General features: G+C 36.6%; 3 protein-coding genes and 1 long non-coding RNA gene across 4 annotated transcripts; 3 read left to right on the forward strand and 1 right to left on the reverse strand.

The window, feature by feature from the left end:
- Positions 1-235: 235 nt before the first annotated feature.
- Positions 236-1,815, forward strand: LOC307153421. The gene is made up of 3 exons (XR_013820149.1): positions 236-266; positions 995-1,079; positions 1,744-1,815. It is a non-coding gene; the product is annotated as an uncharacterized lncRNA (long non-coding RNA).
- vim (vimentin) lies at positions 1,424-11,132 on the reverse strand. Its single transcript, XM_079862856.1, has 9 exons — positions 10,473-11,132; positions 9,119-9,179; positions 8,010-8,105; positions 6,037-6,198; positions 5,251-5,376; positions 4,057-4,277; positions 2,542-2,585; positions 1,956-2,038; positions 1,424-1,877 (listed from the first exon to the last, which is right to left on the reverse strand). Exons 1-9 carry the CDS (start codon positions 11,000-11,002, stop codon positions 1,839-1,841), a joined length of 1,362 nt encoding a protein of 453 aa, XP_079718982.1. The 5' UTR covers positions 11,003-11,132; the 3' UTR covers positions 1,424-1,838.
- A 953-nt stretch (positions 11,133-12,085) lies between these two features.
- On the forward strand, positions 12,086-19,048 carry trdmt1 (tRNA aspartic acid methyltransferase 1). Its single transcript, XM_079863727.1, has 10 exons — positions 12,086-12,246; positions 12,510-12,619; positions 13,344-13,420; positions 15,105-15,176; positions 16,211-16,276; positions 16,871-16,940; positions 17,051-17,134; positions 17,219-17,526; positions 18,247-18,434; positions 18,859-19,048. The coding sequence occupies exons 1-10, from the start codon at positions 12,174-12,176 to the stop codon at positions 18,957-18,959; spliced, it is 1,149 nt and encodes a 382-aa protein (XP_079719853.1). The 5' UTR covers positions 12,086-12,173; the 3' UTR covers positions 18,960-19,048.
- Positions 19,049-19,447: 399 nt separating this feature from the next.
- On the forward strand, positions 19,448-56,646 carry cubn (cubilin (intrinsic factor-cobalamin receptor); the record flags this gene model as incomplete). The annotated part of the gene is made up of 66 exons (XM_079863333.1): positions 19,448-19,566; positions 19,729-19,858; positions 21,007-21,135; positions 21,247-21,348; positions 21,430-21,533; positions 21,621-21,747; positions 22,821-22,989; positions 23,197-23,328; positions 24,386-24,481; positions 25,548-25,672; positions 25,760-25,946; positions 26,023-26,141; positions 26,226-26,460; positions 27,206-27,387; positions 27,486-27,648; positions 28,386-28,576; positions 28,664-28,820; positions 30,136-30,314; positions 30,405-30,570; positions 31,600-31,825; positions 31,916-32,046; positions 32,650-32,836; positions 32,914-33,074; positions 33,783-33,964; positions 34,062-34,218; positions 35,125-35,312; positions 36,934-37,093; positions 38,866-39,047; positions 40,211-40,385; positions 40,499-40,680; positions 40,790-40,946; positions 41,037-41,153; positions 41,247-41,360; positions 41,571-41,699; positions 41,786-41,918; positions 42,002-42,207; positions 42,450-42,631; positions 42,747-42,939; positions 43,043-43,240; positions 43,333-43,479; positions 43,577-43,767; positions 43,891-44,059; positions 44,154-44,328; positions 44,414-44,592; positions 44,681-44,890; positions 44,982-45,122; positions 45,408-45,589; positions 45,758-45,929; positions 46,009-46,206; positions 46,336-46,485; positions 46,575-46,696; positions 46,810-47,035; positions 47,118-47,305; positions 47,419-47,575; positions 47,670-47,819; positions 47,935-48,123; positions 48,759-48,888; positions 49,501-49,718; positions 52,025-52,230; positions 52,307-52,469; positions 52,549-52,757; positions 53,084-53,228; positions 53,320-53,501; positions 54,889-55,054; positions 55,156-55,391; positions 56,223-56,646. The coding sequence occupies 66 exons, from the start codon at positions 19,448-19,450 to the stop codon at positions 56,328-56,330; spliced, it is 10,881 nt and encodes a 3,626-aa protein (XP_079719459.1). The 3' UTR covers positions 56,331-56,646.
- Between the last annotated feature and the right edge of the window lie 1,281 nt (positions 56,647-57,927).

Below are 57,927 nucleotides of genomic sequence, written 5' to 3' on the forward strand. Positions count from 1 at the left end.
AGAATAGGCCTACTGCAAGTTGTTATTTCATTCATGAACGCAGCTGTCACGGTCATGTTCTGTTTCTTTGTCTTGTTTAGTTTCTAGTCATAGTTTTTCTTGTCACTGTTTTGCCTGAGTTCTTCATTAGTTGTCATGGTTTCTTATTAGTTACACCTGTTCCCTGTTCCGTTGATTATCATGCTCAGTGTATTTAAGCCCTTCATGATCTTGTGTTAAAGTTATGTTTCTGTGTGTAGTGCTTTCTGGTTCCTCTTTATTGAAAGGTATTATAATTGTTCATTCTGTCATGCATCATTCTTGGTTTTCAACATGCACCACCAGACAGCTACGTTTCCCCCGGTATCACATGCAGACAATGCTTAAGACATAGTCCCAGACTAAAATGCATGTCTGAGCTGTCTTAACTGAAAGTAACTTGCACTGACATATCTTAAAATATGTTAGTGCCATTGTTTTGTCTCAAGATGCACACCAGTAATGTTTTTCTTTTCTTTTGGCTTGCTTATAAAAACTACTTAAATGTCCTTAATTGAACTAAGGCCTAATCCTGGCTTAATAAGCCCTGTCTGTGAAACCCAGCCTTTTATTATAGTATATCCTTATACGTTCTCCACCCACGTGCAATTGAAACCAATGTCCACTAGAGGGCAGACGAGTAAAAGACTTGGACTGTAGAAATGGAACGGTTCCATTTACATACTAATGACTTTATTAGGCGATGTAAACAGCATCTTTTAATTACCATAACCCCGTAAAGCTTATATAGGAGTAAGCATAATTGAATTAAAACATGAAGTATTCCAATTGTAATTCGATTATTCCATGCAGGATGTCCACCTGACAGAATATCTGGATTTCGTCAGTCTAAAATAATTATTCAAATGTGATTTTATTTAGAAGAAGAGTTGTTTCTCTTGTTTATTTCAACAGAGTTGTTTTAATATATTTATCCTGCATAGAATCAATGCCAATATGCAAAATCCTTCTTCAGATTGGCATCATTTTCCTGGTCTTTGCCCTTTCCGTTCACCCTCAAGAAGAAATATATCTGGGTTCTCAAGGTCTTAGTTATGAAGGTAAATCATTTAGTGAAATTCATATGATAGCGTGATGACAATTTTTTTAAATCCACTCTTAAAAAAATAATGTGGATGTCTTGCAACTGGGTATTGATATTCAGCTAGTTAAGCACGCAGAGAACTCATTAGGTCTCATTATAATGATTGTGTCCAACAAACTAGCTTTAATTAAATCATAGACATGTTGTGTTGCTCATTTCCCCGATAGATCCTGCTAAACCGTTTATTTTTATGAAGGGGAAGGTTTTTACTGCGCAACAGAGAAGCATTTGAAAAAGCCCCATTTCATTTTGCACATTGAAAATGGAAGACAAATACTGTTAATAAAAAAAGCAATCTGATTGTACCTTAAAAGGTTTATTGAATTTGTGTAAATTTGTTGAAAGTTTGGTCTTATGGTGAAAGAGACACAAGTTCATCAAGTTTTTGGTCATTTGCAATAATTATACACAACAGAAAAAGTTGAAGCAGTGTATAGCTGTGGTCTTCAACAGTGTAAACTACAGACTTTGTGGTAAACATAAACCTGGTTAAAGCTGGTTTACTCAGTGACCTATGTTGTCTTTTCAGCTCTAATACAGCTCTATTAACAGACCACTCTAATCTGGCAATGCAAAAAAAAAGGCACTTTAAAGCTGCTTTTCTTTTTTACTCTTAACAGAAACAACAAAAGAAACTTCATTCTCTTCCTCTTCTACTCCAGCGTGGATCTTCAAGCTCTCTAGTGCCCCTACTGGTCACAGGTACACATGCGGTTCATTCATCATCCTCGTTTTGGGTGGACTCGTTAATTATCTGTGATGATCGAAAGGTCAAATCATTTTCATATAAAAACTTAATATCTTTTATAAAAACTCTTTTCATGCCACTCACATGTCCATCTCTTGTCTCGATGGTCTTTATCACCACTTTCTTTGACTGGTGGTCTATCTTAGGTCTGATTTCGCTCATGGACTCTGCAGGCAGAATATCAATCCAAATATAGTCATTTCATCATAAAAGTGTGATTGTGCTTCAAAGGGTTCACACAGACGGAAGCCTCCAATTGTAATGAATTTTTTCAGGCCAGTGGTTCTCAGCTGGTTTTATGTTAATGTTACTGAACTTCATAAACCCAAAAATATGCAAAGCTATTCACTTGGGCTGAATAGGAAAATTTACCATTTTGATTTCTAAATTAATGTTGAATTTCAATGGTTTTATTCTCAAACCATGTTTATTCCGACTGCATGTGAACATGTATTTGATTTGATATGATTGGATGCAATTTTAACACAATATATGGGACATGAGAAGCATCTTCTTGGCTGTTTTAAAAGTTGATAAGCCTATTTATTTTACTATAATATAATAATTCTGCATGTTTTTTAGTTAGTTGTCATACATTATTTACATTCAGTATTGTTTTCCCTAAGTATTGTTCACAACATTCATAAGGATGATCTGAAGCATACTGTACCTCGAAGGGTTAATGATGTGATGTTGGGAAATGGTGTGGTGATCCTTGAGAGAAATAAAGAGAGAAATGATGTGTAAAAACCAATGTCAAGTCAAAAATATATTCTGATAGTCAAGTCTTACATTTCCACTCAGTATTTTTTCCCCCATTAAAAAGTTTTAGCCCTAAAGAACTAAATAGTACTTTTGAAAGATATAGCCTAATTATATATTTATTTACATTATAGGCCACTTTAAGAGCTGACATGTTGAGATCAAGTGACCAGCTGAATACTATTCACTTTATCTTTTGCTCACAGAATATTAATTTTAATTATAATAAAATTGTCTAGTTAACAGGGTTAAAAATGCTTTCATTAGTTCTAGTTTTAGTTAATGATAATGTCAACTGAAACTAAAACTGATAAAAACCTTTTTTGTCAATTGAAATAAAACTGAAATAAAAAAAATATATAAGTATTAATGAAAAAATGTTTAGAAACTAAAACTGAACTGAAATTATAACTGGAAAAAATTAAACCTAAATAGTAATATTTTAAAAACTAAAAAAAATGTCAAAAACATTTATCAAAATTACTAATAATTTAATTAAAATTAAATAGAAAACTGAAAATATAAAAATAAAAGCTCATTCACAATATTAATAAAACGTATATAAATAGTAAATGTTAATTGCTGCAGTCTATTAATATTTTTTTTAGGGCTGTCAAACGATTAATCGCGATTAATCGCATCCAAAATAAAAGTTTGTGTTTACATAATACATGTGTGTGTAGGTGTATAATTATTTTCTATATATAAATACACACACATGCATGTATATATTTAAGAAATATTTGCATGTATATACTGTGTATATATATTTATATTATATATATAATTTATATTATATATAAATATTTTAGATATAAATAACACATTTTTCTTAAATATATATGCATGTGTGTGTATTTATATATAGAAAATAATTATACACCTACACACACATGTATTATGTAAACACAAACTTTTATTTTGGATGCGATTAATCGCGATTAATCGTTTGACAGCCCTAATTTTTTTTTATTCATTTGAATGAATTATTTAAAAAACAATGGTTTGAATGAATGATTCAATGACTCACTCATAAAGACTACTGGATGAATCAGCGTTTTTGAATCAGCTATTGTTTTCATGATGCTGCATTTATTCCACATACCCCTGGTTTCACAGACAGGGCTTAAGACTAGTCCTAGACTAAAATGTAAGTCTGAGCTGTTTCCACTGAAATAAACTTGCACTGACTGATCTTAAAAATATATCAGTGCCTTTTTAGTTTTAAGATGCACATCGGTAATGTTTTTTTCTAAGCATGTTTATAAAAATTACTTAAATGTCCTAATTGATCTATGGTCTAATCCTGGCTTAGTCTAAGCCCTGTCTGTGAAACCGGGCCTAAGTGTCATTATACTGTAAGTCCATGTTAAGTGCACCTTTAAAGAAAACATACTATAAACATGCACAAGCAAGAATTCACCTGCTTTCTTCCCCTTCCAGCAGCTTCCTGTAGGTGGCGATCTCAATATCCAGGGCCATTTTAACATTCAGCAGATCCTGGTATTCCCGTAGATGACGCGCCATCTCATCCTTCATGTTACGGATATCCTCCTCTAGATGGCCGATGGTGTCCTGGTAACCGGATGCCTCCATGGAAAAGTTATCTTCCATCTCTCTCATCTGACGCTCCATGGACTCATTCTGAAATGATGGATCCGATAATTTGACATTTGAGCAGCCATAATATAAAGCACTTTAATAAATGCTAATCAGGGTTATTATAGTTAACTAAAACCATAAAAAAAATTGTCATTTAATAATAAATAAAATAGTGCTGTCAAATCGATTAATCGCGATTAATCGCATCTAACATAAAAGTTTGTGCTTATATATGTGTACACACACAGACATATGTATATATATATATATATATATATATATACACAGACACACAAATATATATAATATATATAAGTATAATAATATATATACACAAACCTTTATGTTAGATGCGATTAATCGCGATTAATCAATTTGACAGCAAATTTATTTTATTTCAGCTAGTTGCCATTGCAGCATTTCTCATTTTCATTTAGTTTAACTTGATGTATTTTATATATATATATATAAACTAAAACTGAAATAAAATAAATAAAAACTATACACATGAAACAAAACCAAAACTTTAAATACGATTAAAATGAAAACAGAAAATGTAAAATCGAATTTAAAATATGAATTGAAACTATAATCCCAGCTAACAAAGATATGTTCTAAGATCATTTTGCTAATATTCTCATATAATATTATAAAAAAAATTCTTGGTTATGCGAACGTTAAAGGAACATTCCGTTTGATCTTTCTTCAAACATTTTGGAAGTGTTACTTTTGAATGTTCGCGGAACATTCCGAAACAAGTAGTCACATGTAAAAAATGTTAGACAAATGTCTAACTAAAATATTTCAGTACAAAACACTCCATGAACTATTTATAAATAACGTTTTTGTGATGTTTTGAGAACATTATTAAAGACCAGATAACTTTTAACTAACATTCTATTAATGTTACTGGAACGTTACTATGGTGTTCTGAGAACGTTCCCTGTTAGCTTGTATGTTATCTCAATGATCCTAAAATAACACTGATGTTAATATAATCTTCTCCAGTACTCACAGTTCCTTTAAGAGCTTCTAAGTCGCAGGTGAGAGACTGAAGCTGGCGACGGTAGTCATTGGCCTCCTGCTTGGCCAGACGCATCGCGTCGTTGTTGCGGGCAGCAGCTTCTGACAGGTCAGCAAACTACAAAGAAAGAGAAAGTCCAAGATTAGGATAAAGATAAAGCTCCATCTGCCTCTCTCTTTTGTTTTCTGTTTACCACTGAATGACACTGATTGTGCTACTTTCAAGTTTGAAGATCTAGGCTAATAGATCAATAGGTCCATTAGGAAGATCAATACTGTGACACAAGAGCAGATGGTCTCGAAATCCACACAAGCCTCTGCGTCGACCATCTGCCACGTCTGAGATGATACTTACTCATTCCTGAAACATCTCACACTGTCTTACAAGATCAGCAGCACTTCCACTCACAATAATGCTAAATGATCCTTTGTTTTATTGTTTCATTGTTCATTTGTTGCTCTTTAGTATCTCAGGAGATTTAATAGATGGTTAATTTGGAGAAATATAAATACACATTTTTACAGTAGTTAAACACCTCAAACATGCATTTAAGCCTTGTCTGTGAAACGTATGGTAAATGTAGTAATGTTACTGAAATACACAGGCCTAACAACATGTGGTTGGCACAAAACATGTTTATTTTTGCTGATCTGATTTGAAATTGGTTGCACAACTTTAGATATAGAGAAAGATATGGAATATGGGAAAGTTTTTTCCTTATTATAAAAATGACTTTTATATTGTTATGGTGGAAAAACGATTAGCTGAGATACTGACCTTGGATTTGTACCATTCCTCAGATTCCTGGATGTTCCTGGAAGCCAGAGTCTCGTACTGCTGCCGAACATCTTTCAGGGCAGCGGTGAGGTCAGGTTTGGACACTTCCATATCAATCTGCACATGCTGCTCCTGCATCTGGATCTGGAGTTCGGCAAGTTCCTGAGGAGTTGTCGGAAAAAATCACTTGAACAATCCAAATGCACAAGTTTGTACCGTTCAAAAGTTTGGGGTCTGAAAAGAAGTCCCTTTACGCTCACTAAGGCTGCATTTGGTTGATCAAAAATACAGTAAAAACAATAATATTGTGAAATATTTTTCATATTTAATGTTTTAATGTAATTTATTGCTGTAATGGAAAAGCTGAAATTTCAGCATAATTACTCCAGTCTTCAGTGTCACATGATCATTCTAACATGCTGATTTGATGCTCAAGAATTATTTCTTATTATTATAAATATTGAAAACACTTTATGTGGAAACTGTGATGCACTTTTTTCAGGATTCTTTGATGAATGGAGTTCAAAAGAACTGCAGATAACATTAAAAATGTCTTTACTGTCACTTTTTTTATCAATTTAGTGCATCATTGCAGAATAAAGTATTAAAAAAAAATACTTTACTGACCCCAAACTTTTTAGTGTAGATGTCATTTTTAGTTTTTTGATTTGAATGCAAACAGAACAAATATGACTGAAATAAAGTAGCGATAGTTTATTAGCCCTGAACTAATGTACGTCCTGATCCTGAAACAATGTCTCAGCTTTATTCTCTTGGAATTACTCCCGTTTCCACAACCCATTTAATCACTATGGCAGCCGGTCACACATGCCTGACAATCCCCTGATATTAACAAGCCCAACAAAAGAGTCAGTCGGCCAGAAAACCAGGACTGTGAGCAGAAGAGTTGAATTCCCAGAGGAAATTCAATTCATTTTATTTTATCTTTTAATAGCTCAGGGGATTCTGAGTTGTTTCTTTTAAGTGTCAGCTTTGTCTCAGATGCTTCGCCTTCTAGATCTATAAACATAATGTGGATAGTATTGCTCAGATAATTTGGTCCCGGAAGAATCGGAAGATAAATGTTTGAATTCATCTCTCATTTTTGATTGCATGTCTTGGCAAATCTGAGACATGACTGATATCTATTCTGAGACGCATGGGGTCTTTTTCTCAGGAGAAAAACTGTGAAAATTGTCATTTGCATTTAATGTTATTGTCATCAAGGAGAAACAAGTGAGATATTAAAGGGGTGGTTGATCATGATTTCACTTTTCTAACTTTAGTTAGTGTGTAATGTTGCTGTTTGAGCATTAACAACATCTGCAAAGTCAATGCTCAAAAGTCAAAGCAAAGGAAGATATTTGCTTTTAAAGAAATCGCTTTTTAAGGACTACAACAAATGGCTGGTAGGAACTACATGACATTCCTCACGGGTTAGTGACATCACCAACCCTAGAATTTACATAAACCCCGCCCCCTGAACACGATTTATAGATTATCACGACAGAATATGCTAATCAATGACTAGAAGATAACTACACATAAGCTTCATAAATTCATCAACTAACCATTCAGAAATGTCCTGTTGCTTCTACATGTTGTCACTTCTTCTAGAGTCTCTCCATCATTGTCTAACTCCGGTTTGAACATAAAAGGCTAAAAGTGTTTGAAATTTTCAGTGCATGTCTGTGTTGAGTGCAAGCTGTTGAAGCTCCGCCCTCTGTGCCGGGAGCAGCAGCTCATTTACATTTAAAGGGACACACACAAAAACGGTGCGTTTTTGCTCACCCTCAAAAAGTGACAATTTTAACATGCTATATAAAAATATCTGTGGTGTATTTTGAGCTAAAACTTCACAGACACACTCTCGGGACATCAAAGACTTATTTTACATCTTGTGAAAAGGGCGTTATACCACCCCTTTAAAGAGATCTCATTTTTGATGTTTCTGTCTCCAGGTGGTTCAGTACCTCATCGTGAAGCTTCCTCAAGAAAGCGATCTCTTCTATCAAGGACTCCACCTTTCTCTCCAGGTCCAGTCGTGCCAGGGAGGCGTTATCAACATCCTGTGGGCGTAACACATGTAAAATATATCAATTATGTGACAACCTAGGAGACATCTCTCCTAAAAATATTGGGTTACACTTTGTTTTAAGGTGTCCGTGCTACAGTGTAATTATACATTTAATTACTGAGTAATACTACATGTACTTACTATAGGGTTAGGGTTAAGAATAGGGGTTGGTTTAGGGTTAGTTGCATGTAATTGTGCATAATTTATAGTTATTACTACAGTAACTACATGTAACAAGGACACTGTAAATCAAATGTTGTTTTAAACTTGTGCTTCCTTGACATCATCTGAATTCCACACAGTTCCTTTTTTCATTCTTCTATTTCTCTGCACTAAAATAATCACATTATACACTACACTTCTTTTTTACTCTGGTCTTCATTGTCACATGATCCTTCAGAAATCATTCAAATATGCTGATTTGCTGCTCAAGAAACATTTCTTACTTTTATCAATGCTGAAAACAGTTGTGATTTAATCATTTATAATACTATAAATGTCTGTCACTTTTGATCAATTTAATGCATCCTTTCAGAATAAAAGTATTTGATTTCTTTCAAAATGAAAAAACCCACTGACCCAAAACTTCTAAACCATTCCTGAATAAATTAAATAACAATAGCTCGCCTGCTGCTAATTGTTTGTAGAGCTGCAGCTGGTGGTGGCAGACACCCTTTAAAGCGCACACACACACACACACATCCTCTTCTCTGCGACCATAAGTCACCAATGTCCCCTGGTAAATACTGGTTCCTCCCACTCGTACAACAGTTTGCATTGTCATGAACGCCCAGTCTGCTCTCAGACAAAGCTCTCTTTTCAGTTGTGTGTCTGAATCTGATGCCGGACAAGAGGGCAGCTTGACCAGGCCTGCACTGACCCTTTTATTGTGAGGAGGCTGGCAAACACTGACTGGAACGCTAACTGATCACATGTAACTGGTGCTGGCGCTCAATTAAACATCAGGCCCAATAATATGTCTAAAAAGTGGTCGTTAGTGGATACCTGTCTGAAGCTCCGAAGACTGTTCTCTGCATCCTCTTTCAGAACCATCTCTTCTTGAAGTCTGAAAATGATATGAATATTTGAGCAGAGCCACACCCTCATAACACAGCCAAACCCACTCATGCACTGGAGCATCTCACAAACGAAATATGTTCACCAGATAAAGCCTTTGATATCAAACTTAAATCAGTTTCTTTTCATTTGCTGTATCAAAAAATTAAACCGATGATGGGTAGTTCTTAATAAAGGAAAAAACATGTAAAGTATCGAAGAGCTTTGTTCTTATGCAGAATCACCTTGCACTGTAAAAATGTTGTAACATGCTTTTATTGAGGTCATAAATATGATTTAATTTGACTGAATTAACTTTTAGTCATTTCAAAGTCAGGTCAGGGAGAAATAGATCCTCAGCAAATCATATTTTAAAAGAAATATTTCACAGGATTATAAAATCTTTCTATATTTTCTTACTAATGCAGTTTTTTTTTTTTATCACATTTCATATTCTGGTGATATTAAATATGAAACTTTAGACAACATTTAGGTTTTATTTGACCTGGTAAAGAAAAAAACTGCCTATAAGGAAGAGCTTCATCCTGAGCGAATTAAACATCATATTACACAAAAACGAAAATGGTAATAAAAGGGGAACATATATTTATGTAGGTGAAAATATGTTATTAAACATGACTGAATCAACCTGACTGTCTTATGCACAAATCATTTGAAAGAAAACTCCGCCTATAAGAGCTTTGTCCTGAGTGAAATAAACAGCATAATACACTGACAATAAAAATAAATGGGGTAACATATAATTCTGTTGTTAAAAAAAAAAAAGTTATTAAACATGAATGAATCAATCTGACTATCTTATGTTACACAGCAATAAATAAATAAATAATAATTTTAAAGATCACCAGGTAGAAATAGCTCCTTAAAATGTACAGCTATTTTCACTTTTTACAGTGACAGTGAAAGAAAATTTAAAGAGATGCTAAATAATGTTTTAAATTATACAGGCTATATATATTCTTTTAGTATTTTAAACAACATTGGATCGTCAATTCCAAAATGCATAGCCTTCTATGTTTTGTTGTATAAATGCAACATTAAAAAAAATTATATAGCTTATATTCTATATATTTTATGAATGCATTTTTGTTAGCCTATTTAATATTAATTTATGTTAAATGCGAAATGACAATAATCTGATTTAGACTAAACCCAAAATCTAGTTTGCAAAAACTGCCTTTATAAAAGTATGAACGTGCACCTGCCACATGTATTTATTATTATTATTATTATATATTTTATTATTTTATTACTTTGATGAGTTTTTGTCAGTTGGACATACTTCTCTTTGAGGCGCTGGATGTCCTCTCCCATATTGTCCCGGTCCACCTCCACTCTGGCCTTGTCGTTGGTGAGCTGATCCACTTGTCTCCGCAGTTCCCTCATCTCATCCTCGTACAGATCCCCGATCCGGGTCGCGCCTTTGCCCCTCATCTGCTCCAGCTCCGCCGTCAAGATCTTATTCTGCTGCTCCAGAAACCTCACTTTCTCTATGTAACTGGCAAACCTGTCGTTGAGATGTTGCATCTGCGCTTTCTCATTGGTTCGGTTGGCTTTGAACTCGATGTTGATGGCATCGGCGAGCCCGAAATCCAGTTTATCGGTGGCGAGCCTGGGCAGGGGCGCGCTGGAGCGCGTCCTCACGCCCCTGCTCATGTGGATGGACGAGGAGGACGCGCCGCCGTAGGACACGCGTGGAGGTGTGCGCCCCGGGCTGCTGTACTGCCGACTCGAAAAATCGGACCGGGACATCACTTCTCGATCCCCACCGAACATCCTTTTATAAGAAGAGGTGCTTGTTCGGTTGGCCATTGTAATCCTTTAGTTCTGGGTTGTTGTTATTGAAGTCAGCGTCTACTTTCACCCTGTCCGGACCAACCGAGACCACTGCAGAGGTTCTGCTTGCATTTATAGTCCACTCCCTATGCTAATGACATAACGGCGCAGGGAGGTTTAGTGACGTAGAGGTGTCGGGGCGGAGGAGCAGATGTGCCCCTTTATAATGAAAGAGCTTATACTACAGGGATAGCTGTAAAAAGATATATAGGCATAGATATAGCCTGTTTACTGTATAATACAGTTTATGTGTGTAACAAATGCAGGTTACCACGTTTTATATTGTATATATTAATATTTAAAAAGAATGTAAACATAAATAAATATAATGTTAGTTCAAATTTTACTGCGAAAATAAATACATAAATACAAAATCAAATTATATACTATATTATTAATGTATTTGGCAATGGGCTATAATATGTTATTATTAAAACATTATTACTGTATTTGATATATATATATATATATATATATATATATATATATATATATATATATATATTAATGTATTTAGTAGAATATATTAGCCTATATAATATTGTATTTAGTAGAAAATGATTAAAAAGAATGTAAACATAAAAAAATATATATAATTTCAAATAATTACTACGAAAACAAATAGGCTACATCAATACAACATATTTATATATTCAAATTAAATAGATCTACTTATTATTAATCTATTATATCATATCATATAATATATTATTATTAAAACACGATTACTATTATACATTATATTAATATTAAAAAGGAATGTAAACATAAAAAAAAATATTTTAAATAATTACTTCTACGAAAATAAATAGGCTACATAAATGCACCATATTTATATATTCAAATTATATAGTTTATTATTTATTTATTATATCATGTATTATTATCAAAAAAGTTTATCATTTTTGAAGATAACGTAATCTACTTGTACTGTAACAGTTTAAAACGCAAATTACATTTTAATGTAAAATTATTATTATTATTATTACTACTACTATTAAGAAGAAGAAAAATAGAAAAGGAAGAAAAAAAAAAGCGGAACGAGTCGCGTATGGATTTGTTTCTAGACGGTCATGTATTCGGGATTGCACATGTGGCATGTCTGAGACGCTGTCAAAATATTATAAACATCATCCAGCAGTGAAGAATGGACAACATGGACCGACTCCGTGTTTTGGAATTATACAGCGGAATAGGCGGGATGCATTATGCTTTACAGGGTACGTGATTTTGTTTAAATCCGGAGCGATTATTGAAACACATGACTGACACAGGATCAGTTGCAAAGTCTCTGTCTCTGTCAAGTTATTGGCACGCTGGTTTGAGTCTCTGTTGTCTGATCCCCACAGGTGTCACTGTTCCCTTACTGTACTGTACATTGTTCTTTATAACTTAAACAAAAAATAAAACAGATTCACTGGAGTTGTGTAGACTAGCTAAAACTCTCAATAACTTTAGTTGAATTAATTTGCGTTTCTTTCAGAGAGCTCAGTTCCAGCTGAAGTTGTGGCAGCTGTGGATGTCAACACAACAGCCAATGAAATCTACAAACACAACTTCCCCAGTACCCCACTCTTGCCCAAAACTATCGAGGTCAGTCCTTGCCCACTTGAATCTTACTTGATTATGTAAATATTAGACACAATTTGTTTGGACGCATACACATAACACGAAATGGCTCCCATAAGCAGTTTTGTATGAATCAGTCTCTTCTTTATACCAATTAACACAGGCAAACAATACATAATTAGTACTTGATTACAAGTAAGATTATTACCACTGACTTTCATAGATTTATGTCACTGTAATCACTGTATTATGTATGCTTGTGCGTATTTAACTGATTTATTGCACTCATAACTACACATCTCTTTTGTAACATCCTTAAAATGACGTTTTTGTACGTCCTACCAGCACACAGTCCCATGACAGGGCTTTTAAAAGCAATATGAGGTAAAAGTGTAACTGAGTGGTTTTTGTGGTGGTTAAAGGTTCTGTGCTTTGTCAGCATGGTAATAATGTACCTGCCACTGGCCTCAATTCAGAAGAATTTACAACAATGGATGGAGATTTGAAAAAGTGATAATGAATATGGATTAGCTATTTAAATGGTAGTACTGTGAAGTAAATTAGTATGTTTATGTTCAGGACTTAAAGCATAAATAACTTAATAATCATAAATATTTTTTTTCTTTATATCATCTTTATATGTGGATTGTTATAGGATAAGCTTGTGTTTTTTAGTAAACAAGGGAGTTTTTGTGATTTTATTATATTGATATTGTTTAATGCTATCTCTTTTGGTTTTGTGTATAAGGGAATGACGTTACAGGATTTTGACAAGCTGAACTTTGACATGATTTTGATGAGTCCACCATGTCAACCATTCACCAGGTGATCTGCGTTTTTCTCTTGTTCATTGAAGAAATAATTCACACAGAATTAAAATTCTGATTTTATTTTCTCGTGCGCATATTATTTCAAATTATATGCCTTTCTTTCTTTTGTGGAACACAGGAGAAAGTTTGAGTATACAGTGATGGTCGTTTTGTTCTGTGCAATGCAGTAAATGGAGACTGGAGCTTTCAATCTTGGATAGGGAGCATAAAAGCATCATAGATGTGTCTCATACAGTTTTCTGAAGCCAAATGATAGTTTATTGTGAGAAACAGACTGAAGTTTAAGCCGAGATGATCCTTTATGGTGCTTTTGCATGCTTTTTAAAGATTGTTTGCCTCAGTTCCCATATATTGTGATTGCATGGAAAAAAGTGACTGATACAAATCTTTAAAATTGTTCCACAATAGAAAGAAAGCCATACAGGTTTGGAACAACATGAGGGTGAGTAAATAAAATTATTTAATTTCTGGGTGAACTATTCTTTCATCATATTAACATCTCCACCTTTTTCCTTTTCATCATATTAACATCTCCACCTTTTTCCTAACAAGCCAACTGTGTTTTAGATTATGGGAGGCACTTCCGGTTTGTTTGGAGAAGTTCCACTCAAAAAGACCGAAACAATCATTTAGAATCATAAGGTTTCGCTACAAATAATCCTTATCTGTCGTTTTGACTGAATGAGCTGTAAAATGTCCTTCATATTATATTTTCAGACGTCATGAGAATAACATAACGCTTGGTATTTTAATGTGACAAGAACGTCTGCTCTTTTCAGTCGCTGCATTCTTTAACTCCTGATCATTCTCTTGTTTTCCCTTTGTATTCCGCTGTAACGGTATGAAAAAAGACAACATATAGTCCGTGTTTGTAGTCTGACCTCTAGATTTAATATATATCACATGAATAATTCAGTGGAATGCACTAAGAATCTCGTTTTTCTCCCCAAATCCTCACACCTCTTTCAAGGGTTGTTTTCACATGGATGCTTTAAAATGTAATTGTCTCCCCTTTTCGCTTCTAATCCCTATATCAGTGTTTACTGGAATGTTTCTAAAGCAGGTAAATACAATATTTATAGTCTGTCAAAATGACGGAAATCACTTTGAATATTAACGTTCCAGTTAATTAACATTTTTATTAAGGCAATGCATGTTGCATAATACATGCATGTATTACTAGATTGATATTTAACATGTAATATTGTTGTGGAAATAATCGAGCTTATTCATGGTCTGTTTTAGTAATTTAACGGAAGTCACTCCCATGATTTGTGCAAAGCGTCATGGCGCGTAGGAAAAAGGTGGATACTGTTCAAAAGTTTAGGGTCAGTAAGGCTATTTATTGTTTGTTTTTGTTTTTTGAAAGAAAGAAATGAATACTTTAATACTCCAGACTGGAGTAATGATGCTGATTGATGAGGCTGAATTCAGCTTTGCATCACAGGAGTAAATTACATTTTAAAACAGAAATGGTTATTTTAAATTACAATAATATTTCACAATATTACTGTTTTTACTCCATTTTTGATCAAGCAAATGCAGCCTTGGTGACTATAAGAGATTTTAGCAATCCTAAACTTTTGAACGGTTGTGTATTACTGCTGTATACTGTATGTCTGTAATGTGAAAAAATCTGCTAAATTGGTTGACTAAAGCTAACGTGTGTTTCTCAATAGGATTGGTTTGCAGGGAGATGTTGCTGACCCCAGAACAAAGAGCTTCCTTTATATCCTGGACCTTCTGCCAAGGTCAGACTGATCAATCTGAGCTCTTATGAACGCCTGCTACAGACTGTGCCATTTCAGCAATCCTATAAGATCATTACAAATCACACTGTACGACATGGATCTAATAAACTTGGGGACGACATGTATGTAGACTTTACGATGATGACGCCTATTGAATCATAGGCTACGACCCAAGCTAGTATAGAAGAATAAAAACGTTATCAGCATGCGCTAGTTGTAATTGTGCACTTAGACAATTGTGGTTTTTATGTGTGTTAAACAAAAGAGGAGGAAGCGAAAGAGGAGAATATGAACGCGGTCAATGCTAGGGAAAAGAGGCCAACTTGGCATGACAATTTTGTAAGTAGGTTTAAGTTTTAGCGCCATGTCGCATTGATCAATACGCCATTTCATGTTGCATTTTTATTGGTATTTCGTAGCAGGAAACACACTGTGAGATGATCATGCTAAATTTCAGTAAATTATCACATGCTATCTTTGGTCACAAGACTGTGACAACTACCGTCTTTGAACCTCTCTCGCTGTACGACATAGGACCATTGTTTAGTCGCAACGACCACAGAAGTCGGCACAATTGGTCATCTTTCGTATGGGACAGCCCAAAATCGCACAATGGGTACCGGCATAAGTCATTGAAATGGTTCTCTGATATTGATTTCCAAATTTGAGTTAGATCTCTCTCTCTCTCTCTCTCTCTCTCTCTCTCTCTCTCTCTCTCTCTCTCTCTCTCTCTCTCTCTCTCTCTCTCTCTCTCTCTCTCTCTCTCTCTCTCTCTCTCTCTCTCTCTCTCTCTCTCTCTTTCAATAATTCTTCCTATGAACAAAGCCAAATTTCCTGGCAACATTCTTTCTACAGTATTTTTGCACATCTCACATTATTAATTCATGCCTAATAAAGGAATAAAGAATTGCTTCCTCTCTCTCCCTCTCCATTTGCCCTTTCTCAAGTCTATTGTGTTATTCCCGAACTCAGCCAAGGTGTTTTTTTTCCCAGAGCGTGTTTGTGAAAGAATGTGCCTCTCTTTGTCCCTGCAGGCTCAGCGAGCGGCCGCGATTCATTCTGCTGGAGAATGTGAAGGGCTTTGAGACTTCTGCTGCAAGGTAACCAGGGCGGCACAGTGGCTTTGAGATCACCATGGTTATGTGGCTATGAGCCAATGGGGTCATGGGTTTCCCCTCTGTGTTACTGTCATGTATTGTGTTAATAAGAATCTTATACAGTAGTTGTCTGCGTATTAAACTGAGATGGATGAAAGTATTTTAATATTGAAAAAGTACACACTTTGGCTTAAAGGAGAAGTTCACTTTTAAAATGAAAATTCTGTCATCATATACTCACCCTCATGTTGTTTCAAAGCTGTATGAATTTCTTTCTTATGCTGAACAGAAAGGAAGATATTTAGAAGAATGTCAGTAACCAGACAGTTTTTGGGTCCCATTGACTTCCATAGTAGGAAAAAAATATACTATGGAAGTCAATGGGACCCAAAAACTGTCTGGTTACTGATATTCTTCTAAATATCTTCCTTTCTGTTCAGCAGAAGAAAGAAATTCATACAGCTTTGAAACAACATGAGGGCGAGTATATGATGACAGAATTTTCATTTTAAAAGTGAACTTCTCCTTTAAAGTGGTCGTATCAATGTTTTATAGTGTCTAAATATATATTAGATTTTCTGTTTTTTTAATTGACAGGGATGCTTTGCTTAAGACACTGAGAGAGTGTGACTACATCTTTCAGGAGTTTCTGATCTCACCAACATCTGTGAGTATGTCTCATCCTTTGACATCCTTGAAAAAGAGCTGTTAATGTCTCTTAAAAACCTCAGAAAGTTTATGCCAGTCTTGTTTTTGTGATGGTTTTTATGGTCACAGCTTGGGATACCAAACTCTAGGCTCAGATACTTCCTCATTGCAAAGAGACCACCAGGATCCTTCTCATTCCCAACATCAGCAGAGGTACTTTTCTGGTTAGACCTATTCTAACTGAGATACCACAATACAGTAACTATTGAATACTAAAGCTTTTTTATCTACTGGCAGATTATAGAGGGTTTCCGCATGTCTGAATCTCCAGACAGTCTCGCTGTTCCACACGATCATCCTACACCTTCTGAATCTGAGAGAGAAAAGACTGGGACGATCATTTTTAAGCTGGAGACTGAACGAGAGTTAGAAAAGAAGAGGAATCAGGACAAACAGGAGCGTGTCCAGAGGCTGCAGGACTTTCTGCAGAAGGAAGAGGAGGACATGGACCGGTATCTGCTGCCTCCCAAAACCCTGCTCAGATACGCTCTACTGATGGATATAGTTCAGCCCAGTAGCAGGAGATCAGTTTGCTTTACTAAAGGGTGTGTGTATTATTAATATTATTATATTTTATTATAATTTATACAAATTATATTATATTATTATATCAAAATTATAATGAATGATAAACTAATTAAAAAATATGTTTATATACGAAAAAAACACACACAAATATATTTTCCTCATTATAATTGCATTTTTTATATATTAAAAGTAGGCCTATCATAATAAATAGTTATGTACTGTATGTGCAAGTGTATATTATATATATATATATATATATATATATATATACATATATATATATATACATAGTTAACATGAAATTTCATTATTTCTCATTAATATTTTTATATTTTAATTATATTTATATATTTATTACATAAATATTTATTATATTTTTTTTCTTTTTCTTTTTTTTCCCAAAAAATTAATGAGGATTTTTTTATATATTATAAAAGGTTATGAGGAAGAAAAACTAATTAAATTGTCATATTTTGGTGTGTGATATATATAAATATAAAACACACACCAAAATATGGCAATTTAACAAAATATTATATATATATATATATATATATATATATATATATATATATATATAAAACACACACCAAAATATGATAATTTAATTAGTTTTTCTTCCTCATAACCTTTTATAATGTAAAAAAAATTTTTTTAATATGTTTTCCTCATTATAATTGCATTTTTAATATTAAAAGTATCATTATTAATATATATAAACTGTTGATTCTGTGTAGTTATGGTCACTATGTGGAGGGCACGGGCTCCGTCCTGCAGTCCTGTGTGGATGTGGAGCTAGAGAGTGTGTTTAAGAGCCTGGAGCTGCTTTCTGAAGAGGACAAACTGAAGCAGCTTCTCCAGTTAAAGCTGAGATACTTCACACCCAGAGAGATCGCCAACATCATGGGCTTTCCTGCAGATTTCTGTAAGATGTTCACCAGACACTAAACAGCGGCATCACACACATTCACCAACACAGCACTGAAGAAAAACACACAAGTTAACAGAAATCTGCTTAACTTAATATTATGTGCATAGACATTGTTTTATGGTATTATATTTCAGACCATAAGCTTTAAAGTCCAGTATGTCATTCCACTGGACTGGAGTGTGAAAAGGTTAATGAATAGCTTTCCATTATTTACTTTTGGCTTCCATTTAGATAATTAAATGTTTCAGGATTCATAATTTGTTTTTTGCAAGAATGCTTTACAGACTATTTTAAAACACTTTCACTCACATTTTCTGAGAACTCAGACCCATTCATACCGTTAATGAATAGTCATAAGAAACAGCAATGTGAAAATGTAATAATATTGTCGTTCAATTACATGTATTTTGTGTTTCAGCATTTCCAAAGCAAATTTCCATTAAGCAGCAGTACCGTGTGCTGGGGAACAGCCTGAACGTCCATGTGGTTTCACATCTTATACGTCTCATGATCTCATAATAAAATTGGGAAATTAGATGTTATATATATAATCATTCATTTTTCTGTAAAGTTGTATATTGTTGAATAAAATATTTTTTTTATACAGTACATTTGCTTCGTTATTATGCCTTTTCTCATTTGATCACACAATACAAATCAGTTACGCTATATCATTTTTAATGGTTATATCAGCTGCTGGTGATTTACTGTGAAGCTATTCACACTCAGAGGGAAAATTAGCAGGTTCACTGCTTTAACTTTGGTTACTGATCTCCAAAACACATGTGACAGCCCCTGACACTCACAATAAAGTCAAATTACCTGCATGCAGCCGAGTTAAATGCCCTCTAGACACTTACATATTCTTTATAAATGATTTTGGGAAATGCAGCGGTGTTAGGACTTCTCAGGGCCAAAGTGCATCTCTGGCTGGTTGCTTTAGGCAGATCTTGGTGTGAAGGTTCAGTACAGTGTCTGATGAGCATCCTGGGACGAGCTCTCTCAGCATGGCATGGACACTGAGCTTCTCCTGGCCCTTCATCTTTCTCATCTTCCTCTCTGGACTGCAGTGTGACAGTGGCGGTCAACCCCACAACAGACAAAAACGGGACATCAGCAGTGAACAGTAAGTATTTTTTTTTAAAGTAGTTTTTGCTTGAAGATGCTGGAAAAGACTAAAATATGCCTTTGGTTTGAGACCACCTAAAGTTTGAATTGTTAATTTGAATGCGAGTTAGAAATTAAATGAGGACGTGCTTTCCAAAGTTACCTGGTAATTGATTTGCAGGCCTCGTATGATATCGGAGAACGGTCACCTCACATTCTCTGCTGGCTACAACAAAGACATTCGCTTCACAACCTCAGGGACGGGAGGTTTGAAGGTGGGAGCAGAAGACCTCGTCCTGCAGATTAATCAGGTGAGTTTGACTGAAACATCAGATATTGTCTGTTAGAGGAAAATTATGGCTAATAATAGAGGAGCTAATAATTGCAAGATACAAGTGAATATTTCTGTTGGTCAAGCATGTTGTGATGCTATAGTGGTGTCAGTATCACTAACATAATCTGAAATTAGATTTTGATAAAAATAAAAAAACATCCCAAAATGCCTTTGAAAATTAATTGATTTTGGGTAACACAGTGTCCTTGTTACATATGTTACATGTACTTACCATAGTAATAACAGTAAATTATGCATAATTACATGCAACTAACCCTCAACCAAATCCTAATCCTACCCTAACCCTATAGTAAGTACGTGTAGTTGCTTAAAATAACTCAGTACTTAAATATATAATTACACTGTAACAATGACACCTTAAAATAAAGTGTAACCTGATTTTGTATTGCTTATTTTGTTTTGTTTCAGTTTTTGTTTTTTGTTTGTGTGCTGCATTTTTTGTTTCATTTGCTTTTAATGCTTTTTTGTTTTATTTTTACTTGTATTTTGTTTTGTTTCATTGTCTTTTTGTGTGTATTTCTGTTTGCTTTGGTTTGGTTGTTTTGATTTTTTGTTTTATATGTTTTTTTTTGTATTTTAGTTTGTTTGATTTTGTTTTGTTTTTATTTTTTGTTTATATTTAATTGTGTTTGTTGTCTTGCTTGTTTCATTAAAAAAAAAATATGTATATATATTATTTATTTATTTATTTTACTTGTATTGTTTTGTTTCATTGTCTTTTTGTGTTTCATTTTTGGTTCATTTTGTTTTAATGTTTTTTGTTTTATTTTTACTAGTGTTTTGTTTCGTTGTCTTGTGTGCATTTTGGTTTTGTTTGTTTTTTTTGTTTAAGTTTTTGTTTATATTTAATTGTTTTTGTTATGTTGCTTTGTTCTGTTTCATTTTGTTTTAATGTTTTTAGGTTTTTTTTACTTGTATTTAGTTTCATTGTTTGTTTTTTTGTATGTGTGGGCATTTTGTTTTGTTTAATTTCGTTTCATTCCATTTACATTCAATTTTCTTCATTCTAGTCTGCACAGATCAATCATTTTGTGTATGTTACTGAAGCACTTTGCACCCGGGAAAAGTTGTAATGAAGCTAAATCAAGTGCAACTCTGTTCCAGATCAAAATTAACAAAGATGACATCAATACCATAAAGAACAGCGGCCCGTCTCAGGAAGTGACAAACCAGCTCAATCAGCTCAACACCAGAGTGACTACACTTGAGTCAAAAGTTCAGACAATAGAACAGGTATTGCTGTAATCATCAAATTCACTCGAGGCTTATTGCTTATGTGATTACAGGGCTCCATTTCAGCCTTTACAATTTAATTTCCGTTTTATGATATTCTGTATTTCATAGACAGTACAACGGAAGACATGCAGCAGCAATCCATGTCAGAACACAGGAACCTGCTTGAACTTGTTGGACGCCTTTCACTGTCTCTGTCCTGATAACTGGCAGGTCAGTCACTCAGATAGACGTCTGTGCTTCTGTCCTGTTCATACGTGATTCTGACTGACACTTGGATCATGATCTCTTCAGGGTCCCACGTGTGCTGTAGATGTGAATGAGTGTCAGGTGTTAGCAGGAACTCCGCTGGGCTGTCAGAACGGGGCCACATGTGTGAATACACCCGGAACTTACACGTAATCCTCCGTTGTATGTCTTGTTTGTGGTTTTTAGTGTTTTATGAGTCTTATATGTTCATATTTTTCTTTTCTGTTGTTTACCAGTTGTACTTGTACTCCAGAATGGTACGGTCCACACTGTACGTCTCGCTATGATGACTGTGCTGGCGGAAGTCAGGATCTGTGTGTTCACGGCTTGTGCATTGATTCAGACAGAGTCAATCCCAATGAGGTGATTCGAAATTATGTGTATTTATTCATTCTTAGCACTCTTCAGTTCATTTTTGGACAGAGAAAGACAATGGCTCACCCCAAAATGAAGGAATTCAGTCATCATGTACTCCCCCTCATGTCGTACCTGTTATAGTTTATCATAAAAAGACTGTCATGACAGTGGTCCATACAACTTGTGTGCTGTATTCCAAGTCTCCTGAAGTCATACAATAGTTTTGTGTGATGTATATGCCCAAATTTAAGGCACTGACACTGACAGTTTAACAGGATGATCATGTTACCCTTTTCCAATTCCAGTCTCCAAAAATGTCAAAGAGCACCATAAAATTTGTTTATTTGACTATTATAATAGCTTTAATTGGAGGAATAGACTAAAATTTCAGTCTGGTTTTCACAAAAAAGTTATCATACGAGCTACTATTCAAAAGACAGAATTACATTCGGTATTAATGTTTTTGAAAGAAGTCTGTTATGCTCACCAAGGCTGCATTTATTTGATCAAAAATACTGTAAAAACAGTAATATTGTGAAATACTATTACAATTTAAAATATCTGTTTTCTTTTTTAATATAGTTTTAAATGTAATTTATTTCTGTGATGGGAAAGCTGAATTTTCATCATCATTACTTACATGATCCTTCAGAAATCATTCTAATTTCTTGATATTATCAATATTATAATATTATTATAAAAAAAAATTGTCCTGCTTAATGTTTTCGTGGAAACTGATACATTTTTGCAGGATTCTTTGACGAATAGAAAGTCTAAAAGAACTACATTTATTGGAAATAGAAATCTTTTAAATAAATGTCTTTACTATTATGATAATAATAACATTTTACTGACTCCAAACATAGTGTCATGTATGTGACTTAGGAATCCTGCACACGAGTCATATATACACAGAGTTTTGTTGTTGTTTTTTAGTTTTCTTTAGCATTTTGGTCTCCATTCACTTTCATTAGACGTATGCTAAAGAGCAGTGTGAACATCCTGCTTAATATCTCCTTCTACATAACAGAGTCATATGGCTTTGGAACAACGTGCGTCCCTTTTTTGCGTCTTTTCAGCCCAAGTATAAGTGCATCTGTGATGCTGGTTGGATGTCTCCACCCGGGGTGTCAGCGTGCACAGCTGATATTGATGAGTGCAGTCTCCAGAACAAGCCCTGCTCCACAAACCCCCCTGTGCAGTGCTTCAACACTCTGGGCTCGTTCTACTGCGGCGCCTGCCCTGCAGGTTAGACCACTCAGCCCAGCTGAGCCATATCACATATGATTATTACAATAATGTCAATATCCATGATGCCAATTACTTATGCCTTTTTTTTTTTTTTATAGTTTATGTAAAAGATTATGAATGCATTTACATTTGAAGGCATGTGGCTGACTAGCAGATTTTTATCAAGAACATCTTTTCATGAAGTCAAAAAAATGTGTCCCCCAGGATGGCAGGGTAATGGTTACAGCTGCCAGGATGTCGATGAATGTGCCACAAACAATGGAGGCTGCTCCACTTCCCCTTCGGTGCCTTGTCTCAACACCATGGGCTCCTTCCACTGCGGACAGTGTCCTCCAGGTTTAGCTCACATCCTCATTCTCATGCAATTTAAAATAAGACCTGTTGTCTAAATGAGAATAGTTCACCCAAAAATGAAAATTCGTGCACTACTGTTAAAAAGTTTGGGGTCGGTATGATCTCTCAGTGTTGAAAATCAAGATAAATCAACATTTTATTTTAATATATTCTAAAATGTAATTTACTATTGTGATTCAAAGCTGAATTTTCAGCATCATTACTCCAGTCTTCAGTGTCACATGATCCTTCAGAAATCATTCTAATATGATGATTTGCTGCCCTAAGAAACATTTCTTATTTTTATCAATGTTGAAAACAGGACTGCATTTTATTTCTTGTAATAGCCACTCAATTTAATGCACACACACAAAAAAGCTCAATTTCTGACCCCAGACTTTTGAATGGTGTTATGTTGTTTGAAACCCATTTCGGTGGAACACAAAAGGTGCTTTTTTGTTTTGTTTTTTTGAGAACTGGGCATTACTCACCATATTCACCATAAAAGTAGTCTTGTGCACTTTATTTGCAAGTCTTCTGAAGCCATATAATGGCTTTATGTGAGAAACGTTTTTGGTGAACTATGCATTTAATAACTAAATCTTTAGAATCAAACTTGTCTTCTTTTTTTAAATTCGCTTTTGCTTCATAATTTCCCGCTAGAGATGGCTGGGAAAATGAAACCTGCCTATTTTTAGTACATTTCACATGTTTGTTGTTCCTCTGTCCTGCTTACAGCACAGGCTGGCTTGTAAAATCCTGCTGAATCATGTTTTTTCCTCACTGTAGTACATTTCAAATAAGAGACAGATGCTTGCATGAGCTGAAATTTCATTATATTCCCTCTGGGAGAGATGGAGATGGACAGCTAGAGGTGGAGAGATGCATTTACTGGGTTCATTGAGGACAGTACTGTCTGCTAGTCCTGCTAATACATTCAGCTTTACAAGTCTCAATTGACTGCTAGATTGCAGAGAAAGACCAGACACACCGAAATGATCGAGCTAAAATAGCCATTAAATGTAAGATGAGACTGCTGACCCCATGTGTGTGTCCTCAGGCTATGAGGGAGACGGGAAGACTTGCACTCAAGCCAACATCTGCTCCTCCAACAATGGAGGATGTTACCCTCTGGCCACCTGTGCTTCCACTCCAGGTACACATGCATACTAACACAAATCCACTACTTTACTGCAGTTATCCTTTATAGCAGCGCATGACCAGTAGCATTTATGTTATAACAGGAGTAATAAAAAGGGTGTTAAACTTTGTGTTGCAATGTCACCTCCTGATATAAAAGACATTATTGCTATCTCTGTCCGTTTCTACTGGGGTTTTTGTTTTTGTTTTATATCTTGTCAAATTCATTCATTTTAGGAAATTTTACTCTGAGTAAAATGCCTTTTAATTTTAATAGATAACATTATTTTTTGACAAAAAAGTGCAAAATTATGTTACACTTTATTTTGAGTCCACTTTAGACATTAAACTAACTACTTTGCAACTACATGAACTAACTCTTATTACTTGCAAAGTTACTTATAAACAGTAAAATGTCTAAAGGGGACTATCGAAATAAAGTGTTACCCAAAATAAAACCATTGTCATTTAACTTTATTATTTTAAAATGTTAACCAATCACAGAATCAAATCATAAAATACAAAACTAACACATAAAAATAAACTAATTACTAACTACTTTTTTTAACATCAATATTTATCAAAAACAACATTATCATGACCCCAAAACCTTTATCATGTTCACTATTTTAATAGAATTCTTATGAATTCTTTGTTTTAGAGTTTATTCATTGTTCACGTTTTAGTGCATTATGTATTCATCACAACATCACATATACTGTACATTCTGTCTAGTACATTACGTTCAAGTTCACTGTGCGCCATTTTGTGCAATTTGACACATTTTAATACTACATTTGTTGTACATCTCATATTATATTGTTTGAAATGATCATATTCTTTCTATTTTTTCTTCTTCAAAAACATATGTTGTTAATATGTGTGTGTAATATATTGTAAAGTTTTCTCTTAATATTCTCGTCAGCCATATATTTATATGGTCAGGATGCACATTTCTTTTGTCTCATCTTCTATATCATTGGCAAAATCAATCTTTCCACATATTGATGCAAAATAAAATTGAGTAGAATAATAATTTCTGATTTGGATCATAAATGGGTTAATTTTTGATCTCCTTCCAGGAAGTATTATCCCATCATGCACCTGTCCTCCTGGTTACGTGGGTAATGGTTATGGACCTACGGGTTGTACTCAGATCAGCGACATTTGTGGCACTAGTAATCCTTGTGTAAATGGCCAGTGCGAGGTTAGTGTTCATCTCTAGCAATCTCTTATAACTTCCCAAAATGCAGCAGCCGGCATGTTTTTTTTTTTGTTGTCTTGATCTCCCAAGAATACAGCCAGTGGCTACATCTGTCGCTGTGACCCGGGTTGGGCGGGCCAGAATTGCGATCAGAACGTGAACGAGTGCTCTAGCAATCCCTGCCAAAACGGAGGAACCTGCACCGATGGCATCAACGGCTACACCTGTACCTGCACCTCCCAATGGACGGGCCCGCTGTGCCAAACTCCACAGCAAGGTGTGTTTGTTACACAAGTGAGTTAGTAAGTGATGTTTTTTCATATGGTGATATCATGACCTTTTATGTGCATTAGAGTGTGGAGGAGTTTTGGAAAGTCCAGCTGGCACTTTCAGTTACCCTACAAATCCTGGAACGGGTGATTATGATCACCAGGTCAGCTGTGCATGGGTCATCAGAACCGACCCTAGCAAGGTTAGTAAAGTTATCAGAGAACCTTTTCAAAACCCGGGCTACTTGGTTTTGTGCTTGTGGTCAGTATTCTGTTGTTCTTCCCAGATTCTGCGGATTACCTTCCCGTTCTTCGACATCGAGAACAGCGCCTCCTGCAACTTCGATTTCCTGCAGGTCCACGATGGCGAGACTGCCTCCGCTTACATGATTGGGAAATACTGCGGCACTGGCGCCCCAGCCGAACTCTTCAGCTCTCATAATTCTCTGTACTTCTGGTTCCGATCCGATCATTCAGTCAGTGGACACGGCTTCACCGTCGCCTGGCAATCCCAGGCACCAGGTAAACAAAGAATGCCCTTAAAGAGGCCATATCTTTTACAAAGTCTTGATTTTAGAATAGGTTTTCATGCTTGAAAGTTCCAAAAAAAAACATTATTTTTCACATATTTGACATTGTTGCAGCACTTCTCTTCCCAGTCTGCCAGTAACACTCAGGGGTGCGTTTACCCAATGCATCGTTAGCTGGTTGACCAATCACAACACACTGGTCCAGCCGACCAATCAGAGCACACTGCTCTGTTCGGAAGGAGGGGTGACAGAAACTAAATAAGGATGTGTTTCCCAAAGCCAACTATGGTCACAAGTTCTTTTGAGTTGTGTTGGTAATGATGGAACTTGCGACCATACTTGGGTTAGGGTTAGGGAAACGCATCCCTATTTCGTTTCTGTCACCCCTCCTTCCAAAAAGCGCAGTGTGCTGTGATTGGATGGCTGGACCAGTGTGTTGTAATTGGTCAACCGGTTTGAGTATGATAACCGAGAGTTTCAACACACTACCAATGCAATTCAACCAGGCCTCGCCTTTTTTGCGTTTGGATTTATTTAAATGAGGAATATTGCGACGAGTTCCTTTCCGGAAAATAACTGAAGATTACAATCAAGGTGTTTCAGGGAGTTCAGAAACAGTGCACACTGAAGTGAAGAGTAGTTCCTTTTGGAGTGGACTTGAGCTTTGTAACTTTGCAGACTTGAGAATGTAAAAAACATAATAGGTCCTTGAAAACTACTCCCTTTTTTTTCTCCAGTGTGTGGTGGGGAGTTGACCAATACATATGGTGACATCAAGTCACCCGGTTACCCAGGTAACTATCCACCTAACCGGGACTGTTATTGGACAGTGAATGTGAACCCTGGTCTGCTCATCACATTCGCTTTTGGCACCCTCAGTCTGGAGCACCATGATAACTGTAACTTTGACTACCTGGAGGTACGCAAAGCTTGTTGCATCCTGGATCTACATGAAAATTTGAACGGTTTTCTGTGCGTATGTGTTAAAATTCTTCAGTTTCCTGCTCTATTTTACAGATCAGAGATGGACTGCTTCCAGAGGACACAGTTCTGGGAAAATACTGCAGTACGGCGTCGCCACCACCTCTACAGACGACGGGACCATCTGCCTGGATCCACTTTCACTCTGATTTCAGCATCAGTGATCGGGGATTTCATATTACATACACTACCTCACCATGTAAGTAAAGTCCATTCCATCAAAACACAAGACAGGGGGATTGTCAGACATTGTACGCAGGATAATACACCTGTATGGATTTGGCAAAGCTGGCAAAATATATGAATTTTCAGCTTCATTACTCCAGTCTTCAGTGTCACATGATCCTTCAGAAATCATTTTAATATGATGATTTGATGCTCAAGAAACATTTCTGATTATTATCAATGCTGAAAACAGTTGTGCTGCTTAATATTTTTGTAAAAACGTGATGCCTTTTTCAGGATTCTTCGATGATTAGAAAGTTCAAAAGAACAGCATTAATTTGAAATGGAAATTTTGGTAACATTATCAATGTCTTTACTCTCTTTGCATTTAATGAGTCCTTGTTGAATAAAATTATTGATCCCAAACTTTTGAACGGGAACCACAGTTGAATTTTACGCCACTATTTTCTTGTTTGCATTTACCTCTTACAGTATGTAAATGATGTGTTGTGTTTGTAATGCATTAGCAGTAATTCCAGTAACTGAGTTATGGTTCATTTTAACAGATCCATCAGTAGAATACTGTCCTTTTAAATGCTCATAAAGCAGTTTATTGGAGTTATATAGATATTAAAAGTCAGGAGTCACATTCTAAATGTTGTAAACTCAGAGTGGAACATGATCCTAGGTCCAATGCTAGGTTCAAATGAGCAAAGACAATATTGGGACAAATTGCTTGACTGTAATGCAATTTACTCTGTGTGCCATCAGCTGACCCAGGCTGTGGAGGCGTCTTTACAGACACAGAAGGCATCATCATCTCTCCCAACTGGCCTAATAACTATGCTCACAATAGGCAGTGCATTTATATCATCAGACTGCCACGCAGTGAATTAGTGGCGCTCAACTTCACCCACATGGACCTGGAAAATCATAGTGGCTGTCTTTTTGATTTTGTGGAGGTATGATTTGTGTAATTAATGTGGATGAGAGGAACAGTAAGTAGCATTTTGATCTTATCATGTCGCCTTATCTATCAAATCTCTCAGGTTCGAGACGGGACGGGTGAAACCCACCCACTCATTGGGAAGTACTGTGGAAGTACCCTGCCAGCACCAATATTGTCCACCACTAATGGACTCTGGATCCGTTTCAAGTCTGACAGCTCCGTGTCCCGTGCTGGCTTCAGGGCCATGTATGAAATTGGTGAGACAATGGAACATCTTTTTTATGTAAAGCTTATGACACCCACTGAATGCCAAATGTCACTTTTAAGAAATGTTAATCAAAAGAGTAAAAACAGTATGGCCAGAAACATACTCTATAATGCAAGCAAACATATGAATGCTTTGCTAACACATTGCAAGCATGCAGTCCCATATTAAATTTATAATGTGTGTGCCATTTAAGTTGCAATGAAATGGAAGTAGTGACAGATCCTTTCTTATGTATTGTGACATACATTTGAGTGTAATGGATTATCCAAAAATATATATTTTTTTTTACGTTGTACTATTATTCAGTTGTTGATTGGTGTTTGAAATGTGCGCATTGCACTCAAAACTGGAGGTAGATTAATGTTTAAGTGCACTTTTGGAGAAATCCTGCATACGTCACCAGAGCGAAGTCTGTCGTTTTCACTGGAAGGTCCAGTTATGACATTTTGGTTAAACATTACAAGGTCAAAACAGTTAAAAAAAAATTATTTTTAGACGCTCAATATATCACTGAGAATGTAATGCATACTTGCGTTACGCTAAGAATTCTGTCACAATTTGTTACACTTGTTACATGTGTTACATGTAGTTACTATAATAATAACTATAAATGATGCATAATTACATGCAACTAACCCAAAACCGAACCCTAATCCAACCACAACCTTATAGTAAGTACATGTAGTTAATTAATATTACTCAGTACTTAAATGTATAATTACACTGTAACAAGGACACCTTAAAATAAAGAGTAACCCACAATTTTATGGTGTTCATGTTACAGTGTGATTATACATTTAAGTACTGAGTAATAATTAATTACATACATGTACTATAGGGTTAGGATTAAGGTGCGGTTTAAGTTAGTTGCATGTAATTATGCACAATTTATAGTAATTACATAGTAACTACATGTAACAAGTGTAACAAGGACACTGTGTAAAATAAAGTGTTACCGAATTAGCATGATTGTGCAGAGCATGTTTTGGACCTAAATGCATCCTCTCATATACATAAGACTGTTGATGATAAGAATTATCTTTCATTTTTCTCAATATGTGCAATTCGGTTGACGGAGCTATGCATGGTTCAAAGAAAACACACTTCCTGGCATTTTACCTTACTTACTGTGTCCTGTCTAGTCTAGAATTGGATTTGAAATGTTAAAATTGATTGAAATGTTAAAGTCAATGAATATGCCTCTGCTTTTGCTTTAACTGTCATAAATATTTAAATATTTGTACGATAAATAATGTACCCCGTCCAGTATAGACATGATCTCAGAGTTGAACTGTTTTTGCTAGCTTGCGGAGGAACGCTCTCTGGAACCGGTCAGATCCGCACTCCCATGCACCCTGACCCATACCCCCACAACAAAGTGTGTGAGTGGGTCATTAACCAACCCGAGGGCTTTGTGGTCACTCTCAACTTCCTCACCTTTGACGTCGAGGGAAGCAGCACATGCGCCTTCGATTATGTGGAGGTACAATGCTAGCGTTGTGCTAATCCTATTCAGTCAAAATACAAATTTCACTGTGCATTTCTTCTGAAACTTCACTCTCTGCTCGCTCAGGTGAGAGATGGTCCCAGCGCTAGCGCCCCTCTGATTGGTCGATATTGTGGAATTAACATGCCTCCCATGCTGGAGTCCACCCAGAAGTCCATGTTCATCCAGTTCAAAACCGATTCAAGTGTCTCCAACCATGGTTTCACTGCTGAGTTTGCGTCCGCAGAGCAAGGTAAACTATAGTTTTGTTCTTTTGAATACATTTTATATATTTAAATATGTGACCCTGGATCACAAAACCAGTCACATGGGTCAATTTTTTGAAATTGAGAGTTATACATCACATGAAAGCTGAATAAAAAAGCTTTCCATTGATGTATGGTTTGTTAGAATAGGACAAAGTTTGGCCGATATACAACTATTTGAAAATCTAGAATCTGAAGGTGCAAAAAAATCTAAACATTGAGAAAATCGCCTTTAAAGTTGTCCATTTATGTTCGTGATTGTCCTGCATTCACTCACAATAATAAATGTTTTATATATTTACGGTAGGAAATTTACTAAATATCTTCATGGAACATGATCAGTATAGATGGTGCACAGGGTCATACACAAAAAGACTATCAGGGTAACACAGATTACACTAAAAAACACAAAACACCTCAATGTACATTACTAATAACAAAAATAAGAGGAAGCAACACTATTTAAAAAAAAAAAAAAAAAGTATGTGATGGGTAATGCAGAAAGTCCTTTTACTGTTTTTCACCGTAAAGTATATGGTAATTAATAATTTTGATAGTATTTTATAGTAAAATACAATTTTTCACTGAATATGGTAATGTAACTTGCAGTTAGCAGGTTTTTATTGTACCATTGTTACAGTATTGTGTATTTTTTACAGTATTATGCTGCCTTCTGAAATGCTTTTTTGGCATGTATCCTTTGCATTTGATTGGAGGCAATCCCAGAAGTCAAAAAGTTAGTCAAAATCCAAGATGGCAGATGTCTCTATTATAAATATGCTTATATTTCGCTCAATAGTGAAAAGTGGTTCAATCTAACTAAAAAAGTTGACTCTCATTGTGCTTGCTTGTACTTAGCTGTTAGATTAGCAACATGCTAATCAACTGTGAGTTGAGTTTCCTGTCTTTATGCTTATGTTTGGCAGTAGAACAGGAAACCGAAAGGTTGTGGGTTTGATTCCCATAAAAAAAAAATGTATGGGAGCCATTTCGAAATTAATTGATCATTTTTACAGGTTGTGGAGAGACTCTCACTCAACCGACGGGTTCATTCACCAGCCCGGGCCATCCCACGACCTACCCTCATGGAGCCAATTGTACCTGGTACATCTCCGTTCCGCCCGGCAACATCATCCGTCTATCATTCACAACCTTCAACCTGGAGTATCACACTAACTGCGCATATGACTATGTGGATGTCTATGATAATGGCACAGCGCTGACTGGCACTCTTCTAGGCAGGTCAGAATCCAAAAAGCTTGATGTTTCAGGACACTTAATTAAAGATGTGTAAATGAATATGCTGGAAAATGTTGGTTATTTTGTGTTCAGGTTCTGTGGGCGGTCAGTTCCTCCATCTCTAACCAGCACCGATAGTCTGATGACCGTCCTGCTGGTCTCTGACTCCAGTCTGTCTGCGGAAGGCTTTTCTGCCGACTATGTCTCCATCGATGCGAGCACAGGTATAATTTTATTGCAGTAACTGGATATGAAAATCCAATTTGAAAATCCATGAAAGTACTGGTCTCATTGGGAAGCTTGGGTTTAGATGGCCTTTTTAAGTCAAGTCAAGTGAGCTTTATTGTGATTCTGCTGCATGTAGAGACTAAAGCCTCGTTCAGACTATGTCCAAATCAGATTTTTGTGCATATGCGATTGGTATCCGATCATATTTAGCAAGTGTGAATGGCAAAAAATCACATGAGATGCCATTTTTACGAATCTGTTTTGAGCTTCATTCAGCAATGTGGTTTGAAATCCTATTCAAATCGCGTTTCTGGAAATCCGTTTCAGTCCGACCAATCTGATCAGATTTTGCATGGTTTTATGTCACTTTCTCGCTCCATGTATTAGGTATAGGAATATATGCTGAAAGTCACTGCAGAAACAAGTCTCTGTTGTTGCAAAATAATCCGATTTGGACTGACAGTGTGAACATAGGCTAAATGTCGTGCCTCACAGGACCACGGTGTTACATATATTTAAGATTTTATTGTTATATTATATGCTACATATGTAAAATATTTAATTTTATTGTCATTAAATCTATGTTTTTGCCCATGCAGATTGCAGTGAGGTGTTTAGGTCACCCACCGGAGAGTTCAGCTCACCCAACTACCCTGACAATTACCCCACCAGTCGGGAGTGTGTCTATAGAATCATAGTGGAAGTCAACATGCAGATCATGCTTAACATCACAGACTTCGAGCTGGAGGGATTCAGTTCCTGCGGTTTTGACTATTTAGAGATCAGGTGAGGGACTCTTCCAATGTCTTGGGTCAATGATTTGGTCACTTTATGGTTTTAAAACACTTTTCTTTCTTTTACAGAGATGGAGGCTATGAAACATCCCCCCTGATTGGTCATTATTGTGGAACTAATGGTCCACCCATAATAGTATCCCATAGCAACAGGCTGTGGCTAAAATTCCGATCCGACCATACACTCACCTATAGGGGGTTTAAAGCCCACTGGGATGGCACACAGACAGGTAATTATTTATTTTTAATAATTTATAATATTGAATATTTTACAATATTTATAATGCAATAGTCATTTTAATACTTTAACTTAGTTTCAGTTAGTGCCAAGACATTTATAATTTTTGTTTAAAGTTTTTAATCTACTATTTTAATTTTTTTTCAATAAAGAAAACGATTTTTAATAGTTTTAGTATTTTTGTTATGTGCTTTTGTTATTTTTATGTTTTTGTTTTATATGTCTATTTGGCTTTTTTTGTCATTTAGATTATTTAATATTTAATAATATTTATAATATAATATTTCTAACTTTTTTGTGGATCCGTGTGAACGGGGATCATTTTAAAAATGTTGTCGTCTGTACACGAAAAATGCAAATGAAAAAAAATTAAGTTTTTAGTACATCGCTGTCGTGTAAACATTAAGTTAACAATAACAACACTGTTCCAAAAGTATAAATAATGATAGTCTTGAAGTAAAAAAAACATATTGGAATATCTTTAAAATATTTCATGGAATAAACCTTGCAAACCCAGCATATATTTCTTCCTCATATCAAGCACTAATATCAACCTGCTTACCTGGTACACCCAATTTTGACTGATTAAAAGCCCAGAAATCGCATAGCAATTTGATTGGAACATAAGGTTTGCGTTCCAGTTTTATGTGTAATTTGCACCAGATGGTCAGTGGACTATATTATGCCATCTCTGTTATAGGTTGTGGTGGGACATTGACCACAAGCGTCGGAGGTTTCACCTCCCCCAACTACCCCCTGCCCTATCACGCCAATGCTGAATGCTACTGGCACATCAAAACCAGTGCTGGAAGCAGGGTCGTGCTCAGCTTTGGAGACTTTCACCTGGAGAACTCTATCGACTGCTACTACGACTACTTGGCGGTTAGAGAACAATGAATTAGACAATTTACTACACAGTTGTAGTTCTCTATACAAGATATTAAGTTTAAATCCGTCCCTGATGTGTATGTTTTACCAGGTGTATGATGGCAACAACACCAATGCTGTTCAACTTGCCAAGCTGTGTGGAAATCAGATTCCACCTCCCATCAATTCCTCCAGAGAGAACATGTATGTGAAACTACGTACAGACAGCATCGTCCACGCAGGAGGATTTCTGGCTAACTACCAAACCAGTGAGTGACACCCGAGCACCTGGGCCCATAAGCCCAGAAAACCCGAGCAACGGCCTGACTTTGTTGCAAAAGTCTCTTACAAAACTCTTACAAAAGAAGTATTATGGCAGTACCATGGTAGAGAGATGTTATCAGTGGATTTTTTGAATGTATTTATTCTTTGGAACAAACACTAATGAGCCAAAACTTTATTATAACTAGTCACAGGTGAAGCGAATCTTGTTGATCATGTACTAACAGGGCAACATATTAAGGTCTTGATGGTAAACAAGACAAACATATTGAATGAGAATATACATTTTACAATGGATTAAATTATACTATATATATACTATATACAATAAAATATAAATTATATTGGTTTTTAAATTATACTTCGAATACCTTGGTGCATTCCCAAAAACTTAGGAATAACATGGTACTTTTTTGTGAATTAATAATTAAAGATTACTGCAGTGCTGCGGTTTTGGTTTTAAATCCATGAATAATGCACTTCAATGCTCCTGTGTTTGTACTTGGCGGTTAAGTTCACCCAGAGGACACTGACTTTTTTCGGATCTCTCTTTTTTTGTCTTTTTTTAATTATGTTTGTGGAGGTGAAATGTCACAGTTTAGAGCTCAGCACAGTGCTATTTATCTTGTTTTGTGCATTCTCTTAGTCGTTTGCCTTTTCTTAGACTGTCAGTGGTCACATGCCACTGTGTTTCCCAGACACTAAAACTTTACTGCAGGGTCAAATCAAGCTCTAGCCCTTATGGCAAGATGCCACCAGTTTTAATATATTCCTGCCTTAAAACCGCACTTATTGTTTAAAATATTCTCCAAGTTCTTGATAGTACATAATTCTTCCCATCTCATATTATTAATATGATATTATTAACATGAGGACTGGCTTTTCTCCTGTAGTTTGCCATGGTGTGCTGATTGCCAATCGGAGCCGGGGAAGGATTGAGAGTGTGAACTTCCCCAATAACTACCCATCTCGTGCCAACTGCAGCTGGACCATCCAGGCCTCCATGGGCAACACCATCAACTACACTTTTATAACCTTTGAGGTGGAACAAACCTTCGGATGTTCCTATGACTATGTGAAGGTCAGTTCATGGTCACATCTTAAAATATACAGGCACTCAACATTGATACTTAAAGTCAACTTGGAAATACTTTACTGACTTTCTTAGTAAACTTTGTTACTCTACATGGTATGTTAGCATCTTATCCTAAATTTAAAAAAAAAAAAAGTTTATCTTTGTAATCTATCATCAAAATAAATTAATAACTTGCTCTGCCTCTGAAGGACCAATGCCAATAACCAAATAGTATCGTTTTCAGGCTGATTCTTGTCTAGAATTATAGATTTGAAAAAGAAAAGGATGTGTTGAGATGCTTTCGATCATGAATTTGACCTTCGGCCTTTGGTCCAGCTCTATTTTGATATGAAACGCTCACTACTCATGATCCATAAATTCCTGATGGATAGAATCAATATTGCAAAAGGCAAAAAAAAAAAGTCAATCTTGTTTTGCTTTGAAATATGTGACTTGGTGTAAATGAAATTGGTTGAGAATGCTGGTTCTTGTTGTTCTTAAAGTTGGCATGAAACCTTTCTTCACTATTGTGACGTACATCCGAACAAGAAAGAATGTAAGACGGGACTTGATTTTGTACATCGAGAATTGGTTGAATCATCATTGCCCATCATTAGCGAATATTATAATATTCCCAAAAAAAAAAAAGAATTGTCTTAAATTGGGGACTTTAAGAGATTTCTTTCGAGAGACTGAGTTTGTTTTTCTGACTCAAGGATAGTATACATGTCTTTTCAAGCTTGTATTATCTTATTATTTCTCTGTGAATGGGGTCGAGTAGTATAATTCATGCTAGACAGTTTGCCATTCAATTACACTACACTGATTTACTGGCAGAGCCTTTGCAAATGTACAATGGGCCTTTGAGTTCCTCTTAGTTCACTCATCACCATGGCAATCCAAACAGTGATGACATCATGGGGGCCTTTTGTTGAGATGGAGTTATTTTCTGAGCTCAGAGCCTACACTCTGTTTTCATAAACCTCATTCCATAGATGGGCTTTTATCCTGTGGGTAAATACATAGACAGTTGTGTTGGGTATTTTGAAATGGGATGATGGCTACTTTATGGAATGTGAAATTTTGTGTGCAAGCCAACAATAGCTCAGCACACTTTTGTTGCGAAGGCAGTAGAACAGATGGTCTGAATTACTGATGGTTAGTTATTGGTTGCATTTCCTGTGAAAGGTCACTACTAAATATATATGTGTGTTATTTCCAAATCTAAATTCCAAAAAAAGCCAGATACAAAAATAATGTTTCACATACACACACAATATATACAGTATATATATATGTGTGTGTATATATATATATATATATATATATATATATATATATATATATATATATATATATATGAAGAGTTCAGATGCAAAAGCCTCTAAGTGCCATCTGAAATTTTCTTCTAGAATGATCATTTTTATCAAACTTGTATATTTAAATTCAGTAATTTCACTTAAATGACAATGAAAATTACCTATTAATTGTCATTTAAGTGAAATTACTGAACTATATATATATATGGATGGATGGATGCATTATGTATAATATGAAAATTAACAGGCTTTTACTGTAAAGACTAGATCTTATTGTATAAATAATCTCTGTTCCTGTTCCTGTCTAGCTATATGATGGTCCAAACGAACAGTCTCCTCTGATTGGTACATTCTGTGGGAACACACCTCCTCCAGCCAATACCACCACCAGTACCAGCCTTCACATTGTGTTCCGGTCCGACGCGTCAGTTTCATACAGAGGCTTCCAAATGGACTGGTACCAGAATGGTGAGATCCAATACAAAGCTGATTGGGCACTTTTTTTGAATAGAGTACAAAATAGTGCTTAACCTTCATGGGATTTGTGCCATTTCTGCATTCATAAAAAGTACCACATTCATTACCTGTGCCAGCCTCAAAGCATTGCGTGAAACATCTAGACGTGTATGACAGTGGAAAGACAGATGAGGTTCTCACAATAGAAGGAAATAACATATGCGGAGTCACTGTTGGGCAGCCAGGGGTCAGCGACCTGTAGTCTCTTGAGTAATGATGACACTGAATCTGTAAGGAAAAATGCCAGTCCTAATGGGCAAACCAGTGACATCACTCAGGAAGGCTTCACTCTGATTGGCCAGCAGGGAAAGAGCTGATTGCCAGTGATGAATGAATCCAGCAAAGAAAGAAAGGAAAGATTAAGTGTGGCCACTGCTGATGCTGTAGAATTTCAGGATTTGGAGTGGATTTTATGCACATGTATTAGTTTATATCCTGTAGAAATCTTTTCCAGAATGACAGTGTGGAAAACAAGGCTTCAAGCTTCTCTAGTGAGGGCGGATGTCTTGGGAGACGACCCTGTTTAGCTCTGGCTATGTCACACAAATTAATCATTCACAATAAGACTGAGAATACATTTAATTTAATCTCAAACCTTTCATTTAATCCATATCCTAATCGTATATCACAAGAGAATGACCAAGACATACATTTCTGAGTTGTATAGTTGTGTGCAGCCATGTATGTTTCTCAGTCTTTGTGCTTGTGAGACCTCGAGTCACATTGCTGAAGGGTGTGGACTGTTATTTTTGCTGCCAGAGCAGGATCAGAGTGAGAAAACGAGGTACACTCTGAAATCATATGGAACTTTTTAATCATTTATGCACAGATCCCTGTCTGTGATGATGTCATTATTTGGAAGGAAATGATCTTGGTTTCCATGGACACAATGTGTAGAGAATGAACACTGTAATGTGCACAGCACTGTTCTGCAGCTGTAAAAACCTTCCTGAGGGAGAGAAAAATGACAAACGAAGAGTAAAAACAGATACGAAAGACATCCCTATCATATAAGAGAAAGTAATTTGATGGATAAATCATGCCAGTGCTGTGGAAATTCCTTAATTCATCAAAGTATTTAACGGCCCACAAACCAATTGATCCATTTTGAAAATGTAAAAAGTAGCTCCACCCTTCCTTTGTCCTCCCACAGACATGTGGACGCTGTTGAGATTTATCTTATTGATTAAGACAGTGGGGGGTGGAGAGAATGAAACCGTTCTGACCGATCTTCGGTGAATATCACATTACACTGACCGCATTTTGGTCTTGTTGCTACTGCTTTGCTTGCGGTGAGGGTCAATATGGTTTCATATTTCCTCTGATAAGCTTGATGTGAGACATTTTTCCTTTCTGGACACTGTAATGCAACTGTCTGTCCTTTGTCTTCAGCATCTCAGACCACATTTACAGAGTGTCTTGAAACTAAAAAAGTTGCAAAGTAGTGCAGACACTGCCAGACTTCACTTAGAAAATATACTGTTGTGATGTCAGATGGAAAAACAGGGTAGTGTGATTATAACCATGATGCAAGTTAAAAAAAAAAAAATAATAATAATAATTTTAGTGCCATATTTGCTCTTTGGTTGCCTTCTATTGAGATTGCAATTTATACAAAAGATTGTGTTACATGTTCTGTTTTGCAAACATTGAACTTTAATGTGGATCCCTGATCAAAAACAGGGAAAGAAAAAGTCAAAGTACCTCACTGTCACCCCCTGCAGGTTGTGGTGGAGAACTCTTCGGGCCTGCTGGTGCCTTCAACAGCCCAGGCTATCCTGACAAATACCCAGCTAACCGTGAATGCATCTGGCACATCCATACCAGCCCTGGTAGTAGCATCTCCATCACCATCCTTGAGTTTGACGTGGAGTATCATCCTGACTGTAATTTTGACAAGCTGGAGGTATGCAAAAAAAAAATTCCTAGTATGCAATCACATTTACACTGAGGGCACTTTATATTACATCCCACAATGCAGTACACTCGGCTACCTTTAGTTTCCAGTTTGATGAAAAACTGAAATCAATATCAAGTATCTAAAATTCAGTGTAGTGTAAGATACTGCTGTGCTTCTAGATAGATGCTGCATAAAAAAAGCAATTGACATTGCACAGTATATACTGCCCTGTAAGTAGTATGCTAAAGTATTAAGTATTTAAAAATTATTTGTAATTTACTTTCTGAAATATTGTTATATTTAAATATTAGGTGATGTGTATTAGGTTATTATGTCCCCTGTGTGTTTATGTGGGTGTGTGCCTGCTCATGCCCCGTTGGCATCTGCTGGGCGGTGTGGGTGTACTGTATGTTTTGTAGCGTAGACCTGTGGAATGCTGACCTCCACTGTAGCACTGAATAGAGCCAACAGGGCAGAAATTAACTGGAAATCAGAGCTTAGAAAGAGGGCTTAGGGACAGTCTCACACACACACACACACACACACACACACACACACACACACACACACACACACACACACACACACACACACACAACACACACACACATCACACACTTTCTGTGCCACACAGATGCCTGTTAAAAACCAGACATTGTTTTAGGCAGTGATTCTTAGTGGCCTATAGTTCATTACATCACTGCTCATCACAAACTTTTGACGGTGTCTGCAAATGCAGTTTTCATCAATATTTTAACATTTAAGCAGCAGTTAGAAATCTAAGAATGACTGTTTTAAAAGGAAAGGGTAGAAAGCAACTGTCATGCAAACATTTCACAATATAAAGCAATTGATCTATGACACTGTTCAAAACTTTGATCCAATTTGATATTTTGACACTTTCTGGTAGTTAGAAAGTAAGTGGAAAATGTCCATAGCCAAATAATAATTGAATTACATACAACTTTGGGACTAGTTGGTGAAAACAATCAAAGAACAGTCAAGTTTGATAAAAGGGTTTGAGGAATGCTCTAGTATCATTTGATTTTTGAACCCACTTGGTTTGGTATTTTGCTATCTAATGCAGTGGCATTTAGATTTTTTTAAATTACCTTTGTCTTGTAAATGACCAGTCTGTAAGTAACCCCTCACCTTTGACCTTTGTTCAGGTGTATGGAGGGCCTGACATCTCCGCCCCACGATTGGCCCAGCTTTGCACCACACGCCCTCCCAATAACCCCCTCCAGGTGGCCAGTACAGGCAATGCGATCACCGTCCGATTCACATCTGATGCAGTCGTGAATGGCAGAGGCTTCAACGCAACCTGGGTAGAGGTCCCAGGAGGTTAGTTATCTGTCTGTTACAGAATTCTTGTATCTGTAGTTAAATATTATGCAAATATATTATTTGAGTTTCCTGCTAATGAACTTCTTAAAATCTTCCCTTTGAAAATGCAGGATGTGGAGGGATTGTCACAGCCCCCAGTGGAGAGATCCACTCTCCGCAGTATCCCAACCACTATCCTGACAATGTGGACTGCTCCTGGGTCATCACAGTGGATGTAGGGCATCGGGTCTTCTTCAACTTCACTGATCTGGATATAGAAAATCAGAGCGCATGTGCTTTTGACTATGTGATTGTGAGTAACTGACCTTTCTGTCGGCGTGTGATCCATTTCATGCCCAACATTTGAGATTTCTTGATGTTACAGAGCAGTGTATCACAGAAAATCATGTTCATCTCTCTAGATCCATGATGGTCCGCATGAGTCATCTCCACTCCTGGGTAAAGTCTGTGGAGTATCCAGGCCTCCTCCCATTACATCCTCAACAAACGTCATCTATGTTCGCTTCAGGTCAGATCACAGTCAGAACCGTAAAGGCTTCAGTGCCCAGTTCTCAGAAGGTGAGTCCCATCTTCATTCATGAGCCCAAGTGATTTTGTCATGGTTTTGTTTCATTGTTAAGCTTAATTGATTACTCTTATGATTTCTAGCATGTGGATCCAATATAATAGCTGATGATGTGGGAGGGGAGATTGCATCTCCTCGCTATCCATACTCTTACCCACCTAATCAGAACTGTAGTTGGGTCATATGGGCACAGGAGCCATGTAAGTTATCCATGCTCTCAAAGTCAAAGCCCAGACCTTGTGTACCTAACTTTAATTTGTGAAACTCCATCTACCATCCTATATTTCCTTCAGTCAACCACGTGACTCTCTCCTTCACTGACTTCGAGGTAGAAATGGTGTACAGTAACTGCTCTCATGATAGTGTGGAGATCCTGGATGGAAACAATTATCAAGCCCCATCTGTCGGTAAAGACTACATCTGCTCATCAAGGAACCATCAGTGACATACTTTATCACACAAATGAGATATTATAAATGAGACCTTTTATGAAAGAAATGGCTTTTATTGCTTGACACTTTATTGCATTATGCTTGGTTAGGGACACGCAAATGTTTAAATGCTTCAAATAGTACTGATGCAATAATAGTTAGTGGTAACTAGTAACTTTTTTCCAGGTCGTTACTGTGGGAATGAGTTGCCACACCCAGTCACTTCATTCAGCAATGCCCTTGTGGTAAACTTCGTCTCAGATGCTTCAGTAGGAAAGAAAGGTTTTAGGGCAACCTACATGGCCTCAACCTCAGGTTAGATTTCAGTATTTAGTTCAAAATACATATGAATTTTTCTCCAAACTTAAAGGCTCCAATTTAACACTAGTCTGTTTTTCCAGGCTGTGGTGGACATCTGTATATGGAGTCAGGTGCTTTTAACAGTCCAAACTATCCTGATGTATACCCACCTAATGTGGAGTGTGTGTGGACCATCACCAGTTCCCCTGGGAATCGTCTACAACTGTCCTTCATGTAAGCAGATCAGGATGTTACATGGATCTCACAAATGTAATGGATTCATCAAAACAAACAACTCTGTACTTTTTGTGATGCAGAATGTTTCAGCTGCAACAAAGTTCAGATTGCAGTAATGACTACCTGGAGATTCGTGAAGGACACTCCAATGGCACTCTGGTTGATCGTTTCTGTGGTGACTCCCTTCCTTCCAACTACACCTCTATAACGGGCCACATTCTTTGGATTAAGTTTATCTCTGACTCCTCGGTCAGCGGATCTGGATTCAGAGCAGTATTCTCTCACTGTAAGTCAGGGCGATTGATGTGGACCCTACTGAAAAGACCAGCTAACACTATCCTGAATTTTCATGCTGATACAGGGGGTTAAGTTGATTAATGCTGGTTTGTTGGAGCTAAATAGTCATTCTGTTGAGCAAAAACCTTTGCTCTGGTTGTACAAGGAAGTCTTGCTGGTTAAAATCTTCTGAAGTTAGAAAATCTGGCATGGTTCTCAGTGAATATCTGTACTGTTTTTCTGCTTTCTCAGTGTATGGGAATGAGATCACAGGCAGTTCAGGACAGATAGCCTCCCCTCTTTACCCACGCACCTACCCAAACAATGCAGATTACCGCTGGACCATCACAGTGAATTCCGATTCTCACGTAGAGATACACTTCCTGGACATCGACATTGAGGACTTGTTCAATTGCTATTATGACAAGCTCAAGGTCTGCACTCTTATCTAAAATATAGTCATTAAATACTATAATGGTTTAATAGAAAATAAGTGTATGCAGGTATATGATGTAGATTAAGTGGAAGTGGATGCTTTCCTTTCCCTAGATATATGATGGTCCGAGCACCAGTGCTTTACTTCTGGGTGAGTTCTGCGGTCTGACTCTGCCCTACCCAGTAAGAAGTTCAGGCAGCACTATAACACTTGAGTTTAAATCTGATACTATGATTGGAGGGAAAGGCTTCCTCATCGAGTGGATGGCCGTTCAGGGCTCTGGTCCCTTGCCGACTATAGAACCAGGTTAGTTCCCCAAGGATTCTTCCTCTCAGATCTTTCTCAAATTTAGTAAAAACCATACTGTATGATCTCAATTCACAATTGATCACTATTTTTGTCTTTTCAGGAGCATGTGGAGGAGCATTGATGACTGGAGACACTCCCAAGTTCTTATTCTCTCCTGGTTGGCCTGAGCTGTATCAGCATAACCTTGAGTGTTCATGGGTAATCCGGTCTCCCAGCTCTATCGTTGAGTTTAATCTGCTCTTTCTGGACATGGAAGATGAGCTTTCATGTCTCCATGACAGTCTGGTCATCAGAGATGGTAATGCTTTTGTCAAATGAAGTCACTTCAACATAAATCTCAACTTGAAGCTGACTTTAAATACTCAATCAAAGGTATGTTTTTCTTCTAAGGTGACACCAACTTGTCTCCACTGATTGCAAGGGTTTGTGGGCGACAACTGCCTGGCTCTTTGCATTCTACTGGTGATGCCATGTTCCTGCGATTCAGCTCTGATGGCAGCATTAATGGCAGGGGGTTCAATGCATCCTTCTCCAGAGGTGAGCAGCAAGTCCATTAACAAAATCAAAATATGTTGGATGTGCATAATACATTTTGTTGTACATTGAGCTATTTCTCTCTCGCCTTCTCCGTCAGGTTGTGGTGGTTTCCTCCATACAGACAGAGGAGTTCTAAGTTCTCCTCAGTATCCACAGAACTACAAGCCAAACCTGAATTGCAACTGGCAAATAATGGTCACCCCAGGGTTTAGAGTGTCCGTAACTTTCCAAAGTCCCTTCCAAATACAGGGTTTTGGTAATCAGTGCAGCACAGGTGACTACTTGGAGGTGAGTGACTATAGGAGAAGGTGTAATCTGGGCACTTTTCCAAACAGAATCAGTACATTATACAAAGAGTCCTTTTTGTGTTTAAAGGGCCAAGTTTTAAATAGTTTGATTATTTTGTATTAGTTACGGAATGGACCTGATGGCAACTCACCGACTCTATCAGGGCGTCTCTGTGGGTCCAGTGCTCCATCCACATTTCAGACCACAGACAATGGCCTATATGCCCACTTTGTTTCTGATGCTTCCAATGAGGGGAATGGCTTTAAATTGATATTCGAGGCCCACAGTTCAGGTAAATACTTTAGCTAATACTATAATATACCAATTATTTTAGATTAATTTGATAATGAATGGAAATTAAAGTAAATCCTGATGTTTTTTTCCAGCTTGTGGTGGTCACCTTGTGCTTACTGATGGAGATCCACCAGGATACATCACGTCTCCTAACTATCCATCAAACTACCCCACAAATATCGACTGTGTGTGGATAATCACAGTTCCCAATGGGGAGGCTGTACAACTCGACTTTGAGGATAATTTCTACATTGAGCCTCATACAGGGTATGTTCCATATGTTTTGAACAATTAAATGTTTGGTACATTTAACCATCTAACCATTTGAATTAAATACAATCTTCTCTCCTAGATGTTTGTATGACTACATTGAGGTCCGCGATGGTCCCACATCAGACGCTGCTTTGATGGGCAGACTTTGTGGCAACACCCGCCCATCTACACAGCATTCATCTGGCACTACCATGTATATACGATTCCGAACTGATGGCAGCGTCACACATATCGGTTTCAAAGCCAAGTACTCCATTGGTAATCCATTCTGAATCCCCATAACATTCCAACCATTTTTCTGATCTCAGTGTTTCAAAGACTCAAAGAGTATTCTTTCTCTTCTTAGCTACATGTGGAGGTACCTACTTCGGTCAGAGCGGCGTCATCAGAAGCCCCGGTTATCCGGACTCAAATTATCCAGACAATTCTAACTGTGAATGGTACCTGGAAGGTCCCACTGGACACTACCTGAGCCTTACCTACACTGTCCTTGACCTGCAGAGCTCCTCCGATTGTAACAATGACTATGTGGAAATACGTGAATACAATGCTTCAGGTTTGGGTTCTCCTTACACAAATGAGAGTTGAGGTTTTTGTTATGTTATTTTTTTTATGAGGGTAGTAATCTAACTTTTTCTTTTCACCAGGTCGCCTGTTGGGGAAACACTGTGGAAACACCCTTCCATCTCCCCTGGATACTGGAGACAGTTTTGCCTATGTAAAGTTTGTCAGTGATGGCAGTGGGAATGCTGCTGGGTTTAGTTTATCGTTTGAAGCCAGTGTTGAAGGCAAGTGTGTTTAAATCCTTACAGTTTCTGCTTAGGGTCATATAGTTTAGTGGTTGAAGATCAGGACTGGTTACCGGAATGTTGCTGGTTCAATCCCTAGAAGGTGAAATCTATGAAAAAAACCTGACCTTGAGCAAGACGCTTAACCCTCACGTTCCACCAGAGGAATTGTGCTTGCAAAAATGTTAAATAAGTTGTTTTGGATAAAAGATGATTACTTACAAAGTTATGCTGTTGGTCATGGAGTAGTTCCATGGGTAACTGGTGATATTGTTCCTCTTATAGAGTGTGGAGGGGATCTGAACGCACCATTTGGGACCATATCATCTCCCAACTACCCCAATCTGTACCCCCACAGCCGAATTTGCCGCTGGAGAATCACTGTTCCTCAAGGTCGTAGGGTCACTCTTACAATCAATGACCTGAGGCTGGAGGACCATGGGACCTGTTTGTTTGACTTTGTGGAGGTGAGGCAATGTGTATGTTTTAGAGGTGTCAAAGTTGGATCATGCAAAATGGCACAGTGGAGTTTATGCACATTGTTTTTTAATTAGTCATTCATACCATATATTGCTTTCTCTGAATATTGTTAATTTCAGTGCTGTAACTCGCTGTTTTGACTCTTGGGTTGATAGGTCCTAAATGGTCTGACACCCAGTGCCCCACATTTGGGTCGTTTATGTGGTACAGTCCCAGCTGGTACCCAGCTGAAATCTTCTGGGAATACTATGACTGTAATTTTCAGCACTGATTCATCTGTATCTAATGGTGGATTCACAGCAGATTACTCCTCAGAGGAGGCAGCAGGTGAGAGAGGAGCTATTTTTTTATTGTTTGTTTGTTTTGGGAACCTGATTTGATTGGTGTATATTTGCCCTTTTGGTAGTGTGTGGTGGGATACTGAGTGAGCCTGGAAACTTCACCTCACCTGACTTTGGCAATGGAAACTACAGCAACAACCTGAACTGTGAATGGCTGATCCAGAATCCGCATCATATGAATTCCTCCATTGTGGTTATTATAGATCAGCTCTATCTAGAGCATCACCAAACCTGTGAGTGGGACTACTTGGAGTTCAGATTGGGTAAGATTTTCCAAATACACAAAGAGAGACACAACAATGTCCAATGTACCATTTACAGTAGTTTGACTCTGTAAGCTGCTGCTGATAAGCAAACATGTATGCCATGTTTTGTCTATTCCTCTAATGCAGGAGGTGAAAATGGAGAGCTTTTGGCTCGTTTATGTGGTCAGTCACCTCCTACAATACCCATAGTAGTGTCCACCCCTGAACTCTGGGTTAACTTCCTGTCGGATGAAGCTGTGGGTGATCTGGGCTTCAAAGCCACGTATTACTTTTCAGGTATCATCCATCAATCTGTGGCACTTAAACAGATGGATCTCGACTCTTTAAAATTCTGCATAAGCTCAGCTGACTTTGACTTTTCTCAGAATGTGGAGGGTCACAAAGTGGAGAGGGAGGTGTCATCTCTAGCCCTGGATATCCCAACAACTACCCCAGCCCGAGCCGCTGTACTTGGCTTCTCGAGGCTCCGGTGGGCCACACTATCATTGTGAGTCACGATTGCTTCTTGGGTCTGTTTTTTTTTTTTTTTACTGTTTTCTTTAAACCCTAACACTGGAATTCCTCATTCATATAACATAATTTCCATATAATCTTGTCTAGCTCACTTTTGCATACTTTGAAGTGGAGGAGCATAGCCAGTGCACCTGGGACTCAGTAACAATCTTCAATGGAGCCTCTTCAGGATCCCCCATTATTGGTCAATACTGTGGCCACAACTCTCCAGGAACTATCCAATCAGGCTCCAACAAATTAGTTGTGGTGTTCCTTGCTGATCATACAGTGTCCAAGGGAGGATTTACTGCCACCTGGTCAACAGACTCATCAGGTATACAGTACAAAAAGATATCCCGTGTGTACTTTCTGTAGACGTGGTACATTTTATCCTGAAATTTCTTTCTCTTCTTCAGGATGTGGAGGAATCATCCATGCTGATGCAGGCACCATCAAATCTCCCAATTATCCTCAGAATTTCCCAGCCAATATTGAATGTTCCTGGACCATCATCGCCCATGATGGAAACCATCTGGAAATGGGTTTTGCCAGTGACTTCCAGATCCCAGACTCAAGTGGACAGTGTCAAAACAGTTATATCAAGGTAACAAGATGACCTTTTAATAAGAAATCTTCTCTGATGTTGTATTTCATAAGAGCCATTTGGATCTGGTGGTTTATTTATTTTTTTGTATTCTGCCTATGTTTATCTGACAGATGTGGTCTGACAACATACAGAATGATGAGAATCTCTTGGCCACTGGTTGTGGTACTACAGCCCCTGCTGTAGTCACTGCACCCCGAAATGTTATTACGGCTCGTTTCCAGTCCTCAGAAACACCTGGCAAAGGCTTCTCTGCTGCATTCTACATTAGTGTGTATCATATGCTTATTTTGTTCTTTACAGTTTTTCTTCCCCTGTCCAAAATTCAAGTAATTTAATGTATCTACTTCACATCATCTTTTAGGTTGTGGGGCCAATTTCACAGCCCCAACTGGTCGTGTAGTTTCTCCAAATTACCCTGACCACTACCCTTCAGGCTCCAATTGTAATTACATCATCGATGCTGGAGATCAGACCGTGATTGTGCTCACTTTTAAAACTTTCCAGTTAGAGGGTATGCACTTCTTTAAAAGACACAAATTGTGTCATACATCTTAACATAAGGGATCTAACAATAACTTAAAGAAAACATAGTTTCATGAACAATCATGCCTTTCCATCTCCTCTAGCACACTCCACATGTACTTACGATGGTGTGAAGATCTACAAAGGCAAGACCACCAGTGGCACTCCATTGGCTACTCTTTGTGGAAATACTATCCCAGGTGTCTTCACCACATTTGGACCAATGCTCATCAACTTCTACTCTGATTTTATAATCAATGACAATGGCTTCCTGGCTGAATACAGAACCATACGTAAGCTTCAACCTTGAAATAAGCTGTACATTTAATGCAATACTTTTTGGTTCTCTATATACTGTACTATCAGTAGTAAGAATTAATGTTTCAATGGTTGTGGTGTAGGTGTGTTATAGTTTGAATGTAACTCTGCTGATGTGGGTGTGGCTTAGTTGGAGGTGTGGGTGGTGTGGGTGTGGCTTGGATGTAGGTGCTAGATTAAGTTTGAATTGTTTATCACGGCAGTAATGCAGATCTGATTCACTGAGCCCAGAAATGTGGAATGAGAGGATGCTGGAATGACTGGAATGAGAGGACGCTGCACTTTTCAAACAATATGCGGGGATTTGGGGGAATATGCAGATATGCAAAAGAATTCCATTGCAGATTCCACTGTTACTTCCACAAACAAACTCACTATAAATGGTGCACAATAGAAATGCACAGTCAAGTGCTCTTTGACTTGGTGCTATATAGGAAGACAGCCCATATTCCTCAAAGGAAACAGTTGTCCACCTCCAACACAAGAAAAAGGCATTTTACTTAATATACAGTAGGGCTTTTCTTACAAATTTCAGCCCTACATGTTGGTTTGTATGATTCCTGTGTATATGGTACATACATCAATATGTGTATTTATGTGTTTTCAACAGCATGTGGTGGTGTGTTTAATGGTACTGCAGGGACAATCAGCAGTCCATCTCATTCTATCGCCGACTACCATCACAATATCAACTGCACATACCACATTTATGTCCGTGACAACCGTGTCATCGATCTCAAGTGAGTTTGAACTACTTCCTGTTAATAATGCAGACTATGAAAACATAAGTTTCAGAACAAAAAAACTTCCCCCAGTTTACAAAAATAAGTGTTAAATGAAGAAAAGTCTGTCAAATCTTGCATTGCTCCTGGCTATGTGTAGCACGTCCAAGATTTTTCATGATCAAGGCTCTGCGAGCTTATTTCATATCTTGTGGCAAGTCTTAACATTAAGACCAGAAAAAAAAAAGTTTTCATAGTCTCAATATTAAAATACCTCTGGTCTGCTCACATCTCTGCTCCCAAATTGAACCAGCAAAAAAGTCCTGCTAGGCATCCATCATGCCAGCTATGTTCCACCAGAGAGACAGATGCTCAGAAAGAAAAGCATTCTGGTATTGATCTTCTGTCTTTCCCTTTGTGCAGTGAGATGCACAAAGGGCATTCTTTCCCCACTGAGATGTTGTATTGATGCCAGACAGGAAGCCCCTTTACTTATAATCTGTCCCCTAGAGGCTTTCTATCTGGGCAAACCCCCTCTCCCATTATTGGTATCACTTTCAGAGAAACTAGATTGTTCTGCAGCATTTCCATAGTGATCATCTACTGTATGTATTTGTCCCTGTCCTATAGGTTCAACTCTTTCAGTCTAGAAGCCTCCTCGAACTGTCGCTTTGACTATGTGGCGGTGTACGATGGAGGGAGCACTCTGGCCCCACTAATGGGGAAGTTTTGTGGAAGTGAGCTGCCGCCCAACCTCAGGTCCTTGTCCAATCAGCTGTTTCTCGAGTTTGTTACAGATTCATCAGTTGTGGCGGAGGGTTGGAGAGCAACCTACAGTGAGACTTTAGGTAATGTTTATCTTCTTGGTAAAGAAATCACGTCTCTATGTATGTATTTATTTGCTATTTTCCAAAACGTAGTGAGCTGCCTTGCTATCTGTTACATAGGCAACATCCTATCTGAAATAAAACCTCATAATTGACTAAACTGAAACACTCTACATAGCAACTCCACACACCACTCTTCACATAAAGGGCACTTTTTTTTGTTTGTTTTTTTCTCACATTGTGAGAGCATAATTTTTTTTTTAAAAAACTTTCCACAGAGGTTGTATAAAATAAAAATCAGTATTTTGTGATATTACAATAGTATTTTTTTTTTTTTATATGCATAAAAATAGAGCATGGTGGAGTATTTACATCCCAGTCCGACAAAGTGCTTGAGATTCCTTAAAATGTAAGATTTGGATTTGGAAGAGCTACTGTCTTATTATTATCTGATTCAAAAGACAGTTTCTGACATTTTACTCACATACTAAGATGTGTGATACTTTGAGCTTGTTCCTTTATGGTTCTCATTTTGGAATAGAATGAATGAGGGAATGATTTCATAGTGAATCACAAAGACAAAGATCTCATTGAGGACTGAACAAAGTGTTCAGGGGTCATATACAGTGTTCTTTGTTACAGCTTTGTGCTTTAAAGCTTCTGATGATCCATTCACTTCAGGATGACCAGGCTCTTTAAGAACTGAGTTGTAAACACTTTTGTAGCTCGTCTAGGGGTGTGTGAGTGAACCGCCCCGTCCTACAAACACTACTGTTGTTCTTTGTGAACAAGACAACTCATTCAGACCACAAAAGTCTGTCCCCTCACCACGACAGAAAACAAGACATAAGTCTTTATCGGCCTGTGCTGTCAAAGAGCCTTAGCCAATAAAGTACTCCCAATTCTTTTGTTCTGTCCTACAATTTATGTGCTAAAGAAGGTAGCATTTTTGTGGCTGGTTTGAATTTTAGGATGAATTAACTGTTAAATACATTTCATTCATTCATTCATTCATTCATTCATTCATTCATTCATTCATTCATTCATTCATTCATTCATTCATTCATTCATTCATTCATTCATTCATTCATTCATTCATTCATTTTTTACATTTATTTATTTTGCAGACACTTATATTAACTGTATTATCTTAATATTAACTTTAATGTATTTTTATAAATGTAAATAAATTATTAATTATATTATATAAATAATTTATATAATAAACATTTATAATTTATATACTTTATTATAATATTTTAGTTTTTATAAATGCATCTATATATGTATGTATGTGTGTGTGTGTATATATATAAATATAGAGAGAGAGAGAGAGAGAGAGAGAGAGAGAGAGAGAGAGAGAGAGAGAGAAATGCACACACAAACAAATACAGTATATATAGGTCATTGACGAATAAGGTTTTTAAAAGTGTAAAAAAATAGAATGGAGATATAACTATATATACCATTTTTTTAGTTTACCTAGGTGTTAACAATAAGATTTTGTGGTTTGTACAATCAGTTAACACTGTTTTTTGTCATTTTTTACAAGATGGAAAAAATGTCACCAAAAAAGTCATTCGGTTTAAATAAATGTAATAATTTATTGGACTACTCTAAACACTCCAACATATTCAAGTAAAACATTGCACAGGGAAAGGAGAAAAGGGGAAATGTAAAAAAAAGAGCCTTATCTGCTTTATATTTGTATTATTGTAGTTCCTTTAGTTATTAAAAACAATATTATTCCATTTAAATATTTACTATATCGGTTTTGCCGAATGACCTTTTGACACTTCAAAATCTTTAAAATACCTTTATATGTAGTAAAATATAATTAAAACCTTTTGGATTCAGTAAAAGAGATCAAGTTGTACTACCTTACATACTTTGGATGTTATATATTTGTTTTTTTATTATTATTAAGGCCTTTGGACAAAAAAAATGACCCGTCACGTCATTGACCCATATAGCGATATATCTATTATGTGGAGGGAGATTCTCATTCAAAGATTTTTTGATTTGGACAAACATGTGTACTCACTGAGAACAATATTACTCTTTAAAATTATTTAAGTCTGCTTTCCTGGAAGAGACAGCCTGTACATTTTAAATACATCTGCTAGTAGTTAATCTGTCCAACATTTAAGAGTACATTAGCATATAGATGAATTCAAAGCTAACAAACAAAGACAAAAACTCACATTTAGTCAGTTTTCTGGACTCTACTGCCTCTTGCAGGGGGTTTCTTGAAAGCACATCTTTAAGTTATTTTAAATGTCTCTCTCACTGTGTCTTTCCATCTCCTCATCCCTCGTTTTCTCCAGGTCCTCAGCAGGGTTGTGGCGGCTACCTGTCTTCCCCCACTGGAATGTTTGGTTCTCCTGATATTGACTTTAATGGGCAGTACGAGCCACGAATGGACTGTATGTGGATCATTGCTGTCGACATCAATAAAAGCATTAACCTCACATTCACCACCTTTGAGCTCGAGGGCCCCACTGGAACCCTCTGCAGATATGATTATGTCACGGTAATAACTGTATAACATATAACATTTTAATTACAGCGTCATTTGCAATACACTAAATATTTATTCCTATTTATAGATTTATGATGGTGACAGTGCTAACTATCCATTGATTGGCACGTTCTGTGGAAATGAAGTTCCTGCCCCCTTCGTCTCGTCCAGTAACTTCCTGACCGTGCACTTCATCACGGACGGCTCCGTTTCACGCCGCGGCTTTAATGCCACCTACAGCAGAGTGGACAGTAAGATTGGACTTTTTGTCCCAATGGATGTCATTTCATGTTGAATCAGTCATGCTTAGGTGCTTTTTCACTGTTTTAGGTATTTGTGGAGGAGCATTCAATGCCACAGCGTCGTCTCAGACCATCACATCCCCGTTTTATCCCAGTGCCTACCCACCGTTCAGTTCCTGCCGCTGGGTGCTGGATGCTCCTTCTCAGGAGGTGGTGAAAGTGTCTGTTCAACAGTTTCACCTGGAGTCCAGCCAGAGCTGCACCAGCAACTTCCTGGAGTTTAAGGACTTCCCTGTGGTAAAACCCAATCGCCCCTAAAATAGTCCAATAGTCCAACTAAAGCAATTTAGAATCTCTTCACAAGTCACAATGCAGGGTTATTTTAGTTTTGTTGTAGTTTTATTAATATTTTGAATTAGCTTTTACATTTATAATTTGTTTCCATGTGAATTTTAGTTCAATTTTTAGTCATTTTAACTTTTTAAATATTGCTTTTTAGGTTTCGTTTACTTATCATGTGTCCTCAAGTGACTGCTTTACTGAAGTTTGCTGCCTTCACTTTTATGTTGTATTCTTACAGCATGTTTAAAATCATTTAAAACCATATTTGTTTCATCTCTCAGGGAGATTATGGACAGTCTCATAAGTTCTGTGGCGTAGACTCACATGTGCCAGATTTCTACAGTTACGGCCGCACCATGCACATCACCTTCAAATCAGAAGCCTTCATGACTGGCAATGGATTCAGTCTTACCTATCAGGTGGCAGGTGAGTTTTCCTCTACCATTCGAAAACAAAGGGCTTTTAGTCTTTTTGGCGTGATTATATTGTCATATGTCTGTATGTGATCCTTCTGCAGGTTGCAGCAGGGTTTATGAACAGGAATACGGTTATCTTAAGAGCCCAGGCTGGCCTGACATATATCCTCATAATCTTGAATGCAACATCATACTGCAGGCCCCTCAGAACAGTTCCATCTCTCTGTTCTTCGCTAGTTTTGATGTGGAGACTCATCCTTCCTGCAACTTTGACTATCTTGAGGTGAGCATAAGCATACTGAACCATCACCATATTAAAAGAAATAAAAGAAATGTTTTTGCATTCAAGTCATGTCGGAAAGATTGTATATATGAGTTGAATGCACATGAATGCTACAACAGTGTCTGGATTTTCTTTAAGATTCAAGTTTAGGAGTTGGGGGGCTTTTCTAGAAGTAGAGTTTAAAAACATTGCTGTATTTTTGTGTTAGTTAATTAAGGTACACCGCTATCTTTCTCCGACGAAATAAAGCTAAAGTCATAACGTCATAAACATGACATCCCAACTAATAAATACGAATTTCCCAGGAGGACTTGAACGCACCACGTGATCAGATTAAAATGCTAGTATCTTTTATACTATATACTTTGCAGTATACACTAAATACAATTTAAAAACGTTTTTTGCCTACAATTTAACAGTATGCTACATTGTCACATGACTTATTACATTTGTCACGTGACCCAGTGTTAAGTGTACTAAAACCAAAACTATTAAAAATAGTTTTTGTTCACTGGAAAATAAAATAAAATCAAAATATTAGATGAAAAACATAAAACAAAAAAAAAACATACAAAAATTAGAAATGTTACCCTGGCAAATAACTGAAATAAAATAAGTTGAAGTAGTAAAATTACAAAACTAAAACTGAAATAAATAGAAATATAAAAATGGGAAATATAAAAATAAAAGCTAATTTAAAATACTATAATATTATATAAATAATACTAAAATGATATTTCATTTTTAATTCAACAATCTGTGTCTAGATATCGTCTTAAAAAAAAAATGTTTTTGTAAATAAAAATGATCCAGTTCTGTATAAAAGCGCATAAAGTCGGCATGAATTATAAATTGACAATTCGTATTATGTATGTATTATTGCAGTGTTTATTATAAATGATTTATCTGTGCACTTTCATGTGCCCTCACAATCTTTAATCAAAAACATTAACCTTCCCTCCCCCTCGAAACGTCCTGTCATGTGCTATGGCGCGAGGGCGGGGCTATCGTGGCTCTGTATCATTTCTGCATCCATTTTGTTAGCAACGCCCAACATTCGTCCTGAAGGACGAAATCAAGCCCTACCCTACATTTTTCCTCATTTCAGAAGCCGTTTCACTCAGATATACGTCACAATAGGGAAAAAAAAGAACAATCGCAACTTCCGTTTCATGCTGAGTACATTGCAATGCATTATGGGATACAGTACCCAGTGCAGTATGATCTGATGCTGCTCATTTGGCCAAATACAGATCATCCAGAAAACTTGCATACTGTATACATACTGCAGAAATAGTAAAAGTAGTATGATATTATGCTATGTTAGCACCTTCTGATGATGATTTTACTGTAACTGTCTAATGTATATTTCTTTCTGCTGATGTAGGTCAGAAACGGCAGTACCGCCACATCGCCTCTGTTAGGAAAGTACTGTGGAAGCACACTGCCAAATCCTGTCTTCCCGGGAACCAACCAGCTCTTCCTACATTTCAAGAGTGACTTTACTACATCCCGCAATGGCTTTGAGATCACCTGGACTTCCTCTTCACAGGGTGAGAAACGCACCGCTAATTTATATTTAACGATTTCCTCAGTCCAATGCTGCTGCTGCTGCTGAGAGTCCTAACTGTGTTCCTTGTGTGTGTGTGTCCAGGATGTGGAGGTGTGTTATATGGAGACCACGGCTCTTTCGCCAGTCCAAACTACCCTGGCACTTACGCCAACGGCTCTTCTTGTGAGTGGGGAATCAGGGCTCCTAGTGGCAGAGTAGTGACAGTCACATTCAACCAGATCAGCATTGATGACCCAGGAGACTGCGAGAACAACTACTTGAAGATATATGACGGACCAGATGCCAGTTCACCTGTTGTTGGGCCGTACTGTGGATCGGTATGTGTGAACTTTTAGTGATTGCAAAAACATAACACTTCTGTTAAGCGTCTGTATTACTATTTCATATATATACTACCATTGAAATATTTGGGGTCAACCAGATTCTTTTTTTCTTTTTTTAATAAATACTTGTATTCAGGACACATTAAATTGATCAAAAGTGACAGTAAAGATATTTAATATTAAGAAAAATTTGTTATTTATATATATAATATTTATATTTATTTATAATACAAATTAATAAATATATATACAGTATATATAAGCAACTATTTCTTAAATATATGCATGTGTGTGTATATATATATACAAAATAATTATTCACAGTACACACACATACATGTATATTATGTAAACAAACTTTATTTTGGATGCGATTAATTGTTTCACAGCCCTATTAATATTCAAATAAATGCTGTTCTTTTGAACTTTCTTTTAAGAAACTTTTTCACAGAATCCTGAGAAAAAAAAATACACACAAATTTTAAGCAGCACAACTTTTTTCAACATTGGTAATAATTTGAAATGTTTCTTGCAAATCAGCATATTAGAATGATTTCTTAAGGATCATGTGACACTGAAGACTGATGCTGAAAATTCCGCTTTGCATTACATTTACACTATATTCATATAGAGTTATTTTAAATTGTAATCATATTTTACAATATTACAGTTTTTACTGTATTTTTGATCAAATAAATGCAGACTTGGTGAGCATTAGAGATTTCTTTAAAAAGCATTTAAAAAAAAATGTAACCCCAAACTTTTCAACGCTAGTGTATATACAATTTTTCTATGGATATATAAATGTTCTTTGTTCTTTTATAGGAGACAAATATCGCCCCTTTCAGAGCTTCTTCAAACCTTGTGTTTGTGAAATTCTCGGCCCAGTCAGCCGTTCTTCCGTCTGGGTTCAGACTCACATGGAGCAGCTGAGAAGAAATTAAAAATAAAAATTCACACAGAAATATGTCAACACACTTAGCAATCATAACCAGTCTCATTGAGTGAAGAATTGGCAAATCAAACATAAATAATATAACATGAATCCTCATTTGTAGATAATTGAATTTATGTACTGTATGTATTTTTTATGCTTTTTTGGAAAATAAAGATGTTTAATGTAGTTCTTATGTAATTGTGTGGTGAAGGCAGCTTTTTTTGACAGTCAGTAAAGATGTTTTAAATCATTGTATCTCATTGCTGCCAACTGAGCCATTAAAAATATCTCTTCTGTGTTTTTTTAAACATGAAAAATAAGTTAATTTGCATACTTGCACTCGTTTCAAAAGCTGTGAATGTTTTTTAAGTGTTAAATATCATTTTCACTGTCTGATATCCACAGCTTCATTATACTTTACACACACAACACAGAGAGAGGCTAAGGGTGACAATGAAAGCTGTCTGAGGAAGAAACAGACAGTGCTAATGGGTCTGTCTGCTCTGTAGAGGGAGACAGGCTTCAGCTTTCTTCATGCAATGCTTCTATACAGAGAAAGCAAACAAACATTTCATCTAATCTTTCATTTCTTCCTTCTAAACGCTGCAAAATAATCCCATCAAGGTCAAAGAAAAGTGTCTGATCAACAGAAAAACAGAGCTTTGAGACATTACCATCTGGTATTAAGGCCTTTCTCACGATTTTCACAAACATTTTATAATAGTTTTCCCTTAACCTAACAAGGTCAAAGTTCATGAGAAGCTCTGTGTTTAAAAAAATGTGTTGACCTTGGAAAATGGCCTCAGGAGACCTTTACTGCAATGAGGGATTTATATTTTCTGGTTATATTACCACAAATAAAAATTCTAAAAGATATTGATTATAATAAAATCAAATGAAGCATATTTTAAGGACCGTTAAGATAACCATATATATATATATATATATATATATATATATATAGTTGAATAAATGCATATATATGTTGAATATATATATATATATATATATATATATATATATATATATATATATATATGTTGAATAAGTATTTTTTTTCTTGTACATTTGTATGCAAGTTGAATTTTTGGTCATTTTCTGATTTTCTGAATGTTAGGATTTGTTGTAAGTGTTTCAAAATCATTAATAGGTGTTATTTTCATTATTCAATATATAATTATACATTCATTATACATTATAATATAGTATATGTATTATTATTTTGGGGTTAAATGTTTGTACATATTCTTGACAGGTCTTTGTGACGTTTACCCTTTTAGAACTAATTTTATTTAGAATAATTACATTTTTAATATGATAAAATGTGATTTATAATGGTAACAAAATGACTGATATTAAGGTCATATCAGAATAGTGCAGATGGATAAAATAATGTGTATTCATTTTATATTCTAACAAAAAATATATATTCATTTTCAATGATCAACCAATGTTCCCGAAAAAAAAAAAAAAAAACATAATTGACACACCATAAAATCCACATTCATTCTGGACATACAACAGCTCATATTGACTACAGTATGCCGGTGGTCTTCTCTGCTGTATACAGTTCCTCAGGCACATATTTTGAGA

Source organism: Squalius cephalus (assembly GCF_949319135.1).
Source record: "Squalius cephalus genome assembly, chromosome: 25".
NCBI lineage: Eukaryota > Metazoa > Chordata > Actinopteri > Cypriniformes > Leuciscidae > Squalius > Squalius cephalus.

What these genes read in the sequence shown, in the direction of transcription:
- vim (XM_079862856.1), bottom strand. Translation starts at nt 11,002, where the DNA reads ATGGCCAACCGAACAAGCACCTCTTCTTATAAAAGGATGTTCGGTGGG. An exon ending in TGAGGAAGCTTCACGATGAG is followed by an intron (nt 6,199 to 8,009) that starts GTACTGAACCAC and finishes ACAACTCCTCAG; the next exon opens with GAACTTGCCGAACTCCAGAT. An exon ending in CACATCATTAACCCTTCGAG is followed by an intron (nt 2,039 to 2,541) that starts GTACAGTATGCT and finishes TTCTGCCTGCAG; the next exon opens with AGTCCATGAGCGAAATCAGA.
- trdmt1 (XM_079863727.1), top strand. Translation starts at nt 12,174, where the DNA reads ATGGACAACATGGACCGACTCCGTGTTTTGGAATTATACAGCGGAATA. An exon ending in CCATGTCAACCATTCACCAG is followed by an intron (nt 13,421 to 15,104) that starts GTGATCTGCGTT and finishes GTTTCTCAATAG; the next exon opens with GATTGGTTTGCAGGGAGATG. An exon ending in GGGCTTTCCTGCAGATTTCT is followed by an intron (nt 18,435 to 18,858) that starts GTAAGATGTTCA and finishes TTTGTGTTTCAG; the next exon opens with CATTTCCAAAGCAAATTTCC.